At 49.9% G+C, this 54,910-nt stretch overlaps 1 protein-coding gene and 1 long non-coding RNA gene across 2 annotated transcripts; one reads left to right on the top strand and one right to left on the bottom strand.

The window, feature by feature from the left end:
* Positions 1–11,421: 11,421 nt before the first annotated feature.
* On the top strand, positions 11,422–48,305 carry Nova2 (NOVA alternative splicing regulator 2). Its single transcript, XM_034489367.2, has 4 exons — positions 11,422–11,613; positions 27,061–27,204; positions 34,537–34,703; positions 42,019–48,305. Exons 1-4 carry the CDS (start codon positions 11,529–11,531, stop codon positions 43,099–43,101), a joined length of 1,479 nt encoding a protein of 492 aa, XP_034345258.2. The 5' UTR covers positions 11,422–11,528; the 3' UTR covers positions 43,102–48,305.
* LOC143441271 (uncharacterized) lies at positions 23,516–35,986 on the bottom strand. The gene is made up of 2 exons (XR_013108522.1): positions 35,685–35,986; positions 23,516–25,084 (listed from the first exon to the last, which is right to left on the bottom strand). It is a non-coding gene; the product is annotated as an uncharacterized LOC143441271 (long non-coding RNA).
* Positions 48,306–54,910: the final 6,605 nt, after the last annotated feature.

Genomic DNA, 54,910 nt, shown 5'->3' on the forward strand with positions numbered 1-54,910 from the left:
TTCCACTTAGTGAGATGAGAGGAAGCTGGATGACTGGGCAGAGCCAGCGGGGCCGGCTGTGGAAACGTGGGGAGGGCTGGGGCTGTCTAGTAGACTCCATTGGAATCCCAGAGAGTAAAGTGAGGATTTCAGTTCAGGGTTCAGCAGAGAGAGACAGAGGGACAGAGACGGCAGAGAGAGATGAAATAGCGATAATCAAGAATATAGTGGCTAGATTACATAGATGATAAATAGATAATAGACTGTAGAGATATTAATATGTGACAGGGGAGACAGACTGATGGTAAGGGATATCTAAGAGAATAGATAAATGATAGATAGAACAGGTTATAGATGATCGATAGATGACAGATTATATAGCAGATACAGGAGATAACTGATAGATGGTAGAATATATAACAGAGATAGATAAGTAGGCAAGTGTGTAGAAGAGACACTAGAAAGATGGGTGGAGACACTATAGTGGATAGATGGGTGGGTGGGTTGGTGGATGAATGGGTGGTTGAGTGGATGGGTGGGTGGATAGCTATATGATACAAAACTAAGTAATACTGGGACTGGGGAGACATTTCAGCAGATAAAATTATTGCTAGACAAGCATAGGGAGCAGGATTGGAGTCCCAGAAGGCACATAAAAGCTAGACGTGCCAGCACACACATGCAATTCAGCAACAAGGCATTGAGACAGAAGGACCCTCCAGGGTTGGTGGCCATCCAGTCTAGCGAAAACTTCAGTATCAGTGAGAGACCCTGTGTCTCAGCAGTCAAGGGAACAAAGTGCCCTTGCAGAGGACCTGGGTTCACTTCTCAGCACCCACATGGTGGCTCACAACCATCTGTAACCCCAGTTCCATGGGATCTTCTGTCCTCTTCTGGTCTGAGTGGGGACTAAGCACATGTGATGTACATATATACATGAAGGCAGAACACCCTATACACAGAGAATAAAATGTTTAAATGTGCATATATATATATATATATATATATGCATATATATGGTGGACAGACAGACAATAGGATAGGCAGATGATAGTGGATAGATTAGATTGCAATAGATGGGTTAATATGGACAGATGGTGATGACAGAGTCCATCACCACTGACAGGAAGAAATGAAGACACGACATAGGAAGATCCAGAAGCTACCCAAATGCTAAACGACCCCATGGGCAAGGTGGCAACAGCAGAGGGGCCCACAGAGGAGCTAGGAGAGGGGGGTCTTGAGGGTGGTTCCCAGAACCCCAACAGAAAATAATACACTGAGGAGGACAGCCCCATGAAGAGTCCATGGGGTTTGTAGCTTGTAATGTATTTTAATTTAACTTTATTGTGTATACATTGATATATAAAAGATGCAAGATACCCTGGAACTGGAGTTACAGACAGTTGTGAGCCACCATGTGGGTGCTGGGAATTGAACCCAGGTCCTCTGTAAGATCAGTCAGTGCTCTTAACCTCTGAGCCATCTCTCTAGCGCCACTTGCAACATTCTTTTGCTCACATAAAACACAACTGAGGTAACGCATGGGTCTCAAAGAGTCAAAGACTGGAAAGGTGAAGATTAAGCACGCTGAGGTTGCAGCGATGCCTGGGTCCACTTCTGTACGGGTGTGTACAGGCGAAGGGAAAGAGATGCTAAAATCAAATCCACCAGGGCCAGCAAGAAGACTCAAGTGCTAAAGTCGTTTGCCGGCAAACCTGACAACCTGAGTTCAATTCCCAGGACCCACAAAGTGAGAGGAGAGAACTGATTCCCAAAAGTAGTCACCAAAGATGGTAGCATGGACTAAAAAAAACCACAGGTCCTTGACGGAGAAAGGGGAGGTCTGCCAAGGACAGAGAAATCTCAGGGGAGTGAAGTTATCACCCTACAGCCAGGAGTCAGGTCTAATGCTGTACTTGCCTAATACACCAGTGACCCAAAGTTCAACCCCTAGCATTGCAAAGGAGAAAAGAAAAGGAAGGAAAGGGCAGCCTGTGGCTCAGTGGTACAATGCTCCTAGCACCCAGAGTCATGGGTTCCAGCCCAAGCACGGTGGAAACCTACTTTGCTTTCTGTTGCTGTGATAGAACACTATGACCCAAAGCAACCTTGGGAGGAAAGGACATATACATCACAGTTTACAGTCTATCACAGAGGGAAGTCAGGGCAGGAACCTGAAGACAAGATCTGAAGCAGAGACCATGGAGGAGCAAAAAATGCTTACCAGTTTGCTCAGCCTGCTTTCTCCTACAACTCAGGATCACTTGCTCAGGCCGGGGTGGTGCAGCCAAGAGGGAGGTAGGCCCTCTCACACCAATCATTCATTAAGAAAAATGCCACAGGCGGATCTCTAAGTTCGAGGCCAGCCTGGTCTACAGAGTGAGTTCCAGGACAGCCAGGGCTACACAGAGAAACCCTGTCTCGAAGAACCAAAAAAAAAAAAAAAAAAAGAAAAAAAGAAAAAAAGAAAAATGCCACAAAGACTTGCCCATGGTCCAATGTAATGGAGACAGTTCCTCAGTTGGGGTTTCTTCCTCCCAGAGAATGCTAGCTTGTGTTGAGATGACAAACAAACTCCCCCCCAAAAAAAAATCACTCAGCAGCACACCAGACATGGTGGCTTTTATCTGTAATTCCAGCATTTTAGAGGTAGAGGCAAGAGGATCAGAAATTCAAAGATACATACTGAATTCCAGACCAGCCTGGGCTACCAGAGACCCTGTCTCAAAATAAACAAAAACCCAATTCTGCTTGTGGTGTATCCTCCTTGTTCCTCTTGCCTCAGTTCCTCCACATCTGTGGAAGGATACACAAAAAGCCCCTTCCTCCACAAACCTAAGGCTGGAAGTACAGCCACAGAGAAGCACACCAAAGAGAAGCCAGCACCCACACCTCCATCTGCATGTGCTGTGATTCACAGCAGCAAAGATCAGAGGTGGTGTCTATCCGCATATGAAATGACACAGAAAATATACAATGGAATACTAGTTAGTATGGTGAGAAGCAAAACTTAGGGCTGGAGAGATGGCTCAGCAATTAAGAACACTCACTGCTCTTGTAGAAGACCTGGGTTTGGTTCCCAGCACCACATGGCAGCTCACAAACGCCTGTCACTTCAGTTCCAGGACATCTGAACACGCATGGCACACACACACACACACACACACGAAAAATAAATAGCCTATTAAAGAAAGAAGAGATGGAAAAAAGGAGGGAGGAAGGGAGGGAGGAAGAAGAAAGAAAAAGGAAGAAAGAAAGAGAGAAAGAGGGAGGGAAGAAGAGAGGGAGGGAGAGAGAGAGGGTGAGGGGGTGTCAGAAGCCTGTGGTTGTAGCATTTGTCAGACAGGGGCTGGGAATCCGGAGGAGGATCTCCTAGCAAGTTCAAGGTCAGCTGTGGCTTTCAGAGACTGGGTTTCAAAAACCAAGCAAACAAGAAGATGACAACAGTTGCAGCCTGGGGTGAGTAGGCCAGCACTGAGGACCTGGAGCTACTGACAGAAGTGAGGACTTGCAACCTTGTGAGGAGGTTTGTAACCTTAAGGCCCCTGAAGAAAGGGTCTGCCGATGGCTTGGCTGGTGCTTGGGAAAGCAGAGGTGTCTAGGGCAACCGCAGGGTTTCTGGCCGGAGCAACTGGCAGAGTTTGGAATTGATCCCAGTGGCAGTTAGAGAGTCCCAGAAAGATGTTAAGGCTGGGGTGGGGGTGGGGACTCAGGCAGATGCCAAAAACACCAAGGTGGCAGCGAGTGCTGGGACACAAGCCTGAGAGACAAGAGAAGGACTCCAGCCCTGGCTCTGCTTCCAAATTCCTGTGAGCTCCAGGGCAAATAAAATCCTCTCTGCTCATGCCTGTAATCCCAGTACCTGGGAGGTGGAGGTAGGAGGATTAGGAATTCAAGGCCAGCCTTAGCTATATAACCAGGTCCAGACCAACCAAGGCTATGAGACCTTGTCTCAAAAATGTAAGAAGTCAGGGGCTGGAGAGATGGCTCAGGGGTTAAGAGCACTGATTGCTCTTCCAGAGGTCCTGAGTTCAATTCCCAGCAACCCTCAGCAACCACATGGTGGCTCACAACCATCTGTAATGGGATCTGATGCCCTCTTCTGGCCTGCAGGCATGCATGTAGGCAGAATGCTGTATAAATAATAAATAAAATTTTTTTTAAAAAATGTAAGAAGTCATTAGGAATAACAAACCCATGGGATAGGGCCCAGCCTTTGTCTACAATCCACCTCCATAGCAAGGGTGTTTACCCAGTAGGTGCAAGGGGCAGTGGGTGGAGCCAGGGTGGTGGTGTGCCATACCCAGGATGATTTTTATAAGTGGTAAGTGGAGAGGAGCTAGAGAGATGGCTCAGCAGTTAAGAACACTGACTGCTCTTCCAGAAGACCCAGGTTTAGGTCCTCACACCCACATGGTGGCTCACACTCATTTGTAACTCCAGTTCTGCAGTTCTGGGTATCTGGCCCCCTCCTCAGGCCTCCTAGAGCACTCCTTGCACTCCATACATAGACAAACACCCATATACATTTTTTTAAAAAAAAGAGGAGCCAGAAGATAGCTCAGTTGGCAAAGTGCTGGCCATGTGTGAGGACCAAAGTTTGATCCCCAGAACGCCTGTCAAATAGCCATGTGTGGGTGTGCACACTTGTAATCCCAGTACCAGGGAGATGGAGACAGGAGAACCCCTGAGGCTTGTTGAGCAACCAACCTAACCTGTTTGTTCAGCAATTTCTAGGCCAATGAGAGACCCTGTCTCAAAAGCACAAGGTAGATAGTTCCTGAAGAAGAGACACTTGGCCTCTGGGCTCCACACACATTCGTAAAGACAACCAGGAAATGAATTTTGGCTTAAGGGTAAGACAGAATTTCCAATCTTTTGGGAGCCAACCCTAAACACACTCCCATCACTTTGACTTGTTTTGCTTCGGTATCAGACAAGATCTCACGTAGTCTAGACTGGTTCTCAACTCACTACATAGCCAAGGCTAGCCTGGAACCCTTGACCCTCCTGCCTATGTACTGTAAAGTGACAGATACTTCTGACACTTTACAGTACATGGGCTGAGCAGTGTTCTGGGCAGAGATGACAATACAGTTAGAGTATCAGCCAACTCGGAAGAATGATGGAGATGCTCTAACGTTCAGCCAAGATTCGGTTCTTTAAAGTATGTGAGCATGTCCGTGTCATCAGTGTGTGAGTTTGCTCCCATCTCTAACAAATGGTGAAAATGCACATGGTATTTTAAAATAAGTTGTTTTATGTTTAGTATTGATAAATGCTTGATTTGTGTACATACCGTATGTTCCTGTATTCCTGTGCTCACATAAAGATTCCTCAAACCTTAAAGTGCCACTAGTGGAAGAAGTTTGAGAGTCTCAAGACTGAGCTGGGCGTGGTACCTCATGCCTGTAATCCCAGGTCTGGGAGGCAGAGGCAGACTGATCTCTGTGAGTCTGAAGCCAGCCTGGTCTACACAAGGAGACTCTCCAAGAGAGAGGAGGAAGAGGAAGAGGAGGAGGAGGAAGAAGAGGAGGAGGAGGAGGAAGAAGAGGAGGAGGAGGAGGAAGAAGAGGAGGAGGAGGAGGAAGAGGAGGAGGAGGAGGAAGAGAAAGAGGGAGAAGAGAAAGAGAAGCAGAGGAAGGAGGAGGAGCAGGAGGAGGAAGAGGAAGGAAAGGAGGAGCAAGAAGAGGAGGAGAAGCAGAAAGAGGAAAAGGTGGCTCTGGATTGAACAAGATATAGTAGAACATATACATGTAACCCCAGCCAGGGGATCTGGAAGTTCAGTTGTCAGCCTCAACTATTTAGGGAGCTCAGGCTAGCCTAGGTTGCATAAGACTCTATCTCAAAAATCAACACACACACATACATACACACATACACCATACACACACATTCTCTCCCCCCCCCCCCGAACTAAAGTAGGGGGACCTATATTTTCATTAAAAAATGTTCACATTCAGTTTTATGCTCTGCGTTACAACAAAAAGTAATTCCTTTTAAAATTTTATTTAGGGGCTGGATAGATGGCTCAGCAGTTAGGAGCACTTACTGCTCTTTCAAAGACCTGAGTTTGGCTTCCAGTACCCACGGAGCGGCTCACGACCATCCCTAACTCCAGTTCCAGGGAAAATCCAACCTCTACGGGCACCAGGCACATACATTGTGCTCATACATACATGTAGGCAAAACACTCTATGCATAGTATAATTTTGTTTGTTTTCGTGTTTCTTTGTTGAGACAGGGTCTCTCTTTATAGCATTGGCTGTCCTAGAACTCGCTCTGTAGACGAGGGTAGCCTCTAACAGAGAGATCTGCCTGCCTCTGCCTCCCTGGGATTAAAGGCAGTTAAATTAAAGATAAGATTTTCTGTGTGAAGGGTTGGGGTTCGTGGAGATCAAATGATGATCCCAGAACTTGGTTTTCTCCTTTCATTATGAGGGTCCCATGGATGGAACTCTGTCACCCGGCTTGGCCAGGGCCTTCACACACTGAATCACCTCTGGAGCCCAGAAACTAAGTCCTTAAAGCCAGTTCAGAAAGTTTTCAAAGCCCTGCGCCACACAGACCTGCCTCTACCAAATCCTGAGATGTGTGCTATTCACTGCAGCTCAAATTGAGCTCTTTGTCTTGCTGGCTTGGGTTGGTGAAATCCTCAGCACACCCTCAGCACTGTTATGATTCCCATTTGACAGATGGTGACAGACTAGGAAAAAGCCCAGGCTGGGGAGAGGTCACCCAGCTGGGAGGGAGAGGAACGGGGAGGGGCCAGTCTCTCCCTTGAGCCTGCGCACTTTATACCTGCCCACTTGCCCACTAGTCCCGCCTCTCCCGATCTGCTCCCACCTACACCAAGTGCCAGGAGCCAGCCAGTCCTCAGAGGCCCCTTAGAACCGCTTAGCGCATCCTTGTTATCTACCAGCCAGCGGTACCTTATCATTCCCATTTTCAGGCTAGAAAGCTGAAGCCTCTCGTCCCAAAACACAAAACTGCAAAGTCTCTCCAAGAATCCACCAGGCTGCCCGCTCCTCCAGACTCCCTCACTGAGAAGCAGAGGAGAAAGGTCCTTGGCTTCCTGGCTTCAGATGCCATCCTTTAAAAAAAAAAAAAAAAAAAAAAAAAAACAACGGTGCTTGACAGAGGCCTGGTGGTGCAGGCCTGTAATTCCAGCCAGGTACTTGGGAAGCGGAAGCAGGAGAGTTGTTAGTTGAAGACCAGCCTGGGGAACTTACTGAGATCCTGGGTCCAAAAAAAAAAACGAAAAGTAAGCCTGGTATAGTGGCTCCTATCGGTAGTATCCGCACTAGAGAAGCAGAAGCAGGAGAGTCTCTGTGAGTTTCAGGCCAGCCAGAACACATAAAGAGAATAGAGAGACTTGTCTCTTGAAGGAAGGAAGGGAGGGAGGGAGGGAGGGAGGGAGGGAGGGAGGGAGGGAAAAAGGAAAGAAAGAAAGAGAAAGAAAAAAAAGGGAAAAGAGAGAGAGAGAGAGAGAGAGAGAGAGAGAACTGGAAGTGTCATTCAGCCACAGAGCGACTGCCTAGAATCCCTCCGGGGGGGGGGGGGGGGGTTTAGGTGTGGATCAGCACTGACTCTTCTTGGCTACCACACAAGGTCAGAGATCCACCCCTTTAAAAAGCCTCAGTACCTAGGTGGCAGCATACTCTCTAGGCCTGTTTCCTTTTTTGCAAAAAGGGATATCATAATAATAACTTAACCATAGAGCCATGGTTAAGTCTTAAATTAGTTAGTACCTGCACAATTCTTAAAGCAGCAGTCTGTCCCCCTCAGCATCAGGACATGTTCCCAGCAGGCCTGTGCGATTGCATTATTTGCCCCCAAGTTTGTTTCAGAGAAAGAAAATCCACTGCATTTGTTCACATTGAGTCAGAAACTGGGAAGGTTAGACTATGTCTGCCTCAGTTTTATTTTTTATTATGTTTTACTTGTGTGTTCATGGATGGGGGATGGGGTGGGAGGTCAAAAGACAACTTGCAGCAGCCATTCCTATAATGTGGGTCCCAGGAATCAAATCCAAGTCCTTAAAGCACTTTGGCAAGCACTGAGCCCTGTCGCCAACCCCAACATGGACTTCTTGCCACTGAATTACAATTCAATCCTTCAAAAGGATTAAGCATGAATGAAACATTTTCTGAATTAATAAGACACATAGAGGATAAGGTTATAGCCAAGTCACCCAGCATGTAAATGACAGACTCAGGCTCCTGTGTGTCCGGTTTGAAGCCCACCTGTGTACCAATGAACTCCTGCATACAGCGTTGCAGAAACAGGACAGGGTTGAAGCTGCCCTTTTCCAGCAAGGTGTGGGCATCTGGTGGCCCTGGTCCTGGACCCTGTCCAAATTGGGTAACCATCCCCCTGAAAGCACTGGGGTGGCGCAGATGAAGGGAGAGGGTACAGCCCCCTCCACCTACCTCTGATTGGGGCCTTGCAATCCCCCAGGATTTGGTGCTTGGAAAGCTGACGTTGGGTTGCTATGGTGATGGGTTTGGGGCGGTTGCCATGACAGCAGAACTAGCCTTGGTTTAAAAATATCTAGGAGGAGGTTTGTGTTTGTGTGAGTGTGAGTGCCCGACCAACCATGCTGTTTTGTGTGGGTCCAAACGGGAGTGTTTGGGAGGGCTGGGTGAGACTGGAACGGCAGGCATGACTTGGGGAAAGGGGTGGGGGCAGCTCAACACACAGCCGCCCAAGTGTGCTGTTTGTACTTGTTGGTGAGTGGTCCTTGAGGTCCAGTCATTGTGTATGCCAGACTTTGCTGGTCCTGAATCTAGATGTACACAGCACCCAGCTTATGTTAAGCTATAAGAAAGGCCATTCAGTTTAGACTCCCCATGGCAGACACGTATGTCTTATGTAAGCGAGGTTGTATGTTTCTTGTGGCTTTTATCACATATGTGTAACTTCTGAGGTGGGGGTTGGGGGAAAAATTTGGAACGGTGAGTCTGAATACGCCTACATGAGACAAATTTGGATATTAGCTGTCCCCGCTTTGATATTAAATACACATCTATGTATTTGTGCGTGGGAGCTTGTCCTGTGGTTTTGGTCTGAATGACTGAGTGTGCATTAGAGGTGTGTGTGTGTACAGACATGTTTCAGTGGTCCTCTCTGGTCAGTCTTTCTGAATCAGTGTGAAGCATGTGCCCTGTGTGACTAAGGATATATTTTAGTGGGGAGCCTCACATTCAGCTCTGAGGATGTTGGGAGATGGCACCTGTATAGTGTGGGTCTGTGAGAGGCTAAGGTCCTAAGGTGTGGATCTCAGCCCAACCTCAGTATTTCGCTGCATCCCCTCTTGCCTCTTCTCCGTCTCCATGGCAACCAGCTCCTCAGCTCCCTCCAGGAAGATAGAGGGGGAGGATCCAGACTGCAGTGGACCACAACCCCCTCCCATCCCCCTTGGCTGAAGGGACAATGGGGGGAGGGGACAGATGGGCGTCCACCTCATCCACCCCAGGCCATCTGCTGCCTCTACTGTCCTGGAGACCTGAGAGCATAGCATGGGAGGGGCAGGTGGGATGGAGGCGATCCCAGTGCCACAGACTCCCCCCTACCCCCCAGCTGCCACAGTTACCCCTTCCTGGACCCCTCTGGGCTAAACTTGCCTCTGACCAAGCTAAAAAGAAAGGAAGCCTTGGGGACCAGAAATCCAGGGAGCAGAAAACACATATATCTGAGAACACAGAATATTGGCAACAACCCACTCCAAGAAGAACCTCCTATGGCTTCAGGCTCTGGAATTAGACTTGTCCTCTGTCCAAATCCCAGTTTTCTCTCCGTCTAGCCATGTGCCCTTGGAAAAGCCTCTCTGCAGCCTCCATTCTGTCATCTGAAAAATCAGAATCTTCTAATGAGTGGCCAGCATGATAATACTGTACAAAGCACTAAGGCTGTTTTGTTCCATGCTGTGTCCCAGGGTCTAGGGCAGTATCTGTCACTCAGTGGGTGGGCCGTCAGTACTGCTGATAGGACCTAGCTCCAGTCAGGCTTCTGTGACAGTCACTTGCTTTAACTTGATTTCGGTCTCGGAAGCCCGACAGCAGCCTTAGGTCCACTCTTCATGGAGAGATGGACCATGCAAAGGGGGAATTTCCTTGCTGACAGTCAGATGACATGAAGAGACAGTTCTTATTTTGACCCCTAGCCATTGTTTCCTTTTCTTTTCTCTTTTGTTTTTTTTGTTTTGTTTTGTTTTGTTTTGTTTCTTGTTGCTTTGGTTGGTTGTTTTTAAACAAAGGGTCTTACATTGTAGCCTAGCTTGTCCTCAAATTCAAGGCAATTCTCCTGCCTCGTCCTGTCAAGTAGTGGGATACATGAGTGAGTGCCCACGATTGGCTCTTTCGGGTCCCTAAGGTTCAGTGTCCTCATCTGTAAGACAGAATACTAAAAGAATATCCCATCGCTTTTCCTCTGTGGGATTCAAGTAAGAATCTCTTAGAGCCACTCCTGGCACATGGCAAGTGCACAGGTAATGCTCATTAGAAGCAAAAGGTAGCTAGAGGTATCATACACATCCCTCTAATCCCAGCGCTTGCGGGGATGGAGGCAGGAGAATCAGGAGGTCAAAGCTAGCCTGAGCTACATAGTGAGTTCAAAGCCAGCTTGGGCTACATTACACTCTGTCCAGCCCCGCCCCTCCGCAAATAAAAGGGTGAAGGGTAAGGAAGGAAGGCGTGGAGGAGCCTCGCGGTCCTTATTATACCCTGCAGGGGGGGTTAGTCAGGTCTCTAGCTTCCAAGCGTGATGGGTGTGGCCAACCCGGAGACTGTGGCCCAGGCTTCAAGGGTGAACCAATGAGGGCGCCGAGGGGCGTGGCCTTGCCTGCCATGGGCGTGACCTTGCGCGGGTGGGAGGGGCCAGGACGCTGTAGGAGCCTAGCTGAGAAGATGCTCGGGCCAGCAACCACCACCAGCCCCGTCTCCGCTGCTGCCCTCGCCCGCCGCCCCCCGGGCCCCCACTAGCGGCCGCCTCAGCTTCTTATCTCCGGCCCCCCGCCCTGAGCAGGGCCTTGGGAGGGGGGCTCGGCCCCTCGCATCTGTGGGGAGCTCCCAAGAAAGGGTACAGAGAGGGTGCCCTGTCTACACCTCTGCACCCCACTGGCTCAGCCAAGTGCCCGGCTTCGGTGATCTTTGAGAGACCAGGACCCCACCCCTCAGTTCTCCATCCCAGACCACCCCCCATACCCTCTCCACCCTGCTCCCCTCCGTCCTCCAGCTCTGTCAGCGCTTTCCCCCCCCAGCCCCCTCCCGCTTCCCTCCCCGCCGCTCCCCTCCCCCTCCTTGCCGCCCCCTCCCCTCCCCCTCCCTCCCCTCCCCCTCCTCCGCCCCCCCACCATGAGGATGATGGCCGCCGGCGCGGTGCACGGCCTCTTCACGGCCTCCGCGGCCCCGCAGCCGCCGCCGCCCCCGCCGCCGCCGCCGCCGCCGCAGCCCCAGCCTCCCCAGCAGCCGTCGCCGCCGCCACAGCAGCCGCCGCCGCCGCCGCAGCCGCCGCAGCAGCAGCAGCCGCCGCCCCAGGCCCCCCCCATGGAGCCCGAGGCCCCGGATTCCCGCAAGAGACCCCTCGAGACGCCCCCCGAGGTGGTCTGCACCAAGCGCAGCAACACGGGAGGTGAGGCAAAGCTGAGGGACCGCGGCGTGGGACGTGGGGGGGGGGATCGCGCGCCGAAGGGGGCATCGCAGTCCTCCATCACCCCCCCATCCCTGGCTGGCAGGTGCAAGTGCTCCAGAGAGGGGAGGGGCACCCCTCCGCGAGGAGATGGGGACCCGGACGGACCCCTTTCTCTTGTCGCCGAGGCTCCGGGGGCTGAGAGCTTTGTCTGCGACGAGAGGGGCTGGGGGGGAGGGGGTGGTAAGTGTCCTTGTGGTGTATGAGGGAGCCGAGGATGTGGGGCGTGGGTCCCTTCTGGGCCAGTGTGTCCTTGAGGGGTGTGTGATGTGACCCTTTCGGGGCAGGGGTGTTCCCTCGGGCTTGCGTGTCCCTGTTGGGGGAGGGGAAGTAGAGTCAGGCCTGTGGACCGAGAGCTTCTGAGCCTCACTCCCTGGGGATGTCCTGAACAAGGGTTGTCCCGGAAAGGGGCGGGTGTGGACAGTATGCAGGACCGTGCATGGGGACAGGCTGGGTGGGTGTGTTGGGTGACGTGGAAGAAAGGGTGGGTGTGTAAAACTGGAAGGGAAAGAGATGGAAGGCTAGGACAGGTGTGTATCCGTGCTGGGTCCTGTAGGGCCTGGATATGGGACATTAAGGTACCATGGATGTGACAGGGTAGGGGGTGTGAGTATGTGTGTAAAAGAGAGATGGATGTGAGACCCTCCAAGGGAAGGTGTGTGCTTGTCACTCCAGAGGGGACTCTTGTCCTGTGACACATGAGTGAGAGGGGTGTGTAGGGAGGCAGAAAGGATGGAGTCTGGGTGTGAACCATGAGGATATGTGTGGATCGGGGAAAGAGGTTGTGTGGGGGACACCGCTGTGTATAGGATGGAGTGGGACCAGGAGAAGCTTGTACTAGGATGTGACATGGAAAAGGGTGTAGGTGTGACTCTAGAGAGGCTGGGTGTGACACATGGAGGTGTGCAACAGTGACATCAGAGGGGGGTGTGTAACTGGAGGGATGGGGGAATGAAAAGGGAGAGCTGGGGCTTGTGGTTCAGTGAAACCCATTGAGGGTGTGTTCCCAAGGAAACCAAAAAAAAAAAAAAAAAAAAAAAAAAAAAATGGAGTTCCAAGCGACCGAGGGACTTATGCTTACCCTGGAGCATGGAAATGTGTGACACCCAAATGTGTGTAGATGTGTATAACACAGGGAGCTCTGGGTGGAATAGCTGGGTGTGTCACACTAAGATGTCGGGAGATACAGGGTGTATGAGAGCGCAGGACATAGGCGTGTGCACACGTGTGTGAGGCAGCCCAGTGTTAGATGCCTCAGAGATATGTAGGCTGCACAAAACGGACCCTCTACGTGTGTCATCGGGAGAGGTGTGCATAGCAGAAAAAGCCAAGCTAAGCACGGGACTCCACTTACTACCCTGGATTTTAGGGGTGCAGGGAACAAGTAGGGCATGGGAGAAAAAACATCCTCAGAGCGCTCTGGGTCTCTGATAAGAAGGAGACCCCAAAACATACAGGTTCTCCCTCATGATCACCCTGTTCAAAATCCCCTCTTCATCTTGTCTTGAACAAACAGCATATATATGCATGTATGTGTGTGTGTGTGTGTGTGTGTGTGTGTGTGTGTGTGTGTATCTCCATCCATATCCCTCCTCCAGCCTGGCGGGGTGGCCATCAGATGCCCACCTCCCACCAACCTGGCATATACACAAGCTCCCACTTCTTTCTCTTACCCCTCACCTCAAGCCAGGTGGGACAGGATCCCAAGTTCCCTTTGCTCCATGGGAGGGTGCTCAGCAGAAATTGAAGGAAAGGGAAGTTGGGGGAGGGGTGGAAGAGAATTTCCTGTCTGTCTTCCTGCACCCACCCCCAGCACACTCATGAAAATGTCTAAAGCCGACTTCCTTTCTTCCTTCCTGCCCTGCTGCTGTTGCCAGTCCCAGTGAGGATCAGGGACCCAGAGTCGGCCAGGCAGGCGGCAGTCCTAGCAAGTGGCTGCTGAGGAAGCTCCTTCCAGTGCTGCCTTGGGGCACTTCCTACCACCAGGCAGGCTCTGAGATCTGGGTGAATTTCTCAATACAGTCCTCGGAAGAGATTATTTGAGGTGCGTTTCTACCAGTGAGGGAAACTGAGGCTCTTCGAGATGAAACAGCTTGCCCAAGGTCAAAGGCTTCTAAGTGGCAGGTCCAGAATTTATTGAACCCTGGACTGGTTGGTCCACTGGGATTTCAATGTTTCCTTCTACATTGTCGAAACTAAGGGGAGTCTTTTGGGACCATAACTGCAGACCCTTCCCCACCTCCAAACCATGTATGGGGGAACAGGCCAAGAGATACAAAAGGACAGTCCTCTGTTGAGAGGGATAGTCTGGAGCAGGGCAAGTGTTAATGACTTTGATCTCAAATTTTCTGGTTCCTTTCAGTGGTGGCTGTGGGAACTTGATCAACCCCTGGCCCTTTCCAAGCTTCTGTGTCCCCAGCTTCCCAATACAGACATGACAATAACTACATTGATAATGTCATAATGGCTGGCAATATCAATGCTTAATGCCTGACATGCAATTGCATCTCCTCCCAATGTGCTACGAAGAAAAAAAAACCCAAACAATAAATTATAATAATAGCTAACATTTATGGTGCGGGGAACGATTATGGGAAGTACTGAACATGGGTCACTGAGTACTTCCAATTCTGTTAACCTTCTTTCAAATGAACGACTGAAGCACGGAGAGAATTGGAAACTTGGGCATGATCATTCAGCTAAGAGAAAGCAGGATTTGAACTCGGAGGCTGGCTCCGCTGTGTGGACAGAGTCTATGGTGAATGCCCTGTTGAGAGGAGGACTCTGAGGTTCGGAGTGGTGAGGGCCTCATAAGTGAGAGCAATGCATACAAACCCAACTCTTGCCCTCCTCCTTGTTCTCAGGGGCAGTGGAAGAACAGGAGATGGTAGGGATTGCTCTGGTTGGTATCTGGACACTTGGCTGACAGGTGCCATTGGGAGGTAAAAGAAATATTCAGGGCAAGAGGATTCCAGTGAAGAGACTGGGAGAAAATCCAACTCAGGGAGTTATTTGAAGAAATAAAAGAAACGACATGTAATCCCAGCTATGGGGAGGCTAAGATAGGATGATTGGAAGTTCAAGGCCATCCTGGACTACATAGCCAGACCCTGTCTCAAAATATAATGATAAGTAAATAAAATGAATGAACAAATAAAAAACAAGGCTGGGGATGTAGTTCAGCTTGTGAGCCTTTGTCTAGAATTCCCTAGTGGGGGCCTGGCCTAAAATATACCAGTGAGGGGCTGGGGCATGGCTCAGTGGTAAAGCCCCTGCCTAGAATCCCCCAGTGAGGGGCTGGGGGTGTGGCTCAGTGGCAGAGCCCCTGCCTAGAATCCCCAGTGAGGGGCTGGGGGCGTGGCTCAGTGGTAGAGCCCCTGCCTAGAATCCCCCAGTGAGGGGCTGGGGGCGTGCCTCAGTGGTAGAGCCCCTGCCTAGAATCCCCCAGTGAGGGGCTGGGGGCGTGGCTCAGTGGTAGAGCCCCTGCCTAGAATTCCCAGTGAGGGGCTGGGGGCGTGGCTCAGTGGTAGAGCCCCTGCCTAGAATCCCCCAGTGAGGGGCTGGGGGCGTGGCTCAGTGGTAGAGCCCCTGCCTAGAATCCCCCAGTGAGGGGCTGGGGGCGTGCCTCAGTGGTAGAGCCCCTGCCTAGAATCCCCCAGTGAGGGGCTGGGGGCGTGGCTCAGTGGTAGAGCCCCGCCTAGAATCCTCCCACGCCCTGTGAAGGGTTGAGTTATAGCTCAACAATCAAATACTTGTCCAGTGTGTACAAGGCACTGAGTTCCATACCCAGTACCAAGGTCTGGGGAGAAAACCTGTCTGGTAAACTTAAGAATGTCCCCAGGAGAGCCTCAAGGTGGATCAGCTAGAACAGGTGCTTGCTGCAGTAAGCCTGGTCATGTGGCTGGGATCCCACGTAAAGGTGAGAGGAGAGAGCCACCTACTCAGAACTGTCCTCATGGCACATGAACCCACACATGCATCATGCACACACACAATAATGAAAATAAATGTAAAGGAGTGGTATCTATAGTGCAGACCAAAATATTCCCTGTATTCCCACCTCTACTGCCTTACCACCTGCAGGCAAAGGCGTACCTCACACCCAAGGAGCTCTCCACATAAGTCTCAACCCCAGTAGCCCTTACCCACAACACGAAGAAAAGGTCACCAGGACAAGAGCCCTGGAGCAATGAGGCTGGAGAGATGGCTCAGCAGTTAGGCACAAGCATTCTTACAGAGGACCCTGGTTCAATTCTCAGCACCTACACAGTGGCTCACAACTGATTGTAACTACAGTTCCAGGGACCCAATGCCTTCTTCTGCGTCCTGGGCGCTAGGCACACATGCAGTACACATATCATGTTGGCAACATTGCTTTAATACTTATTTTAAGTCTCTGAGGGTTTTGCTTATGTGTATGTCTGTGCACACTGTGCTTAAGCAAAGCACTTACACACGTTTAAAAAAGGGGAGGGGGGTTGAAGAAGAAAACCTTGCAAGGTTCAGAGCATATCGATGCCATGTGTTTAGCACGGTACCCTCAGCAAGTGATGCCAAAGGTCCAAGCCTCAGTCTTCCCTCTGGAAAATGGGGACAGTAAATGGTCCTCATTTACTGAGCCTCAATCTCCTCTCTGGACAATGGCGACAGTAAGTTTCTGCTCTGGATAAATTGACCAGTCTGGGTGGTTCTGTCTAGTTACTGAGATTCCTTGAGAGACCTCGACATGGTAACCCATGCTGGAAACCCCTCCTGGCATCCATGGGAGATCCATGGGTTCTGGAGACCCAAACTCCAGCCCGTTGCTGGCATACACCATCACTGATGGGCCATCTCCCTTCCCCATTGTAAGTCCTAAGTCAGTCACCAAGAATCTAGAAAAGTAATCCATTTTTATTTTATTTATTTTTGGGTTTTTTTTGGGGGGGGTTGTTTTGAGACGGGGTCTCTCTGTGTAACCCTGACTGTCCTGGAACTCACTCTGTAGACCAGGCTACCCTTGAACTCAGTGATTCACCTGCCCTGCTTCTGCTTCCCAAGGGCTGAGATTAAATGCAAGAGCCACCATGGCCTGGTTGACTAATCCTTTTTTAAAAATTATTTCTATTATTTTAAATGGTGTGTGTGTATGGTGCTTGCGTTCATATGTGTGGATGCCCTTAGAGGGGAGAGGTGTGGGACTCTGCTGGACCTGGAGTTACTTGGTATGTGCTATTAACTGGCTTGCTATCTCTTCAATCCCAGGTTTGGGGTTTTGTTTTGTGTTTGTTTTTGTTTTGGACATTTAAGAGAGAGTTGCCCTAAGGGGGCTTTACCCTTGACTTTTGTTTGGTTTGGTTTGTTTACAATCATATTACATTTATTCATTCAGGCGGAGGGCATGTCAGGTCAGCTTGGAGAAACTGGTTCTCTTCTTCCACATTGTGGGTCCCAGGCATCAAACTCAGGTCATGGGATTTGGTGACAGGTACCTTCATTTGGTAGCCATCCTGGCAGCCTCACCTTTCCCCCCTCCTTTCTTCCTCTATTTTGGAATGCTAGGGAATTGAACCCAGCACCTCACATATGCTAGGCAAGTGCTCTACCCCTGTGCTACATCTCCAGGCCCACTGTGTACCAGTCTCTCAGTCTCTGTAACAGCATCACACCTTCAGAATGTTGCCCTGAACAAACACAGTCCAGATAGGCTGCTTTTCTGCACAGACTGACATATGATCATTCATGGAGGGACCCCAAATGCCTGACGTCCCACCCTTCCCCAGCACATGCTACCACACCACACCCTCCATGTCTTGTGGCTTTCCCCAGTAACATGCCCCATGCTGCCAATAACATTCTCAATCCCATACCCTGGCCTCCACTTGCTTTCCTGTAACATGTCAACTTTTTTGTCCAAACTCCCACAGGAATAAGCACCATAAGAATGAAACCCCAACTTTGGTTTTCTCTAGGCACGGTAGAGGGAAAAAGCAACCTCTCCAAGATGGGTGCCTCTTTGACCCTGTGTGCATGCGAGTATGTGCATAGGTGTGCATGTGTGTGTGTGTGTGTGTGTGTGTGATGTGTCCATGCATTTGTGTATTTGCATGTGTGTGCATGTGTGTGTTTGTGTATGTACATCTGTGTGTGTGTGTCCGTGTGTGGTGTGCACACGTGTCTGTGCATGCATGCGTTGTATGTGTGTATACATGCATGCGTGTGTACACATGCTTGGTGTGTCTGTGCATGCATGTGTGTATGTGCACCCATGTGTATGCATGGAAGCCAGAGGAAGATCTTCGATGTCCTCTGCTATCAGTTTGTGTCTTATTCCTTTGAGTTGAGGTCTCTACTTAAATGTGGATCTCACTTATTTTTGGTGAGGCTGACAGCAAACCTAGCAAGCCTCCCGTCTCCACCCAGCGCAGCACTGGGTTAAAGGCACACTTGAAAGTAAGACCTTTTGTATAGGTGCTAGAATCCAGACTCAGGTTCCCATGGTTTCACGGCAAATAACCTTTAACCACTGAGCTGTTTCTCCAGTCCTAAATGTTATTTGGCTTGTGTGTGTGCACGTGCATGTGTGTGTGCACGTGCATGTGTGTGTGCATGTGCCTGTCTGTGTGTGTGGTGTTTTGTTTTGTAGTAAGACAAGAGTTTTGCTATGTAGCCCAGGCTGACTGTGAACTTGAAACATGCCTCCTGCCTCTACCTCTTGAGTAGTGGGATTACAGATATGTGCCACTGTGACAGGCTGGGCTCTAATTTTATCACTGCTGATCCCCAGAAAACTAAGCCACCTTACAGGACTCTGGGACACTGTCCCATTCTTACCTTGAGGGTCCAGATCCCTTGGGTAAAGAAAGCCTTATGTGTAAGGCAGGGCACTGGCTGAGTGTCCCTCGTCAAGAGAGACAAGCATAAAAGGAACAGTTGGCCAGGGGCATAGTAAGAAGGAGTCAGCCAACCCAGCTTCACCTTGAGATGGACATACTTAATATTGCAGCCCTGGGGGAGACAGGCAAGAGGGACATGGTAGCTTTCTTCATGGACTTCTCTGACACTATTACTGGGAGCTGCGGGAACCCCAAAGGAGCTACTAAGAGTGGGCTGGGAGTGGACAAGTGTGAGTTCTGGCCTCTGGGCTCTCTTCCTCACGGGCACAGAAAATTTGATGTTAGCTATTGAGACAGGGAAAGTCTGGAGATTCCAGGTTCAGCTAAGGTCAATGTCTCTGCCTTTGCTATAGGGAACAGGTCTGGCTTCCTCCCAAAAGAGGTGGGGTTCCGTGGTGTGACATGCCCCAGGCAGGAAGATAGGTGGAAGGTTCTATAAAGAACAGACAACAGATAGAGCACAGTAGGGACTCCAGGAGTTAAGAGATTTGAGTTTCTACAGGCAGGAGGCCTGGTCACCCATGCCTGTTGTTTTCTTCTTGACTATCTCAAATTTACATTGATACACCTGCCAAGTTATAATTACTGGCAATGGTTTTTAAATCTCATCACCACTTTTTTGGGGCAGGAGGTTGTTTTCTTTCAGTTCTTTTTTTTTTTTTTTTTTTTTTTTTTTTTTTTTTTTTTTTGGTGTGTAAAACAATGAGGTTTTTTTTTTTTAACATTTTAAATTGTATGTAGTCATTCAGTGTGTGTGTGTGTGTGTGTGTGTCTGTGTGCCTGCATACTTGAATGTGTGTGGTTATATGTACCACAGCACACATGTGGTCAGAGAATAGCGGTTCCCTCCTTCTACCATGTGGATCTCAGGGGTCAATCTCAAGGTGTAGGATTGGTGGCAATCTTATCTTGCTGGCCCCTCATTATGACATTTTTGTAAGTATATCATGGTACTTTGTTCATGCTTCCCCTCAATTACCCTCCCTGGTCCCTCCCTTCCTTCCCCAATACCAGTGGTCCTTCTGATTTCATGTCATACATAGAGGATACAGGGATGGATGGAGGGATAGATGGATAAATGAATGATGACACATACATACATGCATGCATACATACATACATATATGATACATAGATAAATATTTTTAAAAACAGGGTCTTATGTAGTTTACATTCTCCTTATGCTCTATAAGTGGCCTGGCATGACCTTGAACTCCTGATCCTCCTGCCTCCACATCCCAAATGCTGACCTTACAGATGTGTACCACCATGCCCAGGTTATGTAGTCCTAGGGATCAACTCAGGGCATCATGCATGCTACACAAGCAAACTACCATTGAGCTACATCCCCAGTCCCAAGTCTACATCTGAGAGAAGCTCACTGTCTTTGGCTTTCTTTGGGGTTGCATTTCTTTTCAGAGACAGCCTCATGTTGGGTGAGCTGTCCCGCTGCTCTTTCTGTAGTCCAGGCTTGTTTTAAAGTCCTGATCTTCCTGTTAAAGCCTCACTAGTCCTGGGATTAGAGGTGTGGTTTCTGTCTCCTTTCCACCACAGTTGTTTGTTTTAATTATATTTATTTAGTTAATTAGTTGTTCACTCTGTGTGTGTGTGTGTGTGTGTGTGTGTGTGTGTGTGTGTGTGTGTGTTTGAATGTGCGTGCACATCCATGCTGTGGTGCACAGTAGAAATCAAAGAACAGCTTGAGAAGTTGGTTCTCTTCTTCCACTCTGAGGGATGGAGGGCCCGAACTCCCATGGTCAGGCTTGGAGGCAAGCACCCATGCCCACTGCACCATCTCCACAGCCCAGGTTTCTGTGGTTGGTTTTGGTCTTTTTGTTTTGCTCTTTGTTTTGTTTGTTTGTTTGTTTGTTTTTTGTTTTTTGTTTTTTGTTTTTTAAACAGAAACTGCAATTCAGGCAGGGCTGGACATTCCAAATACTTCAGCTTCCTGAGTGCTAGGATACAGGACATGGACAGCCATGCCTTGAAATCTTTTGAGCCATCTCACCAGTCCAGAATTCCCCCCTTTAAATAAATGTGTTTATGTGTCTTAAAAGGAATTTAAGCGAAAAGGTACCGGCTGTGTGGACTTGGCTATGTCCCCACTGTCTAATGCAAGTACGGTCACTGAGCAGGTGTTCAGGGAGAGCTTGTTGCAGAAAGGAAAGGAAGAAGAAAAAGAGAAGGAAAGATGTCATTCAAGGGCACATAGTAGGGCAGAAATCAAGTACATGGCAGGAGAATGCTAGCGAGATGAATCAGCAAGTTAAAGAATACTTCCCATCAAGTCTGATGACCTGGGTTCATTGTCTGGGACCTGTACAGTAGAGACAGAAGAATCAACTCTCCAAAGTTTTTCTCTGACTGCCACACTGACACTATGGCATCCATGCACACACACACACACACACACACACACACACACACACACACGAGTCAGGGGAAGCAAACAAAATACAATAACAACACTCTATAAAGGAAGAGATTCCAGACAGGAGATCAGGCACGGGGTTGACCTCATGTCACAAGGCCTTCTCCAGACAGGATGCGAGGGTGCTGGCCTGTAATTCTAGGCACTCTGGACACTGAGGCAAAGAGGATCATGAGTTAAAGGTCATTCTGGGTAACTTAGATCTTATCTCAAAATCTAAAACTAAAAAGAAAGCTGGAAATGTAGCTCTCTGGTAGAGTACTTGCTTCAAATCTACCCATTCTGGGGGCTGAGGGCGTGGCTCAGTGGTAGAGCCCCTACCTAGAATCTCCCAGTGAGGGGCTGGGGGCGTGGCTCAGTGGTAGAGCCCCTGCCTAGAATCCCCCAGTGAGAGGCTGGGGGTGTGGCTCAGTGGTAGAGCCCCTGCCTAGAATCCCCCAGTGAGGGGCTGGGGGCGTGGCTCAGTGGTAGAGCCCCTGCCTAGAATCCCCCAGTGAGGGGCTGGGGGTGTGGCTCAGTGGTAGAGAACTTGTCTATTATGTAGGAGGCTCTGAGTTCAATCCAATCAATAGAACCACAAAAAGAAAAAAGGGGAGAACTAACAGGTGAGATTGCTCAGCTGGTAAGACACTTTACTGCCATGTGTGATGACCTAAGTAGAGAGAAAGAACTGGCCACCACAGATTATTCTCTGACCTATTCATGTGCTATGCACGTAATTCACAGATGTGCTATGTACATACATTCACAGAGAGGGTGGGCTAAAAGACAATTCAAAGAGAATGTTCCTCTCCCATAAAGTGGGGCACAGCACTGGGCAGCCCGGGGACTAGATGATGAGGGATAAGAGTTTCCCTTCTTTCTCCTAACTCCCAACAAAATCCCCAAAACATAAGCACTGGTTTCCACTCACCGAGCCCAGAGCACCCATGATATGCCACGCACGGAACTGCACTTTAGTACAAGCTCTTCGACAGCTGAGGCAGGGGGCTCGGCAGTTCAAGCCCTCCCTGAACTAGATAGAGACAATGTGTCTCAACAACAACAACAAACACACAAGTCCCAGTGCGGTTGGTGGTGCGCATCTCTGATCCCAGCAATCCAGAGGCAGAGGCAGAAGGATCTCTGTGAGTTGGACACCAGCCTGGTTTACATAGTGAGTTCCAGAACAGCCAGTCTCAAAAACAAACAAACGGTGGGTTGTAGTGATTATAATGACATATGGTGTGTATAAATGCTACATTCACAGAACATCCGAGCTACTTCCCAGTTCATCCTTGAGTGATTATTTCCCGTAGATGTCAGTGCAGTGTTTCCCCCAGTTTTACTGTAAGGATACTGAGGACCAAAGAAGTGGGACGACATATCCAAAGCTATCCAGATTTATTTTCTTTCTTTCTCTCTTTCTTTTCCTTTCTTTCCTTCTTCCTTCCTTCCTTTCCTTCTTGCTTTTTTTTCTTTTTCTTTTTCCTTTTCCTTTTTTTTCTTTTCTTTGTTTGCTTGTTGTTGTTTTTTTAAGACAAGGTTTCTCTCTGTGTACCTGGCTGTCCTGGAACTCACTCTGTAGACCAGGCTGGCCTCAAACTCAGAAACCCGCCTGCCTCTGCCTCCAGAGTGCTGAGATGAAGGGCGTGCACCACCACCACTCTGCTTCAGTAGTAGTAAGAGTCACACTACATTTGAAATTGTCTGCCTGCTCCATACAGAACTCCCCAGCTAAAGCTTGAGGGCACACGGGGCAGACAGAGTGAGCTGTGGATGTCCCAGCTTTCAGGGACAATAGATAATTTTGAGCCTCAGAAAGGAAGCTGGGAGTAGTTGTCGTGGTGTACCCTGTCATTCCAACACTTGAATGACTGAGGCAGGAGGATTATAAATTTGAGGCCAGCCTAGGATACATGGCTAAGCTGCATCAAGAAAGAGGAGGGTGAGGAGAGAAGAAGGAAAGTGAATTGAGCAGGGGGGGGGGGGGGGTCCAGATGATGGATGAGAGGACTCCCTGGAGGAGTCAGGGGAGGTTAATTACCTAATAGGCTTAATGGTCTGATTAGGCCATTTTAAGAGGATTGCTTTGGGCTCAATAAAACCCTTTTATTCTTGACTTCCTCTTTGTGCTTAGAAGGCCAGGTCCAGCCACTGTGCCCCACACCACCCTATAAAACATGTTAGGAACCCAGAACCCTCACTCTGAAGGACCTGTGTTGAGGTAGGAAGAAAGGAGCACCTACCCCATCCAGATCAACTTTGTTTAGTTTGTGAAATGCTAGGGGCGGAGCTAAGGACCTGCAACACAGTAGGCAGGGGCTCTACCACTGAGCCACGCCCCCAGCCCCTAACTGGGGGATTCTAGGCAGGGGCTCTACCACTGAGCCACACCTCCCAACTACAAATAACACTTCTTTTTTATTTGGTCTAGGAGGAAGTTTTGTTCATCATACTGCCAGTTGGGGTTCTGTGTTTGATGGTAAAAATAGACATACTATATCTGTCTTAGTCAGGGTTTGTATTCCTGCACAAAACATCATGACCAAGAAGCAAGTTGGGAGGAAAGGGTTTATTCAGCTTACACTTGCACACTGTTGTTCATCACCAAAGGAAGTCAGGACAGGAACTTACACAGGGCAGGAACCTGGAGGCAGGACCTGATGCAGAGGCCATGGAGGGGTGCTGCTTACTGCCATGCCTCCCCTGGCTTGCTCAGCCTGCTTTCTTATAGAACCCAGGACCACCAGCCCAAGGATGGCACCACCCACAATGGGCCCTCCCACCCTTGATCAGTAATTGAGAAAATGCCTTACAGCTGGATCTCATGGAGGCACTTCCTGGAGGGAGGCTCCTTTCTCTGTGATAACTCCAGCTTGTGACAACTTGACTCACAAAACCAGCCAGTACAATATCTAAAAGAAAAAGTTGAAATTTTGGGGGAACAGGAAAAGCCCTTTAATCCTTGAGAAGCAGAATGGCCCAACACCATTTCTTTTCCCACTTTTTGTCCCAAGCCTAATGTGCGCTGTCACGTGGTGTAAGGGACACAGATGTGCTCTCCGCTGATGTGGTCCATATTGGCCCTATGTGACAAATTGCTCCGGATAGATGAAGCAAGTTGTGGGGGAGGGGAGGGCTCTTCAGTCTTAGGCTTTCCAGGAAAGGTTTTGAGAATAAGTGAAGTTCCCAAAGTGATTGGATGGAGAGGAAATGCCAGGCTGAGAGCATCCTCAGGGGCCCTGGCGTGGGAGGGAATGGGGAGTATTTGAAGAAATAAAAAGACAGAGAATCTCGTGCCTATGGGCGATGAGGAAATGAGGCTGAGTCGTCGTCCATGTCACAAAAGGCCTTCCCCCAGAACCTGGCAGAACTTTCACCCTGGGAATGCCTGGGCTAACAATTTGTTTAGAAGGGAAGTTAGAACTTTGCCTTAAGCTGGGTGGTTTACACGCGACTGCATTACCAAGGACATTGGTCTATAAGAAAGAATGCCCAGGGTCCAGCAGGACGGCTGAGCGGGTAGAGGCTTGCTGTCAAGCCTGATGACCTGAGTTCAGTCCTTGGGGTCCACACAGCGGAAGGAGAGAACTGAGTGCCACAAGTTGTCTTGTCTGAGTGAAGCCTAGCCCAGTCAGCGAGTTCCAAACCAATAAGAGATCCTGTATCGAAAGCCAAGGACATCCCATGTTGTCCTATAGTCTTCACACATGTGCAGACATGCCTGCATATATGGATGCATCCCCCAACTGTGCACACGGAGAAAAACTCCAAGCCAGCCCTCGCCCATTTCACCTGTTATTGCTCCTGAGTCGGTCCACTGTCCCCCACTTTGTGCAGACGCTTCCCCTTGTAACGCCCATCTCCTTCACTGCTGCTCTACACTCTGCTCCTGTCACAGGCATCAAGGAGATAGTCTAGTTTTGTCTTGTTTTTGAGATTGGGTCTCACATAGAGCAGGCTGGCCTCAGACTCGCTGTGTAGCTGAACATAACCTCTGGCTCCCAAGTGCTGAGATTACAGATGTGCACCACCACACTTGATTTATACGGCGTCGAGGATGGAACACAGGGTCTCGTGAATTCTGGGCAAACACTCGGTTGTATCTGCAGCCTAGAAGAATATTCTTTAAAAAAAAAAAAAAAAAGGCACTTAAAAATGTTTTATAAAGACAGGCTTAAACACGCTATAATCCCAGCACTTGGGAGATAGTTGCCTACGACCTGGTCTATGTAATGAGTTCCAGAACAGCCAGAGCTACATAATAGAGAGACTCTGACTCAAAACAAATGTCATGTGTTAGCTTATTTTTGTATCTGTGTGTGTATTTGTGTGCACACACACGTGCCATGGCACACTTTTACAGCTCAGAGGACAGCTGACAGGACTCTGTTCTCCCCTTTCACAGTGTGTGTCCTGGGTATTGAACTGAAGTCACGTCAGGCTTGGCTGCAGAGTCCTCTCGCCGCTGAGCCGTCTTGCTAGCCACAGAGGAATATTCTCAAATCTTAAATTACTTCACACGCCATCTATCCTCCTCATCCCACTTGGAGTAAAAACCAAAGGCATCACTGTAGCCCACAAGCCTCGCCAGTCTGCCATCACCGCCACCTTCTGTCCCCCTTCCCTCCACTCAGCCTCCTTGACTGTCTCAACAGCTCACATCCTGTCTCACTCAGGGACTGTCACGTCCGACATGTGGCTTGGCTCCTCCTCCGTACCTTAGTGAGAGTAGCCCAGGATATGAACTCCAGAGCAAGGCTGAGGCCACATTTCAACTCTGTACTCTTACCAGCTCAGTGACCTGAGATGATTCCTTAGCCTTATTTCTTCATCTGTAGAATGGGTTTCTTTTCACAAACAGTGTGAAAATGAAAATAACCAATGTCTGTAGAGAACTTCCGGTGAAATCCAGTGTTTATCAGGTGCTGCAGGTGAATGGTGAATAAATATGCCTACTTAGAGCTGGGTCTGATGGCCAGAGGCCTGCCCCCTCAGATGCTCTGAAGGTTGAGGCAGGAGAATCCGCAAGTTCAATGCTTGCTTGAGGTACAGACTGAGTTCAAAAGTCAACCTTGGGCAACCTGGTGAGATCCTGTCCCTAAATTTATAAAAGGGCCTGGGTATAAGTCCGTGGTAGAGCCCCTGCCTAGAATCCCCCAGTGAGGGGCTGGGGTTGTCGCTCACTGATAAAGTACTTGCAAGAAAGCCTTGGTTCAATATCCTAAAACAGTAAACAAAGGTGTGGACTTTCCTGGCCCCCGCATCTGCACACCTCTGCCCCTCCCCATCCCTTTCCTGCTTCTCTTTGCTCTCATACTATTCTGCTTCATATAGCATGGCGTCTCTAGAAGAATGTCATTGTCTGAGCTCTAGCTTAGGTCCCTCAAGTTCTCATGGCGTTATTTGCACACAAAATAAGGGATGCTTTGCTGTTTCCTTCATGGCTGTTTCCCCACATTAATGCCAAGGATGTACACAAGCCAGGCAGGTACTCAGTAATTGTTGACTGAATGAATGAATCAACCTGGGAATGAATCCTGGGAATTTGGCTTAGCTGACAGAGTGCTTGCCTAGCAGGCATGAAATCCTGGGTCCCTTCCCCAGCACCACATTAAAAACAAAACAAAACAAAAAGCATGGTTATGCACTCCTGTGATTCCCAGCATTGGGAGATGGAGGCAGGTAAATCAGGAATTCAAGGCTATCCTCAGCTGTATAATTTGAAGCTAGCCTGGGCTATGTGAGAGCCTGCCTCAGACAGACAGACAGACAGACAGACAGAATGAATGAATGAATGAATGAATGTTGGTCAGGCATGGTGGTGTACACCTTTAATCCCAACACCAGGGAGACAGGGCCAGGTGGTTATCTGTGATCTTGAGACTAGCCTGGTATATAGAGTGTGTTATAGACCTGCAGAGATACATAGTGAGACTTAGTTGCAAAAGAGGGGAGGAAGGGAGAAGGGAATGAATGAAGATGGTGTTATGCTATCTTTCTAACTACTGTTGCCATCGTCGTTACTATAGTAACATGTCTTCCTAAAGTGGGACCCCCCTCCTCGCTCACTCCCTCCCTCCCACCCTGTATGCCCTGCAGAGGAAGGCGAGTACTTCCTGAAGGTGCTCATCCCCAGCTACGCAGCAGGCTCAATCATCGGCAAAGGTGGCCAGACCATCGTGCAGCTCCAGAAGGAGACGGGAGCCACCATCAAGCTGTCTAAGTCCAAAGACTTCTACCCAGGTAAGCCGCAGACCAGCCAGGTGCCTGAGCTGGACTTCTCTTCTTTCCTCTTTCTTGAGCCATGGGTGTGTGGAAAGACTGCGTTAGGGACATTTAGAGTGATGGAGGAGGGCTACGTTCTCTCCCCTTAAAGAGCCTGAGCTGCCTGCAGACCAAGGGCCCTGGCCTGAGCAGATGGGGGTGGGGGCAGGGCCAGACAGAGCTGCTGCATATTTATGGAATCATTTGCATTATGCCAGGCAGTTGTGTCCCTTCCCACACACCTGCCGCCTCCGGTCAGTCAATTGGAGCAGCCAGAGTGGGGAGGATGGCAGGTGTCGTGGCTGGGTGGGGGCAGCCCTCTGAATTACTCACGCCCTCTGTCCACTTGGATTTATTAATCTAACTTGCATCCAATATACTCTCCACTGAGTCATTTTGGAAAAGGGGCATTTTTAAATATTTTTCTTTTATTTTATTTTTTCCCCTCAGAGGTAGGGCTTCAAGTAGAGGAGAGTGATTTTGAACTCGTCATCCTGCCTCCGCCTCCCAAGTGCTGGGATTACTGATGTGTGCCCCATACCCGCCTTGTTTTCTTGGGGTATTTCAAAAAAGACACGATCTCACCCTGTAGCCCATTCTGGCCCGTCGCTTCTAATTCTTCCCCTGCCTCCCAGTGCTGGGATCACAATGCACAGCACCATGCCCTGCCTGATGCTTCTCACACAGCTGTTTCTGCCTCTCTGCTCTTGTGTCTAGGGATCTGTCTGGGTATCTGCATCTCCTGTCCTCTGAGGCCCTCATCCACCCATCTGTCTGTCCTTCTGTCTGCCATCCCTTTCTGTCCTCCCATCTCCCTCTGCTTCCCACCACCTCCCCTGCCTCAAAACGTTATTTGACCCAATTTAACAGCGACCCTGTGGTGGGGGGGGGGGGGTGTGGAGCAAGCCATTGAGATGTTTGCTCTCCTCTTTGGGTTCTGCCTCTGTTCACTGCCTCTGCCTTCCTTTATGTGTCCATCCCTCTTGAAGAAGTCCCAGCTTCCCACGGTTCCTTTCTTACTCCTTCCTTCCTTACCCATTCTCTGCCTCTTCCTAGATTCCATCTTACCCCCTTTTTTTTTCCTTTTGAGACAAAGTCTTATGAAGTACAAGCTATCCTCATGTGTACCATGTAGCCAAGAATGATCTTGAACTCCTGCTTCCAATATGTTAGCATTACAGGCTTTGGCTGCCATTGTGAGTAATTTAGGCAGGGCTGGGGATCAAATGCTTCTTCTATGCTAGGCACTCACTCTACCACTGAGCTACATCCTCAGCCCCCAACTCTCTGCTTGCTCTAAGAGCCTTCTAAGTCTTTCACTCCCAAGAGCAGAGCCTGAGCTTTGGTCTCTAGGAATCCCGGCCAGGCACCAGAGTGGCGGCCAGCACACAGTCCGCCACATGGTTCTAGAGCATCCTTAATCCTCTCGGATTTTTAAAAAAAAAATTTTAGGTCAGATACCAGAGATGTAGCACAGGGTTTGGATCTCTCTCTCTCTCTCTCTCTCTCTCTCTCTCTCTCTCTCTCTCTCTCTTCCTCTCTCTCCTTCTCTCTCCCTTTCCCTCGCTTTCCTTCCCTTCCCCCTCCTCTTTTTCAGTCCCCTCATTCCCTTCTTCCCTCTTGCTCCTAAATCCTCCCTTTCTCTTTCTCTTCCCTGGCCCCTTTCCTTCTTCCTCTCTCCCCTCCTCACTCTTGTAGTCCTCCATCCCCCCTTTGTCTTTAGCCTCTCCTCGCCTCGGTTGTCCATCCTTCTGTTTTCTTTCCCATCTTCCCTTCCCTTCTTTTTCCTCCCCTCCTCCCTCTCTCTTCCCTCCCTTTCATCCTATTCCTTCTCTCTCCTTTCCCAACTCTTCTACTTTTCCCTCCCTCCCTTTCTGTCTCTTCTTCTCTCTCCTTTTCCTTCTTTTCCCGCTTCCCTCCTCCTTTCCCTCTTCCCTTCCTCTTTCCCTTCCCTCTTCCCTCCCCTCCTCCTCTTCCCTCCTCCCTTTCCTCCTCCCCTTCCCTCCTCCCTTTCCTCTTTCCCTGCCCTCCTCCCTTCCCTCCCTGCCTCTCATCTCACTAAGCTGCTTTGACCAAGAGTTTAGAGAAAAATCTAGTAACCAGAGCACCCCACCGCCTTTCCTCGGCCATCCTGGCCCAGTTTCCTCTTTCCTGTTCTAGCCCACACCATGTGGGTGAGACCTCTCTGCCCAGGACATCTGTCTGAGGACACTTAGCTCCTTGCCTCTGCATCACATTCTGTGCGGTGAAATGGTGATATTCCCTCCTCCCAGCTCAGTGCCTCACTCAGGGCCAGGCTACTGGGACACTCAACAGTCCTTGATGCTCCTACACCACCACCAAGTGGACCATACCGAGTCCATGAGCAAACCAGTGTGAGCCCCGTCTCTGTGCACCTCCCAGCCAGACAACCTGCTCCCAGACCATGCAGGACTTAGAGAGGCTGGCTCCTCAGTCAGGGACATGGGGTGTGGCTTCTCCTGACCCCACCCTACTTCCATTTCTAGGACCCCAGATCACAAAACTGTCTCTGAGGGTATATTTCCTTGGGCCCCTGATTGATGACCTTTCATTCGATCACCCAACACACATTCATTCTCTGTCAACAGTTGGACAGACATGTGGACATAGCAGTAAGAGAAGTCCGATTTGTTCTCATGGATCTCAAGCCAGGAAGAGAGACCCAGAGTCACTGATGATGACCCAGAATGCCCAGGGCTAGAACAGGAAGGTCAGAGAAAGATGGAAGCTGAGACAGAGTGTTTGGCCCAGCCCAGGGAGGACAGGCAGAGCTGCCCGGAGGGGAAGCCTACAATGATGACTTCAAGTGAGCAAGGGAGGGGTATGGAAGGGACCCTGAAAGAGCCACACAACAAAAGCTGGGAGATGGTTTGCTGTAAGGTGAGGCTGACCTGTTGGAAACAGGAGAAAGAGGACAGCAGAGAAACAGAGTGACAGTATCAGGCCTTAGCCAGGCACCATGGTATGTGTCTGTGCTCCCAACAACTCAGAAGGCAGGACTGGGAGGATCACAGGTTGAAGGCCTGCCCTGGTAAATTAGCAAGACCCTGTATCAAAGGAGAGAGGGGGGGGGGGGACGGAGGGAGGGAGGGAGGGAGAAAGAGAGAGAGAGAGACAGAGAGAGACAGAGAGAGAGAGTCAGAGACAGAGAGAAACACAGAGAGAGAGACAAAGAGATATCTGGGGCATGGCTTAGAGCCAAGAATTATTTGCCTAGCCTAGAATCCCCCAGTGAGGGATTGGGGGCAACTCAGTGGTAGAGCTCCTGCCTAGAATCCCCCAGTGAGGGGCTGGGGGTGTGGCTCAGTGGTAAAGGCACTTGCACAACATATGCAAGGGCTCAGTCTCCAATAACAAAAACCAAAGAACCACTGTTGGGCTAAGGTTTACACACATGCACTTGATAAGTCTGTCTGTCTCACAAAGCTAAACCTACCCGGCCTTTAACCCCAAAGAGAAGGAGTCAGAACACTAATATAAGTGCCTTATCTTGGTAATGAAGCCCAAAAGTTCAGGTTCAGTCCTTTTAGATCTTTCATGACTTAAGTGAAGAACTGAAAGGCAGTAAGTACTGACCCAAAGCCTCAAAGACTCCTGACCACACCACTTCCCTCACGAAGCTAACACACCACCAGTGTTGGGGAATATGTGAAAAGCTTCGGGCTTGACTCCCACGAGCAAAGCACAGGCATGCGTGTGGCGGTCTTCATGACTATCACTGATTTACAACGTAGCTGCACCAAAGTGCAAAATCTCAGGAGACTCCTCAATGACTTCATTTGTATTCTTTCTTAACATTAAAGCAGAGCCTCAAAGCTGGAGGGGCAGCTGAGGGACCAAGAGCACTGGCTGTTTTCCCACAAGAACCAGGTTCAGTTCCCAGCACCCCACACGGTGGCTCACAACCATCTGCAAGCTCCAGTCCTATGGGATCCAACAGCCTCTTCTGGCCTCTGTGGGCACTGCAGGAATATACATATATCCAGGCAAACACTCACACACCTAAAATGAAAATAAAGAAATCTCAAAAAGCAAAGCTTCAGGGCTGGAGAGATGGCTCGGCAGTTAAGAGCACTGGCTGCTTTTTCAGAGGACTTGAGTTCAAGTCCAAGAACCCACATCGGATCACTCACAGAGACCCACCTGTGACTACAGTTCCAGGGCACATGCATTCTCTTCTAGTACACACACATGCACACAGACACACAAACACAAGTCTAAACCAAACACAAAGATTTTTTTAAAACAAAATGTAAACGCAAAGGTTTTGCTGTACATGTCCCCCATACTGTTTACTCACGTGCACACACGTGCACACACGTGCACACATACACCCACACATGCGTAGGGCTAATAACTCAATTTCAAATTTAATACTGAATGGATTGGGATTTAGAGCACAGAACCTACACTAGGTATGGTGGCATATATGTGTCATCTCAGTATTTGGTAAGCTGAGGCAGGAGGATAGCAGGTTCAAGGCCAATCTGGGCTACCTAACAAGATACAGCTTCAAAGCAAAAACAAAACACAAAAATGACAGAAACTTGTAAATAAGGGTTCGAATCCTAGAACCCATGGCAAGCCAGGTGCGGTGGGGTGTGTAATCCTAACACTTCCATGACTACATGGGAGGCAGACAGAGGAGAATCTCCAAATGTTTGTGGGAGACTTAGTTTGTCCTACTGTGTAGTGGGGAAGAAGACACCCTACCTCAAATAAAGTGAAAGGCAATGCGTGATCTGGGACAAGATAAGAGTTCTCCATGTCCTTAGCAGGACATCAAGGCAGCTGAGCCATGGCCTACCTCCTGTGTGAGCGAGCAGCAAACAAACTGAAACCAAGTCCTCAGAATAGTACCTGGCATTAAGCATTATGTAACCCCAGGACACTGTTATTATAGGACACTTCTTCAGGATTTAACAGGGTCCCCTTATCAAGCTGCTGTGGACCCCAAGGAAAGAACTATGTGGGGGTGGGTACACACAGACTTCCAGAGTTAGAATGAAACCACAGAGATGGCAACCCTGGCCACTTCTCCCATGCTATCCCCAGGGTTTCTCTTTTCCCCACCCCCATCCCCACCCTCATTCCCAGCCTGGCCCACACCCTTTCCTATTTACACCCAGTCAGAGGCAGCCTACAGCTGACTCACCCTTGGCCCCGACCAGGCTATTGTTCTTGGGTGGAGTGGGGACATAAAAGTGAGCACCATGTTACCAAGGGCAAGGGCAGGGGCTGACAGCATCACGGTTGGCCAAAAGACAAGGACACCCCAGACCCACGACAGCATTGAAGGGCCAGGCTGAGAGATAGCAAGGGACAGGTCAGGGTGGTGCACCCGGCACACTGCTCTGAAGTGCTCCACAGACAATGACACTCAGCACTAAGTGTCCCAGACACACAGGCACAGGATCTGGCACACACTCAAAACCTTTTACAGACCCAGGGAGCTGACTGTACAAGCTAAGTCCCTCCTGGGGACAGAGACGCTCACACATCACATTAAAGAGGCCCAGACACACCAAGGCTCCCATATTCATACACAGGTCAGGCGCACTTGCGGGTTCTTTGTCTCTACAAAGTACACACTTGGAAATGTGCGCATGCCCCAATACACACGGCACCTGAACAGCCTCGTACACATTTACGTTTGTCTGTGTCCTCATTGTCACACAGCTAGTAAAAGGCTGGCGACTGAGTCCTCTGTGTGTGTGTGTGTGTGTGTGTGTGTGTGTGTGTGTGTGTGTTTACATGCTAATATTTTCACACCACATGCTGATCACCCAGGCAGCCTGGGAACGCCTAGAGGTGTGCACTGTCCTTTTGTCTTATTCCCACAGATGCAAACCCACACTGCCAGTAGACAGGGTTCAGTCACTGCACAGCCTCTTTTGCTTGCATACTAATAATGTCTTCCCACTCCAAATCTTGTCACTCCAGTCGTTGTGCTATATTATCCATTTTGGTGTGTGTGTTGCTCGGGATTGAATCCCGGAACTTATACCAACTAGGCAAGTGCCTGACTGAGTTACACCCATAACCCGTATTAGGAGATTCTGGGTAAGTGTTGGTGTTAGGAGTTTACTTCTAAGCCACACCCCCCCAGCCCCTCACTGGGGGATTCTAGGCAGGGGCTCTACCACTGAGCCACACCCCCCAGCCCCTCACTGGGGGATTCTAGGCAGGGGCTCTACCACTGAGCCACACCCCCAACCCCTCACTGGGGGACTCTAGGCAAAGGCTCTTCTACCACTGAGCCACGCTCCTAGACTTAACCTCACTGGGGGAATCTAGGCAGGTGCTAAACCATAATCCAGGACACAGGTTCTACTGCAGTCTCTTCTGGACTTTCTCTGAGACACACACCCAGAATGGTCATCTTTCCAGCTCTGCCCAGTACACAGAGATACTCTCACAGCTTCCCCCCAGGCAGCCTCACAGGTACACACAGATCGCAAAGTCACCCATAAAGGGCTCCCTCCAGTGAATATATTTCAACATCACCCACCTACTCTTATCCCCTTCCCCGATACACACATACAGAGAATGCCAGGTCAGACCTGCCGCCAGTACCTGGAAGATCTCCAGAAAGGGCAGCTGGCAACCCCACCCTCTGTTTCTAGTCTCTTGGTCCCTATTTTTTAAGAGTTGCCTTTGACCTAGCCTGCTCTTCCCCTAGCCACACCCCTGCCCTCCCCCACACCCAGCCCTCCATCTGGTGGGTCTAGGCTTGCACTCTGGCCTCTCTTCTGCCTCCCCCATCCCCCCACCTTTCCCCCATCCTCTCCAAAAGCCCAGAGGCCAGGCGCTGTAGGCTTTCAGTGGTTTCCATAGCAACCGAGCCTCATCCCTCATCCCCCTGGGGGTGGGCTGAGGACCGGGCCAGCCAGACCGATAAGGGGGTTCCAGTTACTGTGGCAACCGTTTCGGGCCTAAGCTCTGCTTCTGGAAGAGGGGGGGTGAGCAGCGAGTCAATGGTTACCACAGCAACCAGGGGGAGCCCATAAGAACTGGGAAGAGGCAGCTGAGCCTACCTCCCGTGCCCAGGGCTGCTGTGGGCACTTAAGCATCATTCTTCCATCCCCCGGGTTTTTTTAGGGGAGGGAGATAAAGTACAGATTATAAAACAGGGATTCCATTCATTCTCTGAGCTAGCTACCCAGCTTGGACCAGTCGCCCACATCAGCTGGCCCAGACCTTGGCCTTTCCATTCCATGAAATGGAGCCAGTCTGTTAGGAATGTCTCCATTGCTGTCTGATGTGTGCCCTCTGTCCCTTCCTTAACAGGAACTACAGAACGGGTATGCCTAGTACAGGGCACGGCAGAGGCCTTGAATGCTGTCCACAGCTTTATCGCAGAAAAGGTCCGAGAAATCCCTCAAGCGATGACCAAGCCTGAGGTGGTCAACATCCTTCAACCCCAAACCACGATGAACCCCGACAGAGCCAAGCAGGTCAGCTGGGAACTGACAGTGGGTTTCTGTAAAGCTGGTGAGGTGCCTGCCTGCACAGCGGGTTCTGTTAGAGATGTGATTCTTTCTGCAAATGTCTGCAAGTGGTTGATATTCGAAAATCACCTCTGATAGTCTAGAAAGGGTTCCACACTGCCGGTAGTGGGGCTGGATTTAGAGGAACTGGAGACCACAATGGCACCCTCCCATTCATCCATCCTTCCGGAAATGCCTACCTCCTTTCCTTTCCACCCTTGTCTCTCAAAGAAACCTGCCTCCTACTTCCTGTGTTCACCGGAAGTGACTTCAGTGACAGCCCAACCCCTCCAGAATTTTAGAAGCAGCCTTTTTATCTCCCTCCTCCCTAATACCCATTATGGGGATGGAGATAAGTATTTTTCTTGGAGAAAGAGGGGCCGGTCCCCATCCTATCCAACTCTGTCTTTAAAAGGATGGAGAAGGGAAGGCTGCCTCTCGGTTGCCTTAGTTACCAGGAAGCAGTGGTGTAAGGGGGCGTGGCAGAGAGCGGACCAATGGATTTCCGAGCCTCTCCGGTTGCCATGACAATGTTGCGCCTGGGACAAGTGGGCTCTTAGGCAAAGTCCCTGGATTTGGCGGTCTTAGGTTTTTTTTTTTTTTGTTTGGTTGCTTTTCTTTGATTTGGTTTGGTGTTTTGTTTTGTTTTTTTTTTTTTTTGAAGTCCCGATCTATTGGGGGTTGCTGGGAGAAAGGAACGCAGGGATGGTTACAAGCTCTTCCGGTTCCCTATTCGCTCCCAAATATATGAGCTCGGGACACAAAGAAGAAAAGTCCTGCGTCGGCTAGCAGGGCGCCTGAGAGAGCTCCTTAAAGCCAGACTAGAAAGCAAAGGCTTGGTACTAAGAAGCTGATATTCTTCAGCCCTGGCATCGAGGAGACCATAAACCTGAATTATCCCAAACGATGGCTGGAGAGCCCTGGAGAAACGCGCTCCTTATAACTTACCCTCAAAAAAAAGTTGCAGGCTTGAGGCTTGGTGCGCACGGTTGCTGTCCTTGGTGCTGAAGAGGCTGTGCTCCTAGCTGCCAGCCAGGGCTCTCCAAAATGCCTTCACACCCAGCAGGCGTGGATTCCACGCAGGTTAGCGAGACTGCACTTGGCTCCTCCCCTCCGCTTTGGTATGGCTACAAGGGAGTGCGGGTTCACAGAATGTGGACGTTGCGTGGGAAATGGGGTCAGTACCATTTAGGACTTACACCCACACAGGACAGTCAGAAGGTTTCAGACCAGAATCTATTCTTTATCTTATCATTCCAAGGCTTCAAAAAAATGAGAGCGTGTGGCTAAAGGCTCTGTCTGTCGAGTCTCATTTGAGTTGAATCCTCGGTTCTTTCTTTCTTTTGGCCTTGAGCAGGAGACAAGATTGTAATTGCTCCTTGCCTGGTTTTTCTCACTTATAAAATGAGATTTATTATGGTATGGATTCGTGGTTAGTCCAGCAGTGTTTGCAGAAAGCATTTAGCTCAGATGCCTAGTGCATAGACAGTTCTAACAAAATGCACTGGGCATAGTGGTATATTGTAATCCAGCACGGGGTGGTGGAGGCAGGAGGATGGAGAACATTTCAGGCTATCCTGGACTACATAGCAAGACTCTTCTCTCCCCCTCAGAAACACAATGTCAGCTGTTCTGGATTTTGGTTTCGAGACAGAGTCCATACTATAGCCAAAACTGGCCTTGAAGTCCCAGTGATCCACCTGCCTTAGACTTCTGTGTGCTGGGACTAAAGGCATCAGCCACCATTGGTGGCTTTCTTTCCCTTTTTCTCTTTAGCATGTTCATGTGTGTGTGTGTGCATGTGTGTGTGTGCATGTGTGTGTGTGTGTACACTCATGTCTATGTGTGAGGGTTTGCATGTGTATAGGTGCACAACACACGTGCATATGCATACATGGGGGGGAGGTTTCAAGGCTAATGTCAGGTGTCTTCCTCAGTCTTTCTCCACTTTACTTGTGGAGGTGGAGTCTGCTGCTGAATTGGCCAGTCTAACTAGTAGCTTGCCCTGAGGATGCCCAGTCTCTGTCTGTCTCCTCAGTGCTGAGGTGATACACAGCTCCCACACCTGCCTGGCTTTTACCAAGGTGCTAGGGATTCAACCTCTGTCCTTGGTACTTTAACTGAGTCATTTCACAAACCTTTTAATTTTTTTCTCCTTTCTTCAGACCTACAGAATTTTTGGAAATTAAGGTTGGCCTCGGGTTCATGGTAGCCAGCGCTACCACTGCCCACCTCCTGAGTACTGAGATTACAGATCTGCAGCCCCATATCCTGTCTATGAGGTGCTGGAAATCTAGCCCAGAGCTTTGTACATGCTAAGCACAAAATCAACCCATTGACCTACAGTGTCAGACATGCTCCAGTGTTTTCTTCCGTTGTGGGGATGTGAGGGTTAGAGGACAACTAGGGGGACGTGGTTTTCTCGCTCCACCATGTGGGTTTCAAGGATGGATTCAAGTAGTCAGTCAGGCTTAGAGCAGCAAGTGCCTTAACCCACTGAGCCTCCGCATTGGCTATCACAGGGCTTGTCTTAATCAGGACTGCCACCCACTTTTCTTCATTGGACTTACTGTGTCCACTTGCTGTGGACATGCTTCTTTGGACATGCCTCAGTTTCGTTTTTGTTAAGGTACAGCATCAACATCCAACCAGGATCTATACATCCAAAATGTTTTCAAGATTCAGGCAGGGAATAAAAAGCATTAAGGGATGCGGGTTTCTGAAGGGCCAGATATTTTAATGGGGACAGGACAGCCCATGATCAGCTCCATCTAATTCTTCTAATGGAACACAAACCATTCCCGCGTCTTGGAGACGTCTCAAAAGAAGTCGCGGTCCTCTGGAAGCTGTCGGCTTTCAAAGGTGGATCCCATTCTTCGTTTATTATTTTCCCTTTATTCTATTTTATTTGACACAAGGTCTCTCTCTGTAGCCGAGGCTGACCTGGAATCCTCCATGTAGCTCAAGGTGGCCTCAAACCCAGGGCAATCCTCCTGTCTTAGCTTTGAAAGTGCTAGGTTACAGGCATGAGCCACTATGCTAGCTGCCATACAAAAAATTTTTAGAAAATCCCTGGCAAGTGCTGGCTGCCACTGCCAGGCTGTCTGTCCTTGATAGTTCTGTTTTGGAATTTTCCATGAGCTTGTAAATCCCCAAGGTAGATAATGGAGTTCCTCTGGCCTCTCAGCCGCCTCCAGGGCTGTGCTCTGCGACTCCAAGATTCTAGGAACATAAGCTACACACCTGTAATCCCACCACCTGGAAGGCTGAGGCAGGAGGATCTCAAGTAGTAAGACCCCTGACTCTGAAATAAAAAATAAAACTGATTCTTCTGTGAGCGTAGATTAGATTATCATTTTGAGATCTGGCACCCCTCCTTTTTAAATATTCTTTTTTTCCCCACATTTATTTACTTGTGTGTATGCTTGCATATTCCATGGGCACAGGTAGAGGTCAGGGGACAGTTTAACTCGGGCTTGGGTTTTCAGGCTTCTTCATTCCTGTGGATGCATCTCATCAGCCCAGGTTTGACTCTTTTAACACTACAGATCTCCAATTCTATAGTGGTACAACTTAGGGTCTATCCTAATGGCAGCTGCCATCTTCATGGGATTTTTCTTGGGGTGTGTGTGGGTGTGGGTGTGGGTGTGTGTGTGTTGCTGCTGTTCTTCTTGTTTCTGTTTTTGTCTTGAGGTAGAGTCTCACTCTGTATCTCATACTAGCCTATAACTTAGTACATACCCCAGGCTGGCCAGGAGCTCTGCTATCCTCCTGCCCCAGCTCCCTGATTGCTAGGATTACAGGTATGGGATACTATACTATGCCTGATTTCCTTTTCTTTATAGTGAAAATGTTCAAAACCATCTCTTCTAGTCTCTTGAAATGTAGAGACATGGGTAGTTATATAATATATATAGGATTTAATGAGTTTGGGTCAGGAAGATGGCTCAGCCAGTAAACATTGTTTCTGCTAAGTCTGACCACCTGAGTTGGATCCCCAGGAGGGTGTTGGAAGGACAGAGCTGACCCCTTCCCACAGTCCTCTGATCACTGCCCTCACTGTGACCCATAGGAAATGAAAAATCTTATAAAAGTTAAAAGATGCTTTTAAACGATTTCTCAGTTTCATTGTGCTCTGCTCAGGATTCTCCTTCTGGGAGAAAACATTGACCAAAAACAATCTAGGGAAGAAAAGGTTTATTTGGCATACGATCCATCATCAGAGGAAGCCAAGGCATGAATCTGACAGGAGAAATTAAAGCAGAAACCATGACTCCAGCTGATGTTAAGATAAAAAAAAAAAAAAAAAAAAAAAACCTAACCAGGACGCATAGAAATATGGTTTGCATACTAACAATTTACTCACATATGTAGTTACCCAGGGCTGCTGGCCCATGCCTGTAATCCCTGTTACTTTGCAGGCTGAGGCAGGAAGGTTCTAAGACTCAGCACTGTCTACATAGTGTGTTTGAGGGCAGGCTGGGCAAGTCAGGGAGACTCTATCTCAAAAAAAAGTAGAGGAAGGCTAGGGGTGTAGCTCAGTGGGAGAGCATCTGCCTAGTGGGTGAAGCTCGGGCTTGAATGCCCACTCCCAAGCAAGACAGGGATATGTGCAGCTCAGAGGCTTTAGCATATAGAGAATGCATCCACCACCATAGTTAATCGAAAACTTCCTCATCTTCCAAAACTTTTATTTTTTTTTTTTAAACACAAAGTATCACTATTATAGACCAGGCTGGCCTTAAACTCCTTGCAGATCTACTTTCCTCTGCCCCCGCAAGTCCTGCAGTTATAAACGTGTGTGTTATCATGCCCAATTGAAATTATTATTTATTTACTTATTTATTCACATCCCAAATGCCACCTCCCCTCTGGGCTCCCCACCCCCCAGTCTCTACCCCTCCCATCCCCCATCCTCTATCCCCTTCTCCTCTGAGAGAGTCCACCCCTCAGGTATCCCCTGACCCTGTTGCAAGTCTCTGCAAGATTAGGCGCCTCCTCTCCCACTGAGGCCAGACAAAGCAGCCCTATTGGGGAATGGATTCCACAGGCAGGCTACGTTGTGGGACCCACGTGGACACAGAGCTACATGTCTGCTACATCTGTGCTAGGGCCTCGGTTCAGCCCGTGTTCGCTGTTTGGTTGGCGGCTCCGTCTCTGAGAGCTCCCAAGGGTCCAGGTTATTTTTCTTTGTTACATTTTTTTTTTTTTTTTGTGCTCATTTAGTTTTGTTTATTTTGTTTTGAGATGAGGTTTCGCTATGTAGCCCAGGCTACCTTTGAACTCATGAGCCAACCACTGAAGTCCCTGAATGCTAGGATTATAGTCCTCTGCCGTCATGCCTGGCTTCCGAGAGAAATCCTTCAAAACATTTTTTCTGAATGTATTCATTTATTAGGGGGAAGAGTCTGTGTGTTTGTTCTCTTTGTTGCATTGGTTCTCTCCTTCCACCATGTGGGCCCAGGGGTGGAACTTCATTATTCCTGTCAGCAGTCACCCCAAGCCCGGTCTCCTATCTCTGGCATCCACTAACCTACTTTTCCTTTGATGTGAGGTGAGAAGCATGCTAAGGTCAAAGCAGAAAAAGTGTTGTCTTCCGCCATTGCTCCACACGCCATTGACTTTAGGATACCTTACCAAAGCCAGCAGCTCAGTGGATAGGATGACAGGCCAGCAAGCTCTTGGGGTCTGTCACTCGGCCTCAGTGCTGGGATTACAGCACACACAGCCATGTCTGGCTGGCTTTTTACATAAGTGCTGGGTATTCAAACTCAGCTCCTTGGGGATAGACAGTTGGCTCAGCTCTTAAGAGCTCATCTCTGTTCTAGGGGACCTGAGTTCAGTTCCTAGCACCCACCTGCCATCTAACTCCTGTCTCTAACTCCAGTTCCCAGGGGTCTGCTGTCTTGGACTTGCCTCTGGAGGCAGGATCCTGCACATGCATACATGTAGACAAAACAGTCTTACATGTAAAACAAGATCTCTCATGAAGATTTATTTCTATGACTTTTGATTACACAGAGGACTGTGGGTCTCTATGTGCATGCGTGCACATGAATGCAGAGGTTTGTGGGGACCAGAGGTGTAGGATCCCCTGGAGCTGGAGATATACATACTTGTGAGCCACCTGACATGGGAACCAAACTTCAGTTCTCTGCAAGAACAAGTGCTCTAACCACGGACCCATTTCTCCAGCTCACTGATCAATTTCCTATCGCATTAGATTTGCATACTCTGGACATTCCATGCAAATGAAACCATGTGTCCTTTTTGATGTCTGGCTTCTTTCACTCAGTGTGTTTTCTAAACCCATCCATGTTACAGCATGTGCTATGTCAGTACATCATGTGTTTTTATCCCCACTGTTCCATTATATGGATGCACCCCACATTTTGTTGCTTTTATGCAAGTTTTTAAAATACAGGAGACAGAGAGCCAGGGAGAGGGCTTGGTGGGTCAGGGCAATGACTCTGTAAGTGGGGCAACCTGAGCTATGCTCTCTGACCTACACACACACACACACTTTAGGTTAAGTAAACTATAGAAGAGATGAATATAGTTGATACCCCAGTACTGGAGAAGCAATGATGTTATCACAGTTCACACCCACACCCCACAAAGCAATAAAGCTATGGTCAAGAGTGATCCCCAGACTTCTTTTGGTTTGGGGCTTTTTTTAAAAAAAAAAAACGAAGTCTTACAGTGTAGGCCAGGCTAGTCCAGAACTCACTATGTTGGGCAGGCTGGTCTTGAACTCATGATCCTCCAGCCTCAGCCTGGGCTGGGAAAGAGGAAAAAAAGGGGAAGGAAAGAGGAAGACAAAGAGCTTTGAAAAGTAATATTTGGAGTTTTGGGGTAGGGACTGTAGGGGACTAGGAAGCTGAGTGTACACAGACAGAAGTTGGGAGAACATGGGCCAGGGTATCTGAGGGACTGTTTCTGATAAAGTATGTATTTTGTTTTAGTTTGTTTTCCAATAACAGGGTCTTGCTTATGTATATGTATGTGTAATATTACACATTCATATATATCACACACAGAGAGAGAAAGAGGACCTCGAATTTGCCATCCTAGTAGGGTGCATGCAGCACCACGACCTGCCAGGTATTTCCAGATCTTCTTTTAGGAACTAGTAAGGCCGTCATGGCGTTCATCAGAGGACCACAGTGGGCCTGCTGACGGGTCCTGGAGGAAAAACAAAACAAAAACGCAGAAGTGATTTGAGACGGCTGCGCGGCCCGTTCTCCCCCGCGCAGACTCTGTCTCTTTCTCCCCCACGCAGGCCAAGCTCATCGTCCCCAACAGCACGGCGGGACTGATCATCGGTAAGGGAGGAGCGACCGTGAAGGCAGTGATGGAACAGTCCGGCGCGTGGGTGCAGCTGTCGCAGAAGCCCGAGGGCATCAACCTGCAGGAGCGCGTGGTGACCGTGAGCGGCGAGCCCGAGCAGGTGCACAAGGCTGTGAGCGCCATCGTGCAGAAGGTACAGGAAGACCCGCAGAGCAGCAGCTGCCTCAACATCAGCTACGCCAACGTGGCGGGGCCCGTGGCCAACTCCAACCCCACCGGCTCGCCCTACGCCAGCCCGGCTGACGTGCTGCCCGCCGCGGCCGCCGCCTCTGCCGCTGCTGCCTCGGGTCTGCTGGGCCCCGCGGGGCTGGCGGGCGTGGGCGCCTTCCCCGCCGCGCTGCCCGCCTTCTCGGGCACCGACCTGCTGGCCATCAGCACGGCGCTCAACACGTTGGCCAGCTACGGCTACAACACCAACTCGCTCAGCCTGGGCCTCAACTCCGCCGCCGCCTCCGGCGTCCTGGCCGCGGTAGCCGCAGGCGCCAACCCCGCAGCCGCCGCCGCCGCTAACCTCCTGGCGTCCTACGCGGGCGACGCCGGGGCGGGGCCGGGGGCGGGGGCAGCACCGCCACCGCCACCGCCCCCCGGAGCGCTGGGTTCCTTCGCTCTAGCCGCTGCGGCCAATGGCTACCTCGGTGCGGGCGCGGGGGGCGCGGCTGGAGCGGGGGGCGCGCCCCTGGTGGCCGCCGCGGCTGCGGCCGGGGCTGCCGGCGGCTTCCTGACGGCCGAGAAGCTGGCGGCCGAGAGCGCCAAGGAGCTGGTGGAGATCGCGGTGCCCGAGAACCTGGTGGGGGCCATCCTGGGCAAAGGGGGCAAGACGCTGGTGGAGTACCAGGAGCTGACGGGCGCGCGCATCCAGATCTCCAAGAAGGGCGAGTTCCTGCCCGGCACGCGGAACCGGCGGGTCACCATCACGGGCAGCCCCGCGGCCACGCAAGCCGCTCAATACCTCATCAGCCAGCGGGTCACCTACGAGCAGGGGGTGAGGGCTTCAAACCCGCAGAAAGTGGGATGAGGCCTGTGGTGTGCGTCCCCACCCCCTCCCGCTCCTTCTCCCTCCTCTTCCTCCTCTCCCAACTCCCGCCAGACTTGAGCTTGGTGTGACTCCTGCTTGGCTTGGGATGGGGCTGGGTAGGCCTGGCTGCACCCTCCCTTCTGGTAGTCATAGGCAGGATTGAGTGACGGCTGGGAAGGGGGCTTTTGAGCCCCCTTCCCAGCCTTGAACTGACCCCCCTCCTCCCTCCCTCCCTCTGCTTGACTGGACCTGACCCACCTCTCCCGGGGTCCAGGTCTATGTGATATCTGTATATATTGCATTTTGTTGATTTTAATAGAAAACAAAGCGTTATTTTCTCTTTCTTTCCCTCCTTTTTTTTTTCTTTTTAACTTTTTCTTCTTTTTTTGATAAGGACCCCCACTCCTTCATAAGATTTTTTTTGTTGACATATGGGAGGAGGGGAGGGAGCCTTCAGGTCACCTGGAATGAGGTGCCTCTCCCAAACACAACATCCTGCCTCTCTGATTGCAGTTCCAGAACCTGGGGAAGAGACACGAGTAGGAGTAGAGTTAGCCACCCAGGAGTCAGAGCTGAAATGAGGGGTTTGAAACTCTCCCCCGCCCGAGCCCCCAGGATTTCCACATTTCCTCAGCTCCTCTATCGCCCTGCAGTATTCCCTCGAGTGGAAGTGTAACTTTCTTCGTTGAGCTGAGATTCCTGCTGGGAATGACTCCAGCTCCAGGATGCTTCAGGTCCTGTGAGCCACACTGTTGTGACAGGCGCAGGAGCAGCTGGCTGTAGCTTCTTATGGCTCTTCCTAGAAGAACGAGGGTCCCTGTTGTGATGTCACTGAATCAAGTATTTACGGGGTGCTTCCAGTAACTCCCTATGATGTCATAGGCAGTATTTCCTCAGAGGCTGCCGCTTCTGGTACTGGTTAGAGAAAATCATTTCCTGTGAGGTCACTTCTGTGATGCCAGGGGCAGGGGCATGTACTTCCTGTGCAATCTCGAGATCACTTCCTGTGGCATCATAGGGATGAAGCATGCGCTTCCTGTGTTGGACAGTTGCCAGTTCCTAAGATTTCCCCCTCCTCTCTCTACACTCCTCTTTGGTGGGTGTTGGCCCTGGGCGAGGGGGAATCCCTAGGAAGAATGGGACTTGGATTTAACATGGAGGATTCTGAGGGGAAAAATACTGTCAGGGTCATCTCCATCCAAACATGCCATCTATGAACTTGTCTTCACAGGCAAGAACGGGAGACAAAGCTAGTGAAAATGAATGATTGCTAAAGATCCCCCCTTCCCACCCCTGCCTTTTGTGTGCATGCCTGTGTCTACGTGGTTTCATTTCATTGATGGATGAGCCAAATGTATGGTGGCTCTGTCAGGCCAGTGTGATCTGGTGTAGAGTTCAGTGAGCCTTGCAAAGTTTAGGGTATCTCGGGCTGAAATGCCTTGTGTGGTCTGCCGAATTTGACTGGCTTGGCGGCTTCCAGGGAGCTGGTGATCTGCTGCTGCTGATCCTGATAGGTCAGAAATGTTCCGTGTGTGTGCTCAGCTTAGACTCAGGAGCTAGGAGAATCTCTGGAAGCATGACAAACAAGGCTACCCTGGGAGATGTCTTGGGAGTAGCTCACTTGGCATGGTGGCTCCAGTCATCTCTGCAGAGTCAGCTCTGAAGAGTCAGGGCCTGAAAAACCTATAGACTAGGATTGCTGAGACATCCTCCTGTCCCCGCCCATTGCCCCCTCCCTGTTGGAGAACACCTTCGGTTTCCTCCAAGCCCAAGCAGGGTCCTCAGAGCCCTGGCTCCATCATCAGCATCTCTGGGGGAGGGACACCCCATGCCCGCTCCCTCCTCCATCCCTTCCTAGGTCTTCCAGACCCTGCTCTTCTCCATGGCTTTGGGGACATCTGGCCTCCTTGTTTCTATCCCTACAAAGGAGCTTGGAGGAGAGACACCACCCAGACGATGCCTACTACACCCCTGAAGCCTGGGAGGCCCCCTACCCCATGCTAGAGAGCCACCCCCAAATCAAAATGTGAAAATCCCTAGAAAGCAATAGCCTTCGAGGTACCTCGCACTGACTCCCCCTCCCCCAGCCCTTCCACAGGAATGGGAGGCTACAGCCTAGCACTGGGGTGACTTTTTTTCCATGTCCTCATTTCCCCAGTGAGGGGCAGGCCCCATTTCCTTGACACACACACCCCCATCTCCCACCTCCTATCGCTGCTGCCCCCTTACTCCTAATCTCCACCCTGAGCCCAGATGGAGATTTTAGTGCCAAAACAATTCTTGATACCACTTTGTACATATCTTCTACAGTTCGGGGCTGTTGGGATTGGAGGTGGGGTCGGGCCCACAGGGTCACTGCTCCCCTCCACCCTTAAATGACCTTACTTACAGTATTTCATGTAGCTCCACCTGCATGTGGGTAGTAAAGTATCTAGCTGGAATCTCCCCCCCCCCATAAAACCCTCAGGCCCCATGAGGAGGGGAAGGAACAGGGGTGAAACAAGGTCCCAGATGGGTAGGTGGGATAGAAACACCATTTGTAAATCATCTGTGTCCTCCCCTGGGCAGCCTGCTTTCCATTAGCCCATTGGCTGGAGTCCGGGGCCATTCCCTGTGTGACATGCCCGTGTTCTCAGGGATCCGTTACCCCACCAGCCAGGGCTATCTGAATGGTAGCTGGCTAGCTTAGTAAGCTGGTCCGCTCACCGTGTTGGTGAGTGAGGAGCCACACACCTCCCCATCCCCAGTTACCCTAGGAAATCCCATCACCTTCCCTATCCCCTGAAAATCCCTTCTGAAATCTAACCTCAGTCTTTCTGCTGTAGTTGGTCCAGAAGGGATACATAATGCAGGCCAAGGATAGTAATTATTTTAAATAATAGTAATAGCAAAAAATCATTCTCCACCCCTTCTGCCCGTTAGCCAATCAGATCGCAAAGGATCTGACTGGCCTCCTTGCATCCCACTCTTCAGCACCAGTAGGTGCTTAATAAGTTAGTGTTGCCTGCATTGAATTGACTCCTTCCTCATCTGCCCTCCAGCTGCCGATACCCCGCCCCCAGCATTCTCCTCTCTAAATCATTTCTCTGCCTCCCTAAGGCCCACTGGGTTTTCCTCTTGTGGTTGCCCCTCCCCCCACGGTTCTCTGTCCTGTCTCTACCTTTGTCTGTATTCTTCCCCTCCTGAATTCGACTCTTTCATTTCCCCTTTAAAAGCAAAAAGTGCCAAACTTCCTCGGAACTGAGCCGATCTGGGGGAGGAGAGGATCTTACACGGAGGGGAGGAACCACCTCTCTTAGTGGGAGGGGGGCCTTAAGAGGCAAAGAAAACACTTTGGGACGCTGAGCTAAATTGGATCCCCTTCCTCGTTCCTCTCGCCCTGAGTTTTTTCTTAGAATCTTTATAAGAAAAAAAGAAAAAGAGAAAAAAAAAACATTTTCAACTAACCCCTACTTTTTTGGATTCCCCTCTCCCAAATTCCACCAGCCAAGGAGAACCCCTTTTGCCTTTTTCTGGGCAAATCCATAGAAACTGGGGATGGAGAGAGAGACTCCACCCTCTTTTGCTGGCCCAACGAGGTGGTTGATGGGGAGGGACCTCAAAGCATTTGTGACAAGAGGGGTTCAAAGTGCCAAATTTCACCTTCTTCATCCTGTCTTGGGCAGGGTTCTGAGCCAGCCTGCCCAGTCGTCAGCTTTGCCCTCTCCCAGCCATCTCTACATGGGCGGGAAAATTTTGCCGCAATAATTAACAGGGCAGGGATTGGAAGGCAGGGATTTTGCTCTGTCTGTACTGGAGTTGGAGGTGGGAATTTTGGGAGCGGGGCAAGAGTCTTACAAATGGTTGGGGACCTATACTCGGAATATTACGGTACCACTTGTTTTCCCACGGTATATTTTTTTCCCTCCACTCTTGACCAACCAAATCCCTTGGAATATCGGACCCCTGTCCCCACCCCAGTTCTGTTTCTTCAGCCCGTCCCTGTGGCCGACACCATCCTTATTACTTTATGGCTAGCTGGTCTCCAGCTATTTGAAAAAGGAGAGGAGGTTCTCTCCCTTGCGTGGACTCTTGCGGTTTTGAGCCTAAGATAACAGGTTAATTTGCAAAAGCGTTCACCAGAGCAGCGGTGAAAGTGGCAATCTAGGCGTCCAGGATGCTCCACTAGGTTGTACACCTGTTGGACAGCTAGACAGGCCTTCTGCCCAGTGCATCCACCCCAAGCGCCGTCCGGAATTGAGGCCGGCGTTGTCAAAACCTGAACTGGTTGTCACCATGAGGGAGAACAGAATCGCAATACCCAGGTCGGGGAAGTGGGGTGGGGCAGGGAAGCCTGGTTTACGCTTTGTGGAGTGTGGACACCGAGCCTTGCTGTCCGAGCCCTCTTCACCACAATCAGCGGTCTTGATGTCCCAGCTGGTGTGTCCCTTCCATCGGGTCCCCACGGCTCTCAATTGTGGCATGGACGACCTCCAGCTGAGTGGCAGGACGGAGGGAAAGTCTCTGGAGGGTGGTGGTGGTGAAGATTGCTGGTTTTTAACCCCTTCTCAGACAGTCTAGGACACTCGTCTTTTTAGAATTAATATAGGGAGACCCTCCTCCTTCCTCCCTTTCCCCCACCTCCCTCCCACCCCCACAAAACCACCAATCTCTCATCTAAGTGACTCCATCACAACCGGCCACCACTGGAACCTGCGGCCTCATTGCTCCAGCCCGCCCCACTCGACCGTCAGACTCGCTCCATCGAACTCTTTTGATTAACCCTTTCTGTGTTCATCCCACGGAAAACCTGTGTGTCCGGCAGGGAGGCCAGGGGGGTGGATGATAAGGGCAGTTGCAACCTTTCCTCCATCTCCTCCCAGCGCCCATGCCTCCCCATGCCATGCCCCCATCCCTATCCCTCACCCCTTAGGATCCGCCTCCTCTGGGGGCACAGGGATCTTCTAGAAATACCTTTGCTGTTTGGCTTTGCAAAGGCGGGCCTAGGGGCGTGGCCTCCCCATCGGAGAGCTCACTCTGGCCGTCCTCCTCGTTGCCCCCACCCACTCCCCACGCCTTCATTGTAAATAGTCACTTTTGTACTTGGTTTGAGCCAGGCGACGACGTGGGGAGTCTCAGTCAGTCTCTCTCTCTCTCTCTCTCTCTCTCTCTCTCTCTCTCTCTCTCTCTCTCTCTCTCTCTCTATCTCTCTCTTATTTGTGTTGGCATCTCAATTACTGGAGGCATGGTCCACATCCCGGTTCGATTTGGGGATTTGGGAGAAACCCAAGATGTGCCCCGCCAAAATGTTAAAGGTTTTGAGAGAACAGTATTAACTTGGACAGGGCTGGCTGGAGTGCACAGGTCCCCCGACCGGGAGGAGGGAGAGGAAGCCTTTGTTCTTGAAATTCTGTGAAATGGGTTCATCCTCCAAGTTCCCTGAAAAACCCCTGGGGGGGGGGGGGGGCTGAGAATTGAATCCTCTGCTTCCTCTGTTGGAGGCAGGCTCAGAAAGAATGGCTTTGGGATGGGGCTGTCTTTGGAGAACTGACTGCTGAATTCTTCCTGGGACCTGAAGCTAATCTCTGGTAGGCTTGTTTTCTTGCAAAGAGGTAGTCAGATGAACGTCAAAGGTTCCTCTCCAACCCTTAAAGGAAAGATGAAAGCCCCCGCGGCTGGCCCCTGCCTGATCCACTCTGCCGCATTATAGTTTGGGGGTAGGGTGGGCAGTGAAGTGGCCATGCCTCCAGTTTCTCCATTCAACCCCCTCTTAACTGATTTCCTTTCATCTTCTTCGACCAGCGCCGCAGCCCACTTTCTCTCCGCCACCTCCAGAAGCTCTTGGCTGGGGTCACCGCACTCTCTTCCCTATCCCCCCATCGCCATGCCTGGGCCATGCCCACCTCTCCCAACCACTCACCCCCCCCCCAGTGTCCGTTGTGTGACCTAGTGCACCATGTATTAGCTTCCATGGACCCCCCACCCACCCACTCCCCGCTCCCACCACACCCCTCCCCCACCCCTTCTCCCTCGGCGACTTCACCTTTTTTTGCCGCGATAAACGTCATCTCAGCATCTGTGTCTAATGTTGTCTTTTTTGCTTGGCATCACACGCCTTCTTAACCCATCCCCTTCCCTCTCCCTCCTCCCTGGCACCTCCACCCTCATCCTCAACTCTTTTCCCCCTGTCCCTCATCCCCCACCCAGGGCTCTGGGCATTTAAGGGAGGGGGGACCTTTAAAGATGGTCTCAGAGGAGGGAGGGATGTGTTCTCTGATTTGGGTGAACAAATGAGAGTAAGCATGGCCAAAGACAGTAAGTGTTTCAAGGCTGAACTTGTCCATCCAATGTCCAATCCTGGGAACGAGGGTCACCACCAGCCACACATACACAGAACCCACAGACCCTCCTGGACGCCCATGTCCACAGGGAGCAGCTCCTCGAATCCAGTAGCAGCAGGATAGCCCCGGGGCCAGGTGCTTGGAGTGATGTGAGGCCCCACCTCAGATCCCTGAGATTTTGCCCGTCTGAGCCACCAACCTTGCCAACTGTAGAATGAAAAGTTTTTTTAATGTTATTTCTACATCAATTGTTTATGCTTGAATTTAATACATCATTCACTTTTTAAAGAGTTTATTAAGCACCTACTATGTGTAAGGCACTGTTCTAAGTGCCAGAGTTAGAAAAATGAACTAAACAGACCCAAACGTGTCTGCCTTCAGGGAATGTGTGTTCTACTGGAATCCAAATTCTTTCTTAACCTAAAGCCTAGCACACAGCACACACAGAACACATCGGGGGGCCTCAGGCCATCAGCCAGAGGGTAAGTCTGGCAAACATAAAACCAGTTCCCAACCCCGGAACAATATTTGATTGGGAAACTCTGGCTTGAGAAAATCCAAGATGACACCAGGCGTGGTGCAGGTTTGTGATCCCAGCACTGGAAAAATAAGGCAAAAGAATTGATAAGCCAGGTTGGGGATCGCTGAGGGCTGGAGGACAACCTGAGCTATATCTAATGAGTTCCCAGCCTGGCTGAGTTACATAGCAAGACCCTATCTCAAGAAACTAAAGAAAAAGAAGAAAACCCAAGATAGCATCTGGTTGCTGTCACAAACAAGCCTGGATGGGCATGGGGTAGCTCCAGTCAATTCCCAACATGCACTGCTCTTTTGTATTAACTGCCTCTGCCCCTGGATAGATTAAAGGGTGTAGCCCCTGAGCAAATGCTTAACACAAATGTCCTACGTTTTAGAAGTTACCACGAAGCTGGACAGGTGAGGTGCCAAACAAGGAAATCTGACGTGGAGACAGATTGTTGGAAATTGTGTAGGATTCGTGCTCTGCAAAGGGGGGCGGGGGGGGGGGAATGATCCAGGATACCTCCCATCCTCTCTGGGTCTGAGTCTCCACAAGTAGAAAGCACTCTTCATAGGTGTACTAACCTTCTGGAATATTGTATAAGGATACTATGTGTCAATCAGTTCATCCCTATCTAACTGCTTAACAGGCAGTGGTTACTGGGAACATCTCCAGCTATAAAAGGGAAAAGCCAAGAGAGGAGAGGATGGGGGGAAAGAGGCTGGAGGCCCAGACAAAGTAAGAAAACTCGATGGAGCTGAAGAGAAATGCAGGCCTGAAAATGAGTATTAACTGCCTAAGGAGGTTTCATTCATGCATGCGTTTATGCATTCATTCCACAAATGTTTGTAACCAGAGTGTGATGGCACAGATTTATAATCTCAGCTGCTTGGGAGGCTGAAGGAAGGTTTGGAAGAAAGTTCAAGGCTTGTCTGGGCTATAGAGCAAATTTAAGAATGGCTTGAGCAATTTAGTGAGAGCCTGTTTCAAAGTTATAAATACAAATTTGGCTGGTATATAACTTAATGGTAGAGCCCCTGCCTAGAATCCCCCAGTGAGAGGCTGGGGGTGTGGCTCAGTGGTAGAGCCCCTGCCTAGAATCCCCCAGTGAGAGGCTGGGGTCGTGGCTCAGTGGTAGAGGCCTCAACTATCATGCTTCAGTTCCCAGGTTCAATCCTCAGTGCAGCTTTGAGAAACCAGACACAGAGGCTGTGCTCAATGGTACAAACAGGTAGATCTCTGAATTGGAGGCCAGCATAGTCTAACTAGAGAGTTCCAGGCCAGACATAGCTACATAGCATAGGGTAAAGAAAAGAGAGGGGGGAAAGGTATAAGCAGGATGTGTGGGTGGTAAACACCTGTAATCTCAGCATTTGCCAGGTAAAACAAAGAGGATTTTCAGTCTAAAGGCAGCTTCAGCAAGTTCAAAGCCAACCTGATTTACAAAAGACTTTGCAGGGGTGGGAGCAGTAAACACATAACCATGCTGTCAGTTCTGATACAGCTATCTATATCTGCTCAATTCTCAGCACACAGTAGGTCCTCAAAAGACTGTCATGCTGAGTCACAGGTTCCTGCCGTCCTGGCCTGTAACTGTCAAAAGAAGAATGCCCAGGCAGTTGCACTTGAGGAAGAATGACTTTCCACCTGGAAGTGGCTGGGGTGCTGTGGGGTTACTTCCTGTTTGGACTTTGGGCAGCTCTGCTGACCTCTCTGGCCCTAGAGATGGAAAGAAGAGGTCAGGACAAATATGAGTTATTAGTTGATGGGCGTAGAGTAGCGGTGGCAGGTGATGTCCCGAAGTGAGACGGAGGAAAATGGCAGAGAAGTTGCCTGCAGTAGGGAGATCACTCTAGTAAGAGGGCTGGGATGGTAGGAGGAGAGGAAGAGGTTGTCCAGGTGAGTGTGTAAAGGTCACAGGTCACTGCATTGGAGCCAAGTCATTCAGAGAGGCAAGGATACGAGGGATCCCAGCACTCGGGATGCTGAGACCCGGGATTGACAGTGCCGGGCCATCCTGGGCAGTACAGTGGGTCCAACCTGAGCAACACTGTAAGACCCTAGAGAGGGGTGGGGATGATAGGCGACAAAAGAACCTCCCAGGTGAGCTTTTATTTTCCCTAGGTGACATTTTCCTGGCTAGCTGCCAGCATAACAAGAGCCCACACTGGCTGGAGTGACCTCCAGGCTGCCTTTTCCTCTACTCAAGCAGGTTAGAAAGTGAAGCTTCCCGCTAAGGCGTCTGATTGGTGGGGCCAAACTCCGAGCACACAGCTTCCTGGGAAATGTAGTTTTAGCCTTCTGCTTCGGCAGCCCCTGCCAGTGTACTGGCTATTGGAAAAGAGCTCCAGTTTCTCCACATTTTTTGCACGCACTCTCCCTGTGTGTGAACCCGTCTTAGTTTCCATTAACACCTGTTTCATACTTTAAGTCTCTCTGTGAATCTCTCTCTGGATTTAGGTTTTCTTTTTTTCTTTCTCTTTTCTTTCAGAAAGTACTTTACTCTTTGACAATTCCCCACTTGTATACAATGTATCTTAATCTCCCCTCTTCACATCCTTCTTCTCACTCCCACAACGCCCCTCATCAACAGGATCCCTCTCACCTTCACATTCTCTCCTTTTGGTTTTTTGAGTTTTTGGGCTACTCTGTAGCCCAGGCTAGTCTCGAGCCATCCTTCTATCTCAGCCTCTCCATCATTAGAATTACATACCTGGGCCCCTTCTCTGAAGTGTTTTTGTTTGCTTGTTTGTTTCCAGTTTTTACAGTTTTAAAGGCTTTTTTAAAATTTTTATTTTTAATTGTTTTTAATCAGGTGTCTAATTAGGTGTCTGTGGGTGAGAGTGTGTGCATGCGAGTGGAGGTGCCTGGTGAACCAAAGTCTAGAAGAATAGGAAGCGTTCCTAACTGCGGAGCCATCTCTTCAGTGCCACCACCTTTTTTTTGAAGCAGGGTCTCAGTTCTCTTTCTGAATCCCTGGCTGGCCCAGAGCTAGCTCTCTCTATAGACCAGACTGGCCTGGAAGTTGCAGGGATCCTCCAGCCTCTGCCTCCAGCTAACAAGACACCAGCCACTGCACCAGGCCCTGGCTCCAGCTCCATTGCTGAGTGAGTCTCCTTCTTCATCTTCATCCCATTTTTGGGTGAACCCCAATCTCAAAGCTCTTAAGGAGAAGATGGGGGACAAGGCTGGGGGAAGTAGAGGATTGGTGAGGGGTCCCCCTAGGCTGAAGACTGAGCCTTCGTTCTCCAGCTAAACTCCCTCTACATGGGGGGATGCTCAAGACTGGGTCCCAAAAGGGGAACAAAAAAGTCCAGTGAGTTCCTAGCCTGGACTAGAGTGCCTAATGGAGTGAAGAGCTTTGGGTCAGAGCCAGGCCCTTAGTCAGCCAACTATAACTGAGCACTAAGCCTGACTTACGAAGGCTATAACCACCTCCATCTTATGCCCTTTACTCAGTTAAGCTTAAATATTAAATATTTAGTAATCACCTACTGGATACTGATCCTGTTGTAGATAGTCAGTGTGCAGCAAATATGGGGATGGGCTAGGGAAGAGGAACAAAGTAACAGGATATAGTTTCTCACACCTGTAATTCTAACACTTAGAAGGCTGAGGCAGGAGGATGGCCTTGAACACAGGACCAAGCTAGGCTACCTGGTGAATTCAAAGCCAACCTGAGCTAGAAAGTGAAACCCCGTGGGGAAAAAAAAAAGGAGGGGGTGGGAGGATGTCTGGGCACTGGCGTCACACAGCTTTAATCCCAGCACTCGGGAGACAGAGGCAGGCATATCTCTGGGCTCCAGGTCAGTCGGGTCTACAGAGGGAGTTCTGGGCCAGCCAGGGTTACATGGTGAGACTATAGTGGAGGGGTGGGGAGGGGTGGCTGAATCAGCAGATTCAAAGCTTACCAGCCAAGTGTGAAAACTGAGGCTGGATGACAGCTCAGTGGTTAGGAGTAGTGGCTGCTCTTGCAGAGAAGCTGGATTCCATTCTTAGCATCCATATGGTGGCTCCCAATCATCTGAAACTGCACATGCAGGGGATCTGTCACCTTCCAGCCTCCACAGCACCAAGCGTGAAGACTTCTGTCTGCATCCCTAGCACCCATGAACATTCCAGACAGGAAGGGGGGCCTACCTGTAATCCCCAACTTGAGAGATGGAGGCGGGACTCTTGGGGTAAAAGGGCTAGCTAGAGAAGGCAGATTGGTGAGCCCCAGGTTCACCCAGAGACCCTGCCCTAGGAATCCAGGAAGACATTGACTTCTGATCACCACAGGTATGCATAAATGCTTGCACACACACCTGCACACATGTCATGCTCATATACAGGTACAGACATATAGACACATACACAAATGCAGAAGAGAAGCCAAAGGAGGAAAAGTAGAGGAGAAAGGGCAGGTGGTCCTCCTCTTCCAGGTCTCCCTGGTCCTGAGGTTATAGGCATGAGCTGACAGACCCAGCTGGTTTTCCTTGGAAAGGAAGAAAGAGGGTGTCAAAGACTGAAGGGAAAAAGAATGGGATGGGGATGTGGAGGGAGAAGAAGGAAAGATGGAGGGAGGAGGGATTCAGCTATGGAGTCGAGGTAAATAAACATGGGATATGGAAGGGCATCAAGATGTCTAGGGGTGGAGCTTTCCCCAGAGCCAGAATTTGATCCTCAGAACCCATCCCAGTAAAGGAGAGAACAGACGCCATGGAGTTGTCAGCTGACCTCCACATGTACATTGTAACACACACAATGCACACATACACAATACACACATACACAATACACACATGCAGTGTACACGCATACGATACACACATACACACATGAAATGCACACGATAATAATAAATAAATTTTTGAAAAAAAGATGGAGTCTAGACCTTGGTTGCAGCTGGACTTAGAATCAAGATGGAAGCTAGGAATATGTAATATATATAATATAAGAATAGGAATTCTTATAATATAAGAATAGG

Source organism: Arvicanthis niloticus, chromosome 1 (genome assembly GCF_011762505.2).
Source record: "Arvicanthis niloticus isolate mArvNil1 chromosome 1, mArvNil1.pat.X, whole genome shotgun sequence".
NCBI classification, from domain to species: Eukaryota; Metazoa; Chordata; class Mammalia; order Rodentia; family Muridae; genus Arvicanthis; species Arvicanthis niloticus.

What these genes read in the sequence shown, in the direction of transcription:
- Nova2 (XM_034489367.2), top strand. Translation starts at nt 11,529, where the DNA reads ATGGAGCCCGAGGCCCCGGATTCCCGCAAGAGACCCCTCGAGACGCCC. An exon ending in GTCCAAAGACTTCTACCCAG is followed by an intron (nt 27,205 to 34,536) that starts GTAAGCCGCAGA and finishes CTTCCTTAACAG; the next exon opens with GAACTACAGAACGGGTATGC. An exon ending in ACCCCGACAGAGCCAAGCAG is followed by an intron (nt 34,704 to 42,018) that starts GTCAGCTGGGAA and finishes TCCCCCACGCAG; the next exon opens with GCCAAGCTCATCGTCCCCAA.